The following is a 72,089-nucleotide window of genomic DNA, read 5'->3' as shown; positions in this document are numbered from 1 at the left end:
TACTGCTCCAGTGAGGACATGAACCTGATGAGACATACCTCTAAATTACAGCATCAGTAAGCTGGGAAAACTAGGATCAGATACATGTGTAATCCATTTAAAAAACATTCAATGGTTCGGTAAAAAATAACCATTGAATCAGACACACTCACCTGCCTCCCTTAGTATTTCTCTTAACTTGAGATCAACATCACCTAAAAAAAAAAATTGCAAATGTGAATCCAGTATGTGAACTTGTTTGTCGTAAAATATGTATCTGACAAGCCAGGTCAAAACCTGTCAATGCCCACACATTCACATTTCAAACAACAAAGAAATTATAAAATAAAGAACCACTCTTCACTTCCAGTCATTTTTGCAAACACTATTTCTACTCTTAATCAATACTTTTATTTCCCAATACACCAATAAAAATCCTAAGCATCACAATAAAGATGTACCATACTGTAGTGAGGAGGTCCACGCAGGAAGGTTGTAATTAAAGGTGATTTATTCATGCCGGTAACAAGTAGTATAGTTCTAGACAACAGGTAGTTAAGTAGTGAATGAGAGCCCCACCAGGAGCAGCCTGCCTGCTGTTCAGCCCATGTCCAAATGTCGCTTCACCTCTCTGTGCCCCAACATTCCGAGGCACATCATGAATCCTTTATTGAGCCCAGAGCACAGGCACTGGCTGAGCATGAGGTGTAACATACAAAACATTACCAATGCAGGATACCTCAGATCCCCTTTCCTTCCAAAAGAGGCACAAATGCAATATAAGAATGAAATGTAACAGGAGTAAACCAAGAACAGAATGAATAGGAGGAACAACGGTGTGACAACATAAACGCCAAAGAGAAGAGCAAGCAAGGCAGAATGAAGAGATAAAAGGGAGAAGACAAGAAGGAGGCAAAGTATAAGTAATAAATAGTGTAAGTATACAAATATAAATAGCCCATCCTCTACAACAATGCAATCAAAAGAAGGAGACAGTGAAATGCAGAAGAAGAAACCAGTACAAGAAAGAGACATAGACGTACCAACGACAACCCCTACGTGCATCACTGGCCAGGCAGGCAAGCAAGGAAAGAAGGACAAGGCACGATGTAAACAGAACAGAAAACATACCCAAGTTGAAGGAATAGAAAAGGAAAGAACTCCTTCAGAACACTGGAGAACATGAAGAACACCACAGACAAAGAAAGGCAGAAGACACAAGAATACAACAAAGATGTGTAGGGTGCAGATTCCAAAGATGAAAAAGAAGAGAACATCAATAGGAAAGCTGAACCGGAGAAAACAGAGAGGAAGCAAAGAGACACATACAGTGAATGTATGACGTTACAACGCATGCTTTTACCACGCATGCTGTTACAACGCAGGTTTTACTAAGCATACCATTACAACGCATTACACTTGGGGTTGCTTGATAGTGAATAGTTTAATTTACTATTCCAACTCCAGTCCCCGTGGATAGTAGGGAAGGTGTTGGATAGTAAATTAAACTTATTCCCTATCCTAGAGCGCCCCCCCAGCGTAATGCGTTGTAATGGTATGCGTAGTAAAACCTGCGTTGTAACAGCACTGCGTGGTAAAAGTTGCGTTGTAATGGTTGTAAACCACATACAGTATCACTAAACTCCTCCCCATTTCCCAATGGATAATACAATATAATGATTGAGTGTAAAATACATAAATAAAACAGCAAGGTAACATCAGTAGAAAATAAAAAGGAAATAACAGCCAATGGGACTAAAACCCATGGCCGTCCTCCACTCCTAGGCAGGAGGGTGAGGAGCACTGTGAGTGGGACGAAAGCCCATGCCATAACAGGCTGTGTAAAGATTGGGACTACAGCCCATAAGACGCCTTGCATAAGGGTGACAGTGTAAATGTAAATGGGACTGTGGCCCATGAAACTAAACCCTGTGTAGGGGAAGCTGTGTGAATGTAAATGGGACTGTGACCCATGAAACTATACCCTGTGTAGGGGAAGCTGTGTGAATGTAAATGGGACTGTGACCCATGAAACTATACCCTGTGTAGGGGAAGCTGTGTGAATGTAAATGGGACTGTGACCCATGAAACTATACCCTGTGTAGGGGAAGCTGTGTGAATGTAAATGGAACTGTGACCCATGAAACTATACCCTGTGTAGGGGAAGCTGTGTGAATGTAAATGGGAATGTGACCCATGCAACAGTGCCCTTAATAAGTCAGTGTAGATATATGTCTATATAGCAAATGGGGCTGGAACCCATTGCCATCCCTGTGTAGGGAAGAAAGAAGTGTAAGGTGTACATATGTGAAATGTACAAATGAACCCTTGAAGGAATTGTGACCCAGAGTCCAAGAACGTATGGATGATGAACCAAGGGAACCCACCATACTATCCAATGCAGGATAAATGTGCAGATAAAGAGCTGTTAAGTTGTCTTAAGCAGAGTATGGCACATAGACATAGAATGTCACCAACACAAAACCCATAAGTGCAAAATGTAATGAGCAAAAATGGCAATCATACGTAGGAAGCTTGGAAAGCACACTGTATCTAATCCCAGCACACTATTGGCTCGCAATCAAACAGAAGCAATGTCACAAACGGTGGCAGATAAAGATAACAAGGTGCAAGAAACCACAATCAAGTGTAGCAATATGTAGTTGTAAACCCTCATGCATTGACAGCTGAAATGAGAGTTCCAAAAGGGCATGTGGGCTCGAAAATCAAGGACAAACGTACATACCGAGTTCAGGACTCGACTGTGTAATAGGCAATTTCTTATTCCTAAAATGTTCCAGAGTTCTAAAGCTGTAGAGCAATGCCCAAAACTGAAGAGAGATCTAAAGTAAAACTCTTACTTTTATTTTGAATGAGAAGTCCACCGAGTGCGATTGGAATGCCAAAACATAGAATAGTTTCCTCCGAAAATAGACACTGAAAACACCAATGGGCATATTATCAACAACTAGCGATATTTATCGCTAAATGAGCTTAGCGATAGTTTTTTTTAGCGCCGTACATCGCCGGATTTTATTGCAGAGATAACGTGCTATTAGCAACGTTTATCTCAAATGCGATAAAATATCCGGCGATAGCGACTCAATGAGTGAATATCGCTGGAAATTCAGCGATATTCATGTTAACGCCAATAGGGTCTTAACCTGAATATCCAACTCCCATTGGATAAACAGGTTAAGAAGTGGTCTGAGCAGGCGTTAGTTTTTGGCGATATTTGCGCAATTTTTTTTATCGCTGTGCCTGTGTTGACAATAGGCTTTCAGTCGCTAACAGGGTGGGTACGCCCACTTTGCATGTCATGAGCGATAAATATCGTTGACATGCAAAACGGGCCCCAAATCGCTCGCTATCGCCTACAAACTGTCGCTAACTGCTGTTAGCGGCAGCTTGCTAATAGGGCGATGAAATTATCACCGCTTTAGTGGGAAAAAGTCCCGCTAAAGCGGCGATACGGCCCTTGATAATATGCCCCCAAGATCCCATGTTGCGCAGTTAGTTGTCCAGGAGCTTCAGTGCTGCTTCAAATCACAGTAAGGTGGCATGTAAGATGCACAGCGCCTGCACATTAGATCAGCAAACCAGGTCCATGATCCAAAGCACAGAGGGCTCTCGTGGATGAAATCGGCGCGGCTCTACAGAGGGAGGTAAGCGGCACCTGCAAAGTAAAAACGGCAAAGTAACTGATTCAAGGGCTAAGCAGAATGCTTTGCATTGAATACTGAGGAGAAGAAACTTTATAGGAAAACTGACCTCGGGGGTTAGGATGAGCACATAAAACAGTCCAGTCAGATTGAGCGCTGTCTCACACATAGCATTGTAGAGAGAGAGCTATAAACACTACGATGACATGTAAGCATTCCCTTTTTTGGTAATGACACAAAATGTGTCCACAGTGTCAAATACCTCCAACGTTATCCCTAGCAAATATACAGCAGCCTTGTGTCTCACAAGCACAGGAACAACGTAGATGAAGGGTGATTTCAGCACGATGTTTGAGGCAAAGATTTTTGAGACATTAGATGATGCCACCTCAGAAATATGTCATGAACCAACACAGCATCCAACACTAGTGCAACTCGAAACGGAAATCTGCAGAATGTGCACAGGATCACACAGTGCATGGAACGCAATCCAACAGCATCAGCCATCAGTTCCTGGTCAGACACTTGAAACTCCCATACTGCTTAATGTAGAAAAGAGACATACCTTCCACGACCACATACTCTTACCACAGCTTTGAAATAGAGGTGGATTAGACAGGTGACTGAAAGTTGTAGAAGGCATAGTACAGGCTGTAGAGATTAATACTTTTACCAAATAATGTAGAGTAGATGAGCACAACACACCTTGGATAGGGCTGTCTGATGGTGAGGACACTGGTGGGGCTGAACGGCATATTGCTTCATCATACTTGTGTTGCTGTCTTCTTTTCTTTTCTGTTAAAAATGTGTTTCTTCTTTGTTGTCGGCTTCATGGTTCAGTGTGGAACACACATATTTCTTCTTCATGTTTCTGTGGATCCCTCCTTGTGTACTTCTTGTGGTTGTCGCGACTGTTTTCTCTGTAGATTGCACCATCTCCAGTTCCCCTTTTGGTAGCCAGGTTACTGAGATCCGCACATAACACATAGGTTCTTCGCCAACTCGTCGCCAAATAAATGTAGTGCGGAGGTCCACGCAGGAAGGTTGCAATTAAAGGTGTTTTACTCATGCCGGTAACAAGTAGTATAGTTCTATACAACAGGTAGTTAAGTAGTGAATGAGAGCCCCACCAGGAGCAGACTGCCTGCTGCTCAGCCCATGTCCAAATGTCACTTCACCTCTCTGTGTCCCGACATTCCGAGGCACATCATGATTCCTTTATTGAGCCCAGAGCACAGGCACTGGCAGAGCACGAGGTGTAACCTTACAAATGTAGGATACTACACATACACTGAATCAATTTTAAGTAGGCTATGCTCAAATAGTGAGAGATTTAATAATACAATGGCAACGTTTTCACCTGCACAAATATATTGTAATTTTATTTATATAGTGCTTACTACCCCTGACAAGGCATCAAAGCGTTTTTGGGCGAGTAGCATGCTTCTCCAGAACACAAAAAGGATTAGTTGTAAAAAAGGAGAGGGAAATATGAATTAATTTGAGCAGTGGACATGTGCGTCTGTTAGTTGGATTGGAAAGGATACTGAAGGGATAGAAGAGTGAAGAATCTGGAAAGTATTTATAAGTAGTAGGGTGAGGTTTGGAATGAGTAAAGGAGTGATGGAGGAGGGAAGGGTCTCTAGAAATTGATTAGGGAGATCAGAGTACTAAAATGAGATCTCAGATGAATGTAAGGAGGGATACACGAGGGAAGTATTTAGAAAGGGTTATCTGGGAAATCCTAGTAGTAAAATGTGATTTTGGGTGATGCACGGACGGATAGAGGAAGGAAGAGTCTAGAAAGGGTTATTTTGGAGATTATAGTTGTAGAATGAGGTTTGGGAGTGGAGGTAGAGGATATATTGAGAGGGGTCTAGGGTGAAAGATAGGGTAGTGCACTGGAGAGACTCAAATGTGTTTTTTACTTTTTTTTACAGTAGGAGTTAAGTGGAAAATATATAGATTGTATTGTATTGTATTGTAGGTGTACTTGTAAAGCGCGATCCTGTCACCCAAAGGGCATCCTGGCGCTTGAACTTCGGTCAACAACACTTTTCACTGCTCAGACATTTCTAGGAAAGAGGTGCGTTTTTAAGGCTTTCCTGAACGGAAAGTAATCCCTGTGGCTTCTCAAAGAGAGTGGCAGGGAGTTCCACAGTTTGGCCGCTGCAACACTAAATGAGCGGCCACCCATCCTGACTCTCTGAAACCTCGGGACCACAAGCAGTTGTGCCAAAGAAGAGCGGAGGGGCCGCGAGGCAGAGTACCAGGCAAACATATTCTGCAAGAGCACTGGACCCTGTCGATGTACCGCCTTAAACACCAGGCACGCCGCCTTATACAATACACGCAAGTGCACCGGTAGGCAGTGTAGATCTCTTAAAGCTAGAGTAGAAGAGCTAAAGTTAGGGCGAGAAAGAGCCAGCTTGGCGGCCATATTCTGCACCCGTTGTAACTTCCCCAGCAGATTTTTTGGAGCCTCCAGAAGTAGCGCATTACAATAGTCTAAACGACTTAGTATGGTCCCGCGCACTACTTCCGGCCTAGCCTGAGCGGGGAGGAGGGGCAGGACTTTACGCAGCATGCGTAGCAGCATCATGCACGTAGAGATGGTCTTGTTGACGTGCATGTCAAGCTGTAGATTTGGGCCGAAGATCACCCCCAAGTTACAAGCTGACTCCGCCGCCGACACTGGCTCGGGAAAAGTTGCAGGCCAAAAGTTCTCTGGGAGTACCCGCGGGATCCGGTCCATGGAGCAGGGGAGCACCTCCGTCTTTGTGCTGTTAAATTGAAGGGAATTGGCCCGCAGCCAATCCGCTGTGGCTGCCATACAGCAGTGGAAAGTCTCCAACGGGACCGCGTTATTTCCTTCCAGAGAGAAAACCAGCTGGGTGTCATCAGCGTAATTAAAAGCCGAGACACCAAAAGATTTTATAAGCTGGACCAGAGGGCGAAGGTACAAATTAAAGAGTATAGGGCTGATGGCCGAGCCCTGTGGGACCCCCTGCCCTACTTTCCGTGGCTCCGATCGAAATTGAGGTAGCGAGACCAACTGCTGCCGGCTGCTGAGATAGGATACCAGCCAGTCTCTTGCTCCCTCTGTGACCCAGCACTCCTCAAGCCTCCCGATGAGGGTCCGATGGCAAACCGTGTCGAACGAGGCCGACATGTCGAGCAGCACTAAGAAGGCTGCCCGACCACTGTCGACACGCGAACAAAGATTGTCCAGTAAGGTAACCAGTGCGGATTCCGTCCCGTGCCCAGGACGGAAGCCAAACTGTGACTCATCGAACCATCCGATTTCCTCCAGGAAGCCTGAGAGTGAGCGGGTCACCCATTTTTCCACGATCTTAATAGGAAAAGGGAGCAAGGAAATTGGTCTATAATTGGAAAGACAGGCAGGATCCAGCGTTGGTTTCTTAAGCAGAGGAGACACTACTGCTAACTTCCAGCACTCGGGATCAATAGCCAAATCCAAGGACTGGAGGCAGATGGAATATAAAGGCTGGAAAAGTTCCACCTGAAATGCCTTCCAGAATTTGGGAGGCAGTGGATCGAGCGGAGAACCCGATGATACCGTGTGTGCCATGCTGCAAAATTCCTCAAAGGAGGGACTGGGAAAAAATCTTAGTTGGGGTCGACTGGAAGAAATGTCCGGAGCTCCCAAACTAAGAACTAGGTCACTCGGCTGGGGTCGACTGGATGACCCGTCCGGAGCTCCCAGACCAGGGCCAAGGACAACCGGCCGGGGTCGACTGGACGGGCTAGCCGGAGCTCCCAAGCCGAGAGCGCCCAAGCTAAGAGCTGGATCACTCGGCTGGGGTCGGCTGGGTAACCCATCCGGAGCTCCCAGACCAGGGCCAGAGACAACCGGCCGGGGTCGACTGGACGGGCTAGCCGGAGCTCCCAGGCCGAGAGCAGGAGGCAAAGAGTTTTTTAAGCCATCTAAGATCTTAGCAGTCTTTTCCTCAAAAGCACCCGCCAGGGAGTCACACAGGGCCTGCGACGCAACGACCGTGTTGGTCACGCACACGGGATGGGACAAGTCCCTGACGATTTTGAACAGGGCTTGAGACTTATTAGGCGCCTGGTTCAGAGTGGTTTCCAGAAAAGCCGCTTTAGCCAACTTAATCTGCGCCTTGTAGCCCTGCAGTGCCAGCCTGAACGAGGCCCTTGCTGAGGTCGAGTACTGCTTCCTCCAAGCTCTCTCAGCACGTTTGCAGCTCAATTTCAGCTGCCGCAACTCCTCCGTATACCAGGGGCAAGCCCGGTTCAGTCTACCTCGAGACTTACGAAGGGGCACAACCTTGTCTAGCGTGTTAGTAATAGACCGGCACAAAGTAAGATAACTTTCTTCCACCGAGTTACTCAGGCAGAAGTTATCTGGTAGTAGAGAAAGCGACGAAGATGAGCTTAGTAGCCGGGACCAAGGTCTGCCCAGTTTAGCCTGTCCGACACCAACTTCCCCCGAGAGATGGACCCCTATGCGGAGGGAGAAGGCAACCAGTGAGTGGTCGGTCCAGTATTGACATAGGATGTCATTGACCACTACTAATTGTGCGTCAGCGAAGACCAAATCCAAGGCATGACCCCCCCTGTGAGTCGCTGATCGGACCAATTGCTGCAGCTGAATGTCGCCAAGAGCTTGGCAGAGTGTCGTAAACGCACCATCCAGCGGACCACCCTGCCATAGGTTGAAGTCCCCTAGGACCAGCAGCTTGGAGTGGGTATTAGACAGGTCATATATCACGTCGATGAAATCTGATAGGGAGGATACAGAGCCCGGCGGACGATAACACAACACGCCTGTAAGCAGTGTACTCTCATGATCTTTAATAGAGAATCCCATCAGCTCAAAGCCCGAGACCTCCCTAATTTTAAATTGGAGGAGCCCCAACGTTTCTCTATAAATGACACCAATTCCACCGCCCCCTCGGCTGAAGAACAGAGGCGGTGGATACATAACTACATGGTGATATACATGTATTAATAAGGTCATATATCAAGAGTGAAGTTCTAATTAATTAACATAGACTTTAACGTGTTGCTGTACTTTAAACTCTTTGCTGCCAGGCCTTTTACCCCTCCTGTGCCACGCCTTTTTTGACTATTTGGGGTAGTTTGCACTTAGGACCCCATAACCTTTTGTCCACCTAAGGTATCCACGCCAAAGTTGCATCCTTTCCTTCCAACACCCTGAGGATTCTAAAGGCTCCCAGGGTTTGTGGATTCTACTGGAGGGGGCACAGAAATTAGGCAAAATAAAGCTAAATTTGTTTTTTGCGAGCAAAAATGGGAAAAAGGTGCTGCAGAAGAAAGCGTTTAATTTTTTCCAGTCAAATTGTATCAATGAAAGGTTTATGCTAAAATCACGATCTTCCCAGCTTTCAGGAACAGGCAGATATTTTCTAGAAAACCAACATTTTCTACACATTTTTGGCATTTCACTGTGCTTTCCACCTTCTTTCAGTTAGTGGTATAAATGGGTGTGAAACCAATAATGGATACCGGAAAGCTAAACATTTCTACAAAGTTGATAAAGTATTGAATCCAACAAGAAGTAATTTGTGTAGATCCTTCAAAATGTTCACATAGAAACTAACAGTTGAAATAAACAAACTTTGAAATTGAGTTGAGAAAAACAGCCATTTGTGGCTATGAACGAATGAATGAATGAATTTTTTTATTTATATTGCACAGTTACCTAAAACCATTTGCAATACATCTTGCATGCCAGTTAAAAGAAGGTTTAAAAAGAGAACTAGCAAAAAAAAAAAAAAGCAATTCTAAAAGAAGGCATTTGTATGCAACACTCTCAAAACAGTATATAAAAAGACAATAAATATATAAGTATATATATCTATACATTTGGTAATTACTAAAATGATATCTTCTCCGTCTGGTTAATGGGGAAAGTTGGCTTATTGAACTGAATTGGCTTTTATCTTGCCTAACCCCTCGTCTTCTATAAACCTATTTTGAAGCTCGGCCATGTATTTCCCAAACCTGGCCAGGTCCGATGGAAGAGTACAGGAGAAAAGTACCGAAACGATCTGTCGGGGCAAAAGCATCACAGGACAGCAGCAAATCATGTGTGGCAGAGATTTGTGTTTATAGTTACAGAGTCTGCATTTTGTTTTGTGTTCAAGGGACCTCCACCCGGGGTTTAGCTCTTTGATTTGAAGGGGCACTAGTCTTGCCCATATAATGTTTTTAAGTGCTTTCCTTCCTAGTGCTTGACTGAGATAGGGCTGGGTTTTATGCCCAATATATGATGTTGCCAACCCGGGTGGCCCTCTTCCTGTTACGAATTCTGCTAGGTCATTTGTGTGTGACAAATGAAAACATTGTTTGTTTATTGCATTTTGAATCGCCAGATAGTTTGTTGGTCCGTCCTTCCAGCCATTTGTGGGTATGTATTCACTGGTAACAACTTCTAACTGCGGCAGATTTATGAAAGCGGTAGCTATACTAGTAATGCTCATGTCGTGCATGTCAGAAAAACATATTTGTTTTTATGAAGAGCCTCACCCACCAATCTAGCTGGTGGCATGCTTCATCATCGGGCACCACCCAAGGCACCAAGGGCCTCATTTATGAGGCCGTGTGTGAGTTTTGCGCTTCCGATGCGTCACTTTTTGTGGCGCATCGGCGGCGTAAAACATGCCTCCTGATGCGCACTATTTACAAAGTGACGCATCTAAGCAGATGCGACACTTTGTAAACCCCTGCGCTACATCATACCTGCGTCAGGTATAATGTATGCAGAGGGGGCGTTCACATGCAAAAGCCTCGTAATAGTGACGCAGTGAAATCTACGAGATTTCACTGCGTCACTTTTAGGATGCTGTTGCGTCAAAATCTTGCGCCTGCCTCACACCAGGCGTAAAACTGACGCAAGCCCTTTCACATGGGGCTTTCCCCATGTGAAAGGAAGCATTGCTGGAGTTGCATCACTTTTGTGACACACTCCAGCAATGCGTCACTTTTGCGCCTACAGATACGTCAGAAATACTGACGTATCTGTAACTCCTTGCGACATGATGCGTCATATTATAAATATGACGCATCAATCATGTCGCAGGGAGAGCGCAGTGAAAAGTGACGCATCGCTGTTTTCACGCAGCGATGCGTCACTTTTCATAAATGAGGCCCCAAGTGTGCCTCAGGTGTGCTGCGACAGCTGTTTACAGTGGAGCGGATAGTGTCAAGTGAGTGTGCAGTGATGGTGTTGAGAGTGAATGTAAAAACTGTCCTAAGGGTCCCAGAATCACAGGATAATTTATTTGTGGGCCCTTGGCAGTATTAAAAGCAACGCTAGTGGATGTGGTTGAAGAGACTTATGGTCCTCCACACCCGGTGTGGTCAACTAGTTTCAGCCAGGCCTCGTGTTAATTCTGGCTTTTGTCAGGACCTATGTGTGGAAAGTGAGTTAAAAAGGAGCTCTATACATTATGTATGCGTTCCTAAGTGACGTACTCGATAAGGTGCGATACCTGTAAGAGGAGGCTTTCCTCTATGTTTGTACCTTTAAGAGAAAGTGGAAAAAACAACTTAAAGACACACACATATAAACTAGGACCATCTCAGGCATGGTTATTTCAAAGACTTCATTGCGTTGTGCCTAAGTGGTAGTCGGAAGAAAAATGGAGGTGTTTTGCTGCTCGTGTCGGCATGTGAATTAAACTGCTGATTTGTACAACTTGTCTAACATGTCAGTGGATGTGTACCTGCTCCAGGCTCATCCACAAGTGAGGTCTAACATGTCAGTGAAAGTGCGTCTGCTCACTGGCTCATCCACAAGTATGGTCTACTGTGTCAGTGGAAGTGTACCTGCTCCAGGTTCATTCACAAGTAGGGTCTAAAGTGTCAGTGGAAGTGTACCTGCTCCAGGTCCATTCACAAGTAGGGTATAAAGTGCCAGTGGAAGTGTGCCTGCTCCAGGTTAATTCACAAGTAGGATCTAAAGTGTCCGTGGAAGTGTACCTCCTCCAGGTTCATCAACAAGTAGGGTCTAAAGTGTCAGTGGACGTGTACCTGCTCCAGGTTCATTCACAAGTAGGGTCTAAAGTGTCAGTGGAAGTATACCTGCTCCAGGTTCATTCACAAGTAGGGTCTAAAGTGTCAGTGGAAGTATACCTGCTCCAGGTTCATTCACAAGTAGGGTCTAAAGTGTCAGTGGAAGTGTATCCGCTCCAGGTTCACCCAAAAGTAGGTTATAACATGTCGGTGGAAGTGTAGCTGCTCCAGGATCGCACTGATTCATACATACACCAAACGCTCCTATCATACCTTCCATGCGTAACACATCCCAGCACCTCCACACATGGATTGTTTTTAGAAGCGGTCCCAGGCCACAACACTACAGCGGCTGAAACAGAACACATTCCACTGGAGTTTTATCCAGTAAGGTTGGCTGTATGCTGATGTGAAGTGGAGTGACATGTTTCCAGTTCCGAGTGAGGAGTACATGGCGTGAGGAAGTGTGGAAATTGGTGCTGCCTGGTGGGGAGGCGCGGAGAAGACAGCACATCTCTGGCCCATCTCTGACCCGCGGGGGCTGGGTGGTGGCCACTCAGGCATCGCGGCTCCTACGCCTCATAAGCCAGATGGCGTGCAAGGAGGTGGACGTCTGTGAGAGAGGCACCTGCAAAGTGGCCCAGGCTTGCGCTTCTGTAATCTCTGCTCTCTGCACTACCTCTCCTCGTCTCTGCCTAATCTTCGGCTGAAAAGTCGGCAGGTCTGTTGGCCATGCTCTGATCCTGTTGGACTCACTTTGGCGCTCCCTCATCCCCGGCTCACTGGTACCGGTGCATATTGGTGATGCAGCATGGGTCGGGTGAAATAGAGCAAGGCAAGAGAGGGACAGAACTGTAACTCCCACATCCTCTGCAGATCAAATTGAAGCAGTAGCGGAGCACCAGGAGCAGGTGTGCAGCAGTAAATCCAGAAGTGCTCACTGGGTGGCAAAGCAGCACAAGCAGTGTGGCAAGCAGTTCCTTCTCATAAGGTGAAGGTGGCAAGGAGCGGGCCTTGTTGGACTTCAGATGAACTGAGGGCATCCGTGGGGTTGTGCTGGGGACACCTAGGCTGCAGGCCCCCCTCGGTAGTGTGGAGACCGCTGGCATTGGGTTTGTGTGGCTTCTGCCTCGGACAGGCTCTGCTCCCTGCACGCGCACTGATGATTTACATTTGTATGCCCTTGCTACGCCCTCTAGAAAGGGGATTTACACCAATTAGCGCAAATGCCAATTTTGGGGCAGCAGGGATTAGGAAAAGCAAAAAAGCAGGCATTGGGAGCCCGTGGCGTCTATGGACATTCGTTTTATAAATTCCCATCCAGAGGCCCAATTGACAACAATAAACTGAGATGAAAGTGAAACTTTACGACTTTTGGAGTTTGCAAAGGGCATCTATGAGTAGTAGAGTTAGACTTTTGTCTCAGTTTTGGTCTCAGTTAAAAATAAGTTTTGGTCTTAAGTTTAACTGAGATCAAAACTGAGACAAAAGTCTAACTTTAGTTCTCGTAAATGCCCTTTGTGAATTCGGAAAGTCATAAAGTTAGCCTTTCTTCTGCGCTTTGGTCATTTAATCCCTACTTCTGGCCCAACTAGTCCAATTGCTAGCCACATTAACTATCCCAAATTTAAAAAAACAAAAAAAGTATTTGGCATATCTGTCTCTTCTGAAATCTCATCCCTCTGTGTTGTCCCTTTTCTCAAAGAGAGGGAGAGGGGCAGGAAATAAGGAACTGGAGGTGCCTTCAGGTGCAAATAAAGAAGCTGATTTGAGCTTAGTTACGGCTTTGTCCCAGGGCACGTTTCATGTCAGATTAATCGATTTGTTCACAGCCCAGTGCTGTCCATCTCCCCAAGCCACTCCAACAAGTCATGTCGCCCAGTGGAAGAGATGTACATAGAGGCTGTTCCTGAGATGAACACTGTTAGTATTAAGTTGGATTCCAAGAATCGGCCTAGGACTCCTGTGGCCCCATCCGGTGACCAAGATGTTGGCCCTTTGCCAGGAATGTCGCTGTTTAAGGAGGCCTCTTGAGGGATTTATGGTGGATTCTGTGATGATGCGTGTAGCGGCGACCCGGTGTTTTGGAGGATTATTCTCTGCTGGACATTACCGATCTCATAGACAAAAAGTGAATTCTTGAGGTAATTTAAAATCACATGGTGTCTCAGACATTGTCTTGAGTTCACCTCTGAGTTGTCTACCTAGCCTTCCTCCTTTTCCGGCTTTGTGTAGCTGTACGCCATCTTCGAGGATGTCTTTATTGGGCTAAATGATACCTTTCAATTGTGATCTGTCTGCATCCACAGTGGCTCAAGGCCTCGTACAGCCTTTGACCTTGGAACGGGAAGGGCTAGGTGGGGGGAGGGCCAAAGCAGATATTTTATTGTTTGTGTAGATGGTCCTATTCTTGATTTTGGCTTTGCAGGATAGATCAGTTGCTAATTCTGATCACGTGTTGTCCCCCATTCACATGGGGGTACAGCACCTCACTTCTCTTGGCTTATGTCTAAAGAAGGAAGAAAGGGGCATTGGAATGATCTTTCAGGCTTCCCAGACTAACATAGGACCAGTAAATGGGGTGGCAGAAGTTGGAATTCAGGCAGGTGATTATGATGGACTTAGGGACACTCCTCTTGTTTAATCCAATGGTATTTTTTAGGCCACTAAGGAGATTGTCAACATTCCCTTTTCTTCATTCTCAAACCATATATCCGGAGATCAAGGTAGTGTAGCCTAAATGGCAAAATGTATCTGTATTTGAGAATCCTATTCCCATCTTTCCGATTTTTAAAAAAGATGTTCCTTTTACCCATGAGGTTGTAGTTTCACAAGATGACCCTCCTAGTACTAAAATATCAATGGCTAAAGAGGATGGTGTTTCTCTTTTGAAAGGGGCCTCCTTCTGGGTTGCAATAAATGACAGGAGGGGAAAAAGAAAAGGATTCCGTGTATTATGAAGTGTAAGTCTAAAAACATGGGTTTTCTTCGCTCTTGAATAGTCCACTCCCATTATTCAGCCTAAAAAAGTAGAAGAGCGATGAATTCCATCCTTCATTTAGGTCGGAGTTTGAGTCCCCAGAAGTAATTAATATGCCCCCTTTTCCTAATACATCAGAAGTACGAACTCTAGGCTGTCATCATCCAAGAAGGGGTTTACAGATTTGGAATAACTGTCTATGATTACAGGTGTGGTTTGAGCACAGGTATAGTGAAGAATGACGCTGGGGATGGGATTTTTGATTTGGTGAGCACAGAGGTAGAGGGTCATAGTTCCCCAAGAGGCTGGGTGGATCTCTGGAAGATTTCCCCCAGTCTCCTCTTGTGGGGATTCTTCCTCTTTACGTACTGATCCCAAATTTGTGAGGACTCTCAATGGGGAGGCCTCTTTGCTTTTTCTACCAGCACAGCCACTTAAATCAGGGGCTGGGCCTAGGCAGAATAATGATCCAGTCGAAAGACTTGGGGCCATATTATCAAGAAAGGGCGATACATTATCGCCGCTTTTATCGGCAGGAAACTACCGCTAAAGCGACGATAATGGGCTTGATAATATGCCCTTGTGAATTCCCATAGAAGCCCAGGATAACACCGCAACCTGGGCTTCTATGGGAATTCACAAGGGCATATTATCAAGCTCATTATCGCCGCTTTAGCGGTAGTTTCCTGCCAATAAAAGCAGCGATAATGTATCGCCCTTTCTTGATAATATGGCCCTTGGTTCTGGCCATTTTTCTAACACCTTGAGATCTGTTTCCCTGTTTGATAGTGAATAGAAACTGTGCCGGTGTCAAGTAGAGATATTGATCGGATGTTTTTGGATTCCCCTAAACCAACTCCTGTGATCTAGGGCCGCATTCAATTCTAGGATTTGAAGTCACGTTTGATTAATTCATAGAGAGGTTTAACCCTTTCTGCGTAAATAGAATGTGAGTTCTTCCAAAATTCAGGAATCCTAGAACTGATTGTAAGTTTTTCAGCGTTTTTGGAGGATGGAGCAGTGCACATTTCACTAAAAACTTTGCTGCTAGGCTTTTGCCTACACTTGATAGTTCGTATCCCAAAAGTAGGACGTTGAGGTGGGCAATTCTTGATTTTTTAAAATTGAATTTGTACCCTTCAGAGGCGAAACCAAGTATTATGGTGTTCACCCTGTTCAAGTGCCTATCCAAATCATCGTCTGTAAGATAGATGTCATAGACATAAGATAATGCCTCATACTTTTGTAGTAACTCTGTTACTCTGGCTGAAATTAATCCAGGACTGTTCTTCAATCCCTGGGGGAGACGACAAAAGTGTCGTTGTGTCCCCATTAACCAGAAAGCGGCAAAATACCTGCTTTCAGGTGCAATGTTTTGACAGAAGAAACCGTTTGAAATATCTAATGTAGTTTTATATATTTTGCGCACAATGTTATTCATCAGTGCTGCACTTTGTGCATTTTGTACTGCAAAGGTTTTGCAACAAGAGTTTAAATGTCTGTAGTCCAAAACTAGACGATATGTATTGTCTGGTTTGGAAACAGGAAACAAAGGATTGTTCATGGACGAGGTGCATGTTTCAATTACCCCTTGGTATTCAAGTTGATCTAAAATGAAACACAGCAGTTAGACTGCGGCGGATCCAAGATGGCGGAGTGAGGATCTGCTGTGAGCAGTTCGCCCGGAGGCTTCTCTCCAACTATCCCCAATGAGCGACTGGATATGGCGTTCATGACAGGGCTGTAACATTGCAGGCGGTGCATTTCTAAGGAGAAGAGAACAGACAGCGAAGCACAGAAGACGAAAGCGCGAAGGAGGGATGTTCTGTGAGAAAAGCAGAGCTCTGTGAGAAAAAGCAGCTACAGCGCAATCTACGAGGATTATTACGAGACACGCTGCTGATGCTCACCGCCACTGCCGCTGCTGAACTTTTCCGGCGGACGATTTTCGGTCTGCTTAGGGAATCCGGGCTCGGCTGGTCAGGGCTTTACTCTCGAATTGCGAACACCTGGCAGAGAAGGGGGATGTCTTCGAAGAGGTTCCCGCGGACTACACGAAACAGCAGACACCCAGCAGGAGACGCGGGTGCTGCGGGAGATTTACCTCTTCTTCCGGCTGTGGCTGTGGCTCTCTCTCCAGCTATAAAAATACTTAAAAATAATGCCCAAACGCTGGTAGTTTCTAGCGTCTTAACGCCCTCAGATGCGACCTCAGACGCTCCTGGAACTGCCTCATTGGAGAATGCTAAAGGAGGCACGATGAAAGAAATTAGTGTGAAGAAAAAAAACGAAAACCGGCAACCTGCTATTGCTGAAGCGTCTACAGCTCCCCCTGAGCTGCCAGGTGATCGGCGCCAGGACAGTATGGACTCTGATCCAGAGAACCAGGTACAGAACTCCCCTAACTTGCCCCCTGATGTGCCCTTAAAAAAAGTTAACCAAAGCGCTGCCAGATTGCTGGCTAAAACTAAGCTACTGATAAAAGCAGGAGGGGGAGCTGGGGGGGGAGACCCTATAAGTGCAAATCTGGGCTCAGAGACTGAGAACAGGAACGAGGCTGTCAGCGCAGAGGGGCAGATTGACAGTACATCTATGTCTAAAAAATCTGCACATCTAGTGAATAATAAATTGTCTGTCTCTACAAAGAAGGACAGAGCAGATGCAGATGCAGACGGGCCTCAGCTCAATCAGAACTTAGAGGGTCGGATACTCTCTGGCGATACTATGGCCCCAACCTCTTTCGTCAAACTAAACACTGCTGTTTTGATGGATATTGCAGAGGCAGAAGCAGGGGTTGAGTCTGGTGGGCAAGCTGATGGGCTAGCGGAGGCGGAGGTGGTTACGGATCAGACGGAGCAAGGCTCATTTGAAGATATTGAAGATATTGACGCAGAAACTGAAGTTGAATTGGGAGAGAAGGGCGAAAAGGAGGCCTATCTGAACAACGTAATAAAAGCACGTACGAAAAAAGGACGAAAACAGAAAATAAAACAGAAGGCAAAGAAGTGCGGCAAAGGTGGTGGTGTATTGAACAAACATATGATCAATAATTGTCAAACTTCGATTAAAGCTTTACAGAACCAAAGCCCATTAAGAAGATGGATCGAAGCAAAGGGGCTAGTCAAAAATATGACTCGGAGACTCTCAGGGGGGAGCCCTACAGAATCTATATCTAATAAAGAGGCTTTACCTGACACCGCTAGACCCTTTAATTTAGATTCTTGCCCCTCAGATATTACACTAAATCTACCATCTAGTACACTGAACACACCTTACGTACCACCGCCTGTTCTTACACATTTGATGTTGTCTGGGTCTGAGCTTACTGTGGAACCACCTATAGAAGAAGCTGACACGGTACAACCTACTGCAACCTCTATTGCAGCAATAGCAGCCCCCACCACCCGTCCTTCTTCAGAACCTTTCTCTTCTCTTATTAATGTGGAGATAAATAAACATATAAATATTTCTGAACAAAACTCAAGTCAACAATCAGCCGATCCCACCTCTTTAGACATAATACTACAACTATTGAGCAACCAACGGGCAGAAGCACAAGAGCATTATCTGCAACTAAGGGAGGACAATAGCAAAGTTCAATCTACTCTACAAGAACTTACCACTAAATTTAGGGGGTTCTCGCAAGATATTGAGGAATTACAACAACGGGTGGTCTCGCTGGAAGAAACTAATTTAGAGACAACATCTGCAACTGACAAACACGAAACGCAGCTTGCTATACTTCAACAAAAAATTGAAGATTTGGAGAATCGTCAGAGACGCTCTAATCTTAAACTTTTTGGCGTGCCGGAGGGCGCAGAAGGTGCTGATCCGAGGGCGTACCTAATAGGTCTATTCCAGAAAGCCTTCCCTGACTTAGCAGATTGGGACTGGGATTCACAAATCCAGCGAGCTCATCGCCTTCCTCTGATACAGAGAAATAGGGAGAGCCTATTCCCACGCCCCTTTCTAATTTTCTTTGGAAATTTTCTATTACGCCAGGCCATATGGCAGAGGGCCCGCCCTAATACTCCCGTAGTTATTGGTGAGCTTTCAATCTTTGCCCGCTCTGATCTCAGCAAAGAAACAATGGACAGACGGTGGATGCTTCGAAAGCTAATAGATCCTATAAAATCTAGCAGAGGTCAGGCATTCCTTCAAGAACCAGCACGGCTCAAAGTGATCAAAGACGGCCACACACACTTTTTTCTTGAAGTCAAAGAAGCAGAGGCCTATTTAGCCGACATTGACATGGGCAAGAACAAGAATAAGAATAAGACTAAGAATTAGTCTAGCTCAATTTACTTGCTTCATTTACTTTCCTTTTGTAGTCTATTAATTATTAGAAATCGACATTACTTAGTACTTGGGCTGTAGGGGTGGGCGACACAATTTGCTTAAATCGTCTAAATTTGTTTAATTAATATCTTTTCTTTTTCTGCAATTTTTGTAATTTTTAAGCCGCCAAATGTCAAATGCCAAATGCCCAGGCTATCTTTTATATGTATCCACTGACAAATTCTAAACAGTATAAGTAGGGGATGGGAGAGACTTCTCTGGGCGACTCGCCACGTAAGCTGCCCTTTCAGCGGCAGCAGATGCAGAGGGATGGTTCTTCCCCGGTTGGGGTAAGAACTAGGGGGGTGGGGGGTTGGAGGGTGGGAGTCTCCGCTATATGGGGGGTTGAGGGTGGGAGGGGAAAAATTATGAAAACTTGTTTGCAGGCTGAGGGGGATGAGAGGTTGGTTGCATACTACGAAGCCAGGTCTTTTTTGTACGCCAACAACACTAAAAATATGCTATATATGAGATTATGTGGACTTCATAAAATTTACTTTGGAAAATTTAAGACATGCTTAAAAACTAAGGAATTAATCTTTTTACTTTCTAGATGTATGAAATAAAATGCTTAGCTTGGAACGTAGCAGGGCTCAATAGCAAGAACAAAAGGTGTTTGGTTAAAGAGGAATTGAAAATGCATAACCCCCATATTATTTTATTATCTGAAACACACATTGCGGGGAAGGATAAAAAACTTCTTAAACATCTGGGGTACGACATCATAGTTTGCTCTGCTTTCGGACAATCTACAAGAGGGGTTGCTATACTTAAAGACATGCGATTCAGGGCCGAGACAATACAGACTTTTTGTGGCAAAGATGGCAGATGGGCAATAGCACAGATAAGCTGCGAAAATGTTAAATACGTTCTATGTGTGGTCTATGGTTGCAATATAGACAATCCTAGCCTCTTTGACTATTTGAATGTTAAACTTTTGGGTTTGGAGGGAGAACTTATCATTATGGGGGATTTTAATTGCGTCATGGATTACAGAATTGATACAACCAGCTCTGGGCGATATCAAAGGATGCATAAAACTAGATTATCTATCCTTGATCTATGCCGTGTACACAATATTAAAGACACTTGGCGACATTTATATGCTAATAATCCTGGATATACATATTATTCCGCCCCTCATAAAATATGCTCTAGGCTCGATATGGCACTAGCAAGCGAAAATCTACTGAAAAACAGCTCTATGGCCGTATGTCCCCGAATATCATCGGACCATAATGCAATATTATTGACAATCAAAATAATAAATATTAGAACTACCCCCAGACCATTTTCCTTTCCGAGATATTTGATTTCAGATACATCCTTTATGACGCAATTAAAATCACATCTTACTGAATTTATAGGCATTAATATCAATTCAGCCTCACCCGATATGGTTTGGGATGCTTGTAAGGCAAGCATTAGGGGCTTCACTCAGGCTTACGTAATTAGGCAAAATTATGAAAACAAAAAAAACAACGATCAATTGTTGACGAAAATAACAGCTTTAGAAGAACAATTATCATCAGCACTCCGGCATAATGCAACAGAAAGTATAGAAATTGGCCTTGAACTCTGCTCAATTAAAAATAAAATGAAGTCAAAATGTATTCAGAAAAGCACCAATAACTTGCATAAATGTAAAATAACACAATATGAGGGGGGCGATAAAATTGGGAAAATTCTGGCCTATAAAGTTGCTGAGGACAGAGCTAACTCTACTATTACAAGTATACGGGGGGCTGGCAATAAAATTTATACCCAACCTCAAGATATTTTAGAACAATTTGCCGACTTCTATAGAAACCTATATACCCCAGAAGTGGACCATAATTTAGACGACATATATAAATATGTGGAAGAGTATACCGGGGATACTCAGAATTGCCCAGAGATAGACTCACTGTCTGAGGACATAACAATGGCGGAATTGCATCTAGCGATAGCTCTATTACCCGCAGGAAAAGCGGCGGGTGAGGACACCATACCCCTAGAAATATATAAACTCTGCCTAGCAGAGCTTGAACAACTATTGTTGAAAGTCATACAATTTGTAGGCCTAGAAGGTAAGACACCTAGGTCATGGAATAGGGCAAAAATAATATTCTTTTTGAAAAAAGGCAAACCGAAGGAAGAGAGAGGGTCATATCGCCCCATTTCTTTAATAAATACAGACGCCAACATTTTTGCTAACATTTTAGCATTAAGACTGGCTCCTATTATGCCTCAAATCATTAATCCACATCAACATGGTTTCATAACTGGCAGGGATACTACTATACACGTTAATATGGCAATAACTGCATTTGATGTAGCAGAGACGGAATCCACCCCACTTGGCATGATTCTATTAGATGCTGAAAAAGCTTTTGATCGAGTGGGGTGGAACTTTCTCTGGTGCATATTGTCTAAGATAGGGTTTAAAGGACAATTTCTGCGGAGCATACAAGCACTGTATGATAAACCATCAGCATATACCAGTTATGGGGGACTGATATCTTCAGACTTTTTAATTTTACGAGGTACCCGTCAGGGATGCCCCCTATCTCCTCTGTTATTTGCTCTTTCACTGGAGCCTTTTCTGTCCGCCCTTCAACTTCAAAATCAGATTGTACCTTTCAGATCAGGAACACAAGAACTAAAAATAACCGCATACACAGATGACATCGCGATCTATACTGAAGATGTTGTAGAAGCACTAAAGGGAATAACATTAGAGGCCGGAAAATATGGCAAAGTGGCGGGTTATAAACTAAATTTATTAAAAACGCAAGTAATAGCTAAATACACACCAGCAGTGGCTGTGCCTGAGATCTGCCACACTGCCACATATCTCGGGGTTAAAATTACGGCTAAACTACAAGAAATCAATAATCTAAACTACAATGAACTCATCAAATCAACTAATTTACTGTTAAACAAATGGCACAGATTACCTTTGAACTTAACTGGCAGAATTAACCTAATCAAGATGAAGGTATTGCCCAAATTTGTATATTTATTTCGGTCTATACCATTAGCATTAAATAACCAATTCTTTAAAAAACTTGACGGAATACTTAGCAGTTTTATTTGGGGGTATGAAAAGGCAAGAAGATCACTGGCTCTTATGAAAAATAATACGAACTACGGCGGACTCAATTTTCCTGATTTTAAATTATACTTTTGGTCTGCTTTTGTCATCCGTCTCCGCTCCTTATTAAATGAAAGAAAGACTTTGTTTTTTCACTCTTTTACGTTAAAATCCGACTCAAATATGTTCTTGTTTCGAACCAATGACCCCAACTACTACAAAAGGGTTAGATTTAAAACCATAAGAGACCTAACAAAGATCTGGGGTAACATACTTTCTTTTTGCAACACTAGCTTTTTTCACCCCGAGCTCCCGTTATGGGGCAATCCGGGCCTACCAAATATTTTTTCCGACATCAATACTCGCTGTTGGCTAAGATCGGGTATCACGGTTTTAGGGGATCTGTACGGAACACAAGGTTTTCTAGATTTTAACACTCTCAAATTAGTATATAATCTATCTGAAAATATGAGATATAAACATCTACAGATACACAACTACTTGATTAATAAAAAACAAATATTGGAGGTCACTGAATGTGATATCTGGACATGTCTATACTCATCTAAAAATAAATCTACAATAAGTGAAGCATACAGGCTTCTTGTTGGATTTAAATCAAATGACTGTATTAAATTGGCTGACAAATGGAGCAGAATGCTGGGCTCAAATATAACACCAAAAGAGATAGAGAACTCTTTAATAAATATCAATAAACGTGTACGATCATCAAGTCTCAGATTACAACAATTTAGAACAACCTGTATGCTATACTACACCCCGGAAAGAATCTCTAAATGGTCATCTAATAACATTCACAGCGATCGTACAAAATGCCCTAAATGCTCTGCCGAAGCAGCTGACTTAGCACATATCTTATTTTCTTGCCCAAAACTTAAAACTTTTTGGCATGATATTGAAAAAGTTCTTAAACTGAAATATATTCAGCTGCCTACATTTACGGCCACTTCTGTTTTGTTAGACGTTTACTCGGTATCTTTCCCACAAGCCGCTTTGGCTACGATATTAATGTCCTGTGCTAAGCTAACTCTGGCTAGAGCTTGGATTAGTCCAGAAACACCTAAGGTCTGGGAATGGTGGGCCCTGGTAATCGAGATACATTCAATGGAACTAGCTTTAGCAAAGATCAGGGGCTTACAAACATTGAAAAAACATGAAAAAATGTGGGTTACCTTTATAGATCATTAATGTTTCACTTTAATTTCTTTTTTTTTCTTTCTTCTCCTTCTTTCATTTTTCTCTTTGCGATATAGGGGAGGGGTGTAGAAAATAGGTTGAAAGAAGCAACTTGTATAAGCGTTAAAAAGAATTTGAAATTATCTTCTTGCTTATTTATTCTCTTCCTTTCCTCCTTTTTTTTTTTTCTTCCTCTTTTCTTTTTTTATTTACCTCCTAATAATACTTCATGATTCAGTTGCATTTGTTTATGCTTTATATGGAAATAATTTATTTATGTATGTTAAAATTAACTATTTATGCCTTACTGTACTTATTCCTTACATGCCTGCAAACAATAAACAATATATAAAAAAAAAAAAGAGGATCTCCCTGACCTGTTTTTTAGCTTCTTGCTTAACTGGATACTGCCTCTGAGCAGTAGGTTGATTTTTTAACTGGATTTTATGGTGCGGAAAGTCCTCATCCCATCCCACATGATTTTAATATAATGCTGGAGCCTGGGCCACAGCCCATTTTCTGGTATAGGTGTATTTTTTATGAATAGGAATATGATTTGAGAAGGCTGGCATTATGATTTTTTCGCCATGTGGCACTCCATGACAAATTCAGGTGGCCAGTCTTTTTCAGCCAGAAGAATGTCATAACCCTTAGATAGTTTTTCCCAAAAGAGTGCTTTTATTTTCCTAGTTATGTCCCCCTCTATTTGGAGTGTGACTTCATATAACTTATGTGGTACACTAACCCTGGTGTCTGCAGTTTCAACCTGGATGCATTCATTCAGGTCTACTGTCTCCAGATGATCCTTCAGGATCTTGCGAGCTATGGTAACCTCTGCTGCGCTGTCCAGCATTGTCTGGGCCCACTCCCCGTTCATGAGTTGTGTCCTCAAGATCCTCGGCATGTCTGATTTTAAGACGTGCTACCTTCTTTTTGGTGAATTGAGTTTTCCTATTTTTTGGAACGTGTTGATCGTCTTTGGACTTCACGTGTTCTTCCTTGTGTTCTGATCGTCCTCTTCTTTCGGATTTCTGCGAGGAAGTCTGAAAGGTACGAGAGGAACGTGTATCAGTATCTTGATATCTATCAGGTTTTCTCAAATTATCCCTGTTTCCGAGGTTATACCTCTTTTCAGAGGGCTCCTTTTGAGGAGACCTACCTCTGGATTGGGAACGCTTCTCTTTAGGAAGTGTCTGTCTAGTATTTTCCCACTTCTTTTTAGGAGACGTAAGATTGTTTTTAATACAAACTTTTTCAGGATTCTCTGTTAGTTCAGGCTTTACTGGTTTTCCTCCCAAACTATCTCTTCCTAGTTCTTCATAGGATTTTTCTATTATTCCGGCCAGTTCATGTGGTTGCTCAGTTACATCAAGTTCTTTTAGTTTTTGGCGGATTGCCACGGATGCTGCTTCACCTTTAATATTTGCTAATATTATAGCTGAAACCTGTTTGAAATATTTCAGTAACTTCATACCGAGATTTAAAGCAGGTTCTGCCCCGTATTTATTTTTAATCTGTTTCAGGACGTCTAGTATTACGGTACACCATGTGTTTTTGTGTACATTGCAACAAAGACTGTACCCCAAGTGTCACAGTCCTCCAGGTGTGGTGCGACCCCCATTGGTAAACAGATTGTAAGAATCCTGTGTTTCTCATGAGGTGTACTATCAGGGAATACTGCCTCGATCTAAGTAATTTTTTGAGCTAACCAGAATGGAATTTGTTCCCTTTTTGTGGGTAATTTACCAATGACTGATTGTATAGTCTGTGGTGTAATTTTGTTTGTGTTCCCTTGATGAGGGGTGTGCTGTGGAATTCTTATAGCAGGTTGGACTGTTAGAGTCCGCATGACATATTGTACAAATTTTCTATGGATTTTAATTATTTGTTTTAGCTGAGCTAATAGTTCTGGACCTGTCATTTGTTCAATGGCAGGATGTGGTGTATAGCTGGCTAGTACTGGCCATGTTGCTCCTGGTCTACCTAGTGGACCGAGCCTGGTAATGTGATTTTGATGTTGTAGGGCGCCTTTAAATCAAAGCTGATGCTCTTGGTAAGTTAGTGGAATTTCAATGTCCTCGAAAGGAACGTATTCCGCTGGATGTTCCTCTATCTTATAGAAGTGGAACACATGTGTTGTTGGATTTGCTTGTGGGGAGATAATCCATGAATAGAATATATCTGTCTGCTGATATTCATGAGCCTCTATGACAAAAATTACCCTACCACCTCTTGGTGATAGGCCATTTTCTATAAGCTTTTAGCTACTGTTTTCCATACATTTTCCGGGATGTTTATAGCATCCACATCGTCATGTCGGAAACCTGTAACGTCAAGACCTGGTTGGTTTGCATTTACTGCAGTTCCACTGCCCCCGGGATTATTATCGTCGGTCATTTTTGTTAAAAGTCTTGCAGAGCAAGTTTCGTGGAAATAAAGATAAGGGGCACAATATTTCGGAACACTGTATCCTTCAGCTTTGAACAAAACCAAAAACTAATGAAATAGGATTTTTCGTCCTATTCAGTTTAAGGTGGATATTTTATCCTTTAACCCACTTCAGACGTCTATTGGAGTATTTTACGGGAAAAAGGGGTCTCTGGGAAAAGCACGACTGAGCTACTCTAGTATCTAGTGTTAAATTTGTGCCTTACCAAACGTTGGACGCCATGTAGTGTAGTTCCTATATTACAATAGGCTCTGCGCATTGGAAAAGTATATCCTATAGATTTGACGTAGGACTTAGGTCGACTAGGCCTCTATCGAATATATTAGACTTAATTTGTGAGTGCCAGCTAGCTCAGAGGTCACTAGAAACTTTCTTGAGTTCACAAGAAGGGATTTCATTTCTGACAACCGCATACACATGACCACTTTGTTTCCCCAAGATATAACTGATCTTCAGAGTCGTGAAAATGTAAATGTAAATGTAAATGTGGTGGACTTGTAAAGCGCACAGCTGCCCGTGAGCGTCCCGGCGCTTGCTTAGGGAACCCGTCCTGGTATTCCCCTGTGAGAAACCCCGGCAGGGTGTCCACAAGGTGAAAGCCAGGCATCCCGCCGCGTGGGGCCGTAGAAAACAATAGATAGATATTTTACTCAGTCATTCGTGCATGCTTCATTTCAACAGAGTAGCAGAGAATTGGAGAGATGGGCATTTTCAATAAAAGGTATTTATTGAACAGTCTTCTTTCTCACGCATAAGAAGTGAACTGCTACAATTGTAATACTAGTTGCAAAATATAATGCATACAGTAAAAAGAGTAGAATAAAATAATACTGTAAGAGCATTGTAGGGTCCCTAGACCACAGATAAATACATACATAAATAACAGAGGCTAAAAGTACTCAACTGGTGCTTCTAAAATAAGTCTAGTATGAAGGAAGAAGTAAGTGAGGTGTAGCATAGATTTAGTATTCTTTGCCAAGAATCTATCCAAGATTTCTGTAAGGGTCTAATCAGCTCAGTACCTTGGTGTAGAATAAACAAGGTCCGTCTCAGGACTTGATTTCCCAACAACCCGCAAGGGTAGCTTGCAAACACTGGAGCTAGATTTCTCAGCAGGAGAAAAGACAGCATCTCTCTCAGTACGTCAGCTGGAGGTCGGCTTCCTGTACTTGCTGTAGCAGGGTGCATCGGGCAAGTAGATAATAGAACTGCTCCAAACCACTGTGTGTTTCCTAAGGCGAGTGTGGGCATATTTATACCTTGAAGGTGCCGAGTTTGACGTAAAGGTGGACATAAAAACGTCATCAAAGAGTCAGTTCTTTGAAAACTCCATGAGTTCTTGGACAAGTCAGTATTCGAGCAAGGGGAAGTCCCTAGCTGCTGAAGCCGACTTTTCCAAGAAATCGTAATGGATTTTCGGAACTAGTGGAATTAGCCCTACCATATTTGAACTGCATAAGCTATGTCTAAATAGGGTTATGATTTCTATACCTATATAAGGATATGGTGATTTATACCTATATAAGGGCATGAATCAGGAAAATTACAATAGGGTCCTAAAATGTCATACAACAGTGTAAAGCATTTGTGAACACACAAAAGCGCTCTGATACCCTCACGGGTCTGATTCGCGCTCTATAAAACACAAATAAATAAATAAATATATACAGTAATACAGTGAAAACACTACAAATGGATACCACACCAGTTTAGAAAACTTGAGGGCCGGGACCGGCCGACCGGCGGTGCTGGGACCAGCCGCCAGTGGTGCAGCGGTCCTGCACCTGCAATTAGAATGACACCGCCACTGTGGCAGTGGCATCCTGTATTCCCAGCATTGTGGTGGGCGGTGCTCACAGCACCACCCACCGCAATGCTGGGACTGCACTGTGTGCATTGTCATGCACAAGGTGACAGGCGCCGCGAGGTGCCTGCCACCATGTCCATGACAATGCTGGTAGGTTCCATAGGTACCCCCCATGTGCACCCCCACCCCCTCAATACCCTGGGGGCCCGCAAGGGGCCCTGAAAGCAGACTCCGCATGGCTTTCCATGTCGGGGTCTCCGCCATGGAAAGCCATGCTCTGCTGCCCATGCTATAATGGATGGCGGTGTCTAGCAGACACAGCCACCATATCTAGCTTCTAGCTCCTTTTCCGCCCGGTCGATTGGTCGACCGGCGGAAAACCGGCGGGTGGTCTTTCCGTCCGCCGGGGTCCCCCCGGCCATACAAATATGGCGGAGGGAAATGGGTGGCGGGCGGGAAAGGATGTAGGGCGGATCGCCACTACCCTACATCCTAATCGACCCTTAAGTCATCTTTACTAGACTTAACACAAGACCAAATGACAAAAATCCACAATACTGTAATCAAAAATAGACTTTAAAAATAGTTCAGTTCAATTAGATGGTAAATGCAACACTTTACTCTCAAAGTACCTTGGATGCGACACGCAATACAAACAAACGGGTTGCAGGTAAGGTGATGCGTCGGTTCCTTGCTTCCGGGGAGGTGGTGCGTCGGTTCCCTACTGCAGTGCAGGGGAGGTGATGCGTCAGTTCCTTTCCAGAGAGGAGGTAATGTGTCAGTTTCTTACTGTGATCCGGTGCGATGCGATAAAACTGGCGTCTCGATGCAATGCAACAACGTTGGATGTGATGCGTGCACGCCCGACGGCTGTGCGGCAAACTCTGTAACTTCTGAGTCACAGCAAGCCCTGCAATACGCTTCTCTGGTGATGCGACGGCGACATCTGTGGCAGCAACACACTTCTAAGGTGATGCGACACGCTTCGCCGATGATGTGGCGGTGAACAGCAGCAGCGATGGCACGCTTCTTCGGTGATGCCACTGCAACTGCAGCGGGGGCAACACGCTTCTCCTTGTTTGGTCGTGCTTCCAGCTCCCAGCGACTCGCAGTCTTCTCAGAGAGCCTAAACAGCAATAGGTACCTCTCTGCAGGCAGAATTCCACAGCAAGGGAATTCAGGGGAGCTGGTGGTAAAGTCGTGCATCTCTGAGACTACAGGCAGGAGGAAAGCTCAGTTCAAGCCCTTGGAGATTCTTCCTCAAGATAGCAAAAGTACACACAGAGTTCTTTTCTCCTTTCCTTGGCAAGAAAGTAACCATTGCAGGCCAACCCAAACAGCACAGCAGAGGGGCAGGCTCCTCCTTTAGCTTCCTTGGTTCTCCTCCTTGGCAAAGGTTCGTCTTGATTCCCAGAAGTGATGTAAAGTTCTGGTGTCTGGGTACCCCTCTTAATACACCAATATCCTTTGTTTCTGAAGGCAGAGTTTCTGTACCTAGTCCAAACCAGTTCTGTGCAGTCCTGGAGCACTTTGTTTACAGGACTCCTTCTTTCCTTCGACAGTGTGGGCCAGGGTCATCAGACACACCACAGGAAGATGGAGGCATTATTGTGGAAGGAATGCACAGCCCTATTCAGGCCCAGCTGCTACTCCCCCACCACTCTCCTTGCAGATAGGTCTATTCAGCCCTGTGCTGACTCATCCTGTCTCCTGGAGCCACCCCAGCCACTGTCACTCACAAACCAGACATGGAATACACAACCTAGCAGAGGCAGGCTTTGGATAGGTTAGGCAAGAAAATATCTACTTTCTAAAAGTGGTATTTTCAAACACAGAATGTTAAAACCAACTTCACTAAAAGATGTATTTTATCATTCTGAGTTCGGGGATACTAAAATTTCTACCTAGTTCCCTGATGTTATATTCAAACTGCCCATTCTGGCCTACGGGAACAGGTAGCCTTGCAATAGTGAAAAACAAAATTGGCTGTAATTCACTATTAGGACATGCTACACACATCAGGGCATGTCCTACCTAATGCATACAATGCACCCTGCCCTTGGGCTTACCTTAGGTGTGAATAATATGTAGAAAAGGGAAGGTATAGGGACTGGCAAGTGGGTGCACTTGCCAAGCCGACAATGCAGCCGCAGGCTGCACACAGTCTCTGAAAGGGCAGGTCTGAGTCACATTTTACAAGCTGTTTCTGTGGGTGGCACAACCAGTGCTGCAAGCCCACAAGCAGCATTTGATTTACAGGCCCTGGGCACACATGGTGCACTGTACTAGGGTCTGACAAGTAAATCAAATGAACCAACTATGGAGTCACTAATCCAATACAATACTTTACAATAGGGAGCACTTGCACTGTGGCACTGAATAGCAGTGGCACAGTGCCCAAAGCATCTAGACCAGCAAATACATAGCAAAAACACAGGAGGCAACAGCAAAAAATGGAACGGAGACCCACGGCAATGGTGCCAGGTCTAACAAAGGCCGAGGCTATTTTAATATGTGACGAAGAATGGACCCAATATATCTTGCAGTTATATACATCCAATTCTAGTTGCCAGTTCCTACTGGAGTCAAAAGATGAGTCTCCCTCATTGAATGTATATGGCCCCCCTGTCTGTGAGGAGATAGAGAGTTTTATTAAGGGTGCAAGGTATTGTGGGGCAACAGGCCCGAAAGGAATCCCAATATCTCTTATCAAGCAAGAGGGTTCTGCATGGGCTGTTTCTCTGTGCCCGGTGTTTCAATATTGTTACTCATATGGGACCGTACCCTCTTAATGGAAAGGAAGAGTAGTGTCACCAGTTTTATCACATTGCTGACGCCCATCATACTCATTCTGCGGTAGAAACTCTTACCTAGTGATCTCCACAAACCTTAATTTCATGCTGCCAGTTCACTCACTTCATAACTTGCCACATTATTTGTTTCACAGTGCTGCCTGTTCACACCCCTCCAGCATGACTAGCCAAAACATGGAATATTCTTGTACATACCAATTTCAATCTTATTTACAACAAAGTCCTTTCAAATCATCAGCCACCCTCCAGATCTGCTGCATACAGTATGCTGGCCTGTGAAATGCCCTGGACAGTAGGCTGTCTGCTGTAATCGACACTGGTGGGACTACCAGGTGCAATCCTTCCTCACCGGCTTCAAACACTTTTGCTTTGTAATCCACTTAGTTTCTTCAGCAGTTCCACAAGTTTCTTGTTCCTCACGTGTAGTTTTTTCCTCTTGTCGCCAGTGTTACAATCAAGGATGTTGTCTTGTAGGTTACAAAAGATGTAGGTTTATTAGGTTTAGAGCAGAATCGTAAGTCAGCGCTGGATTGCGCTTGACTGCCATTCCCTGGGGGCATTAGAAATTTCTGTGGAAATTACTGCTCAGATTTATTGGAAGGAGATTAGATTACAGTGGATTCCTGCTGTGAAAAGTATCCTGTTGGTAAGGCTTTATATTCTGCCTTTATATATTTCTCCACAGCGTTCGACAGGGTTGATCATGGGACGCTGTGGAGGAAATTGGTAGTATTGGGGATCCCTGTGCCCTTAGTGAGGTTAATTGTCACTTTTTATTCTTCAACTTAGACTCAGGTCCTTACGGGAGGGAACAAGGCAATGTCCAGTACAGTAAATACACACAATGGGCTGAAACAGGGGTGCTTACTTGCGCCCCTACTTTCTTTCCTTTATATTCATGAGAGTTGGACAGCACAAGGGGGACCCACCTAAACTAGGAATAATTAATGTTGGTTGTCTGCTCTACGCTGATGATGTTTTGCTAGATTTAACCCCAATAGGACTATAGAGGTTTCTTGCTGATGAACATTTCCTAAAACTAAAAATCTCAAAGAGCAAAGTTACGGTTTTAAGGACTCGGCGGGGCAGAGTTAGGAAGTATTTGCACTGGTTCTGGTGGAAAGACAAGTTGGAGGTGGCGAAGCTGTACCCACATCTAGGTAGAATGTTTTCTAGTAACCGCTTAAATAGTGATCATATCAATCAGTGTAGAAGTAAGGTATTATCCCAGGCTTCAGCAATTTGTAGGCTACACAAGTGTTGTGGGCAAAGGCATTTTGCTCATGTTTTGGCAGTATAGAAGATTCAAATTCTACCTTCATTGAGTTATGCCTGTGAAATAATAGAAGACCAGTATTGGTGCTTTTCAGAGAAGGTTGAAGGGCGCATTTTCTGCCAAATATGTAATTTTAATTGTTCCTTCGGCCTTCCAGCTAGAATTTGGGCCCCTTTCTACAAAATGTGTTTTCTATGGCAACTGTTCTAAAGGGAGGGAATAATATACTGAATAGTGATTCGGATTCTCTACAGGTTGCACTAAAATATGAAATCTTTCATTGTCTGAAGGGAAGAAGTGCTGTCTTCTCAATTATATGAAAGCTTTGTATATGTTTGAAATTGGCCAGAGTTAGGTGGCACCCCTCCCAAAGTCTATTTTGAAAAATAGGATTAAAAATCAATGTATGAAGTTAGCCGGAAAAGGGATATTGCACTTGAGGAAAATGATATTTTGCCTGACCAAAAAAAATGTCCACTACATACACCCTATGTTACATTCATGTGCATGTCACCCATGCATATTTCTCGTAGTGGCCTGAATCACTAGGCCTCTGCAAACATGTCCTGCAAGTCAAGTCATCAAAGTCTCCCAAACGTTAAGCTAAAATAAAGGCCCATGTATTTTGCATTCTGCATTGTGCATTTTAAATAAATATCGTACTGAGCCCTTTATTTTATTGTGGTTGAACCACTTTCTGAACTTCTGCCAAGACAGTGTTATGAATAACAGTTATCTGTTTTGCTGTACAGAGTGGCATCCTTGCCCGGTGAGGAAATGTAAACAGAACCCGTTCGCGACAGATAAGGCCTAGCTCTCTGTCTCAGCCCCCATGCAATGAACGGAGAAATATATGCTTTTCTGATTCTTAGTGGTGAACAACCTTTTGCTTCAGACAATACATCCCCTATCATATCAGATTGTACAAGATGTGCTTTTCGCCCTGACACAAGAGATGTCTCTGCTAGGCCGAAAGTCAGCTCTCTTCCCAGTTACACGTCAGTTGCACGCCATGCTCAAAGTTGCACAATTAGGGCAGAGTTCCAGCTGGTCATGCAAACTCCTCCCCTAAGTACCCACCCACCTATGACATCTACCTATCATCTACCTATGACTCATCAAGTGTACGCCCACATGCTCTTATCTCTTTCTTTCTTGCTCGGCCTGGAGCGCTCTTCCCTATGTACAAGGAGAAAATTGTATATATGCTGTTCATTGTTATTGAATGTTAGATTACTCTTCCTGAACCTCAGTGGTGATGGAACATATTCTCCCTTTGACTCGAGTTATTGGAATAAAGTCCATTTTAACTTGGACACCACGGATCCTGTCTCTCATTTGATGCATGATATTTGGTTAATGCCTAGAAATTCTGCCAGGGTAATATTTTATTTACCACACACTGTGTACTCAGCATGCTAGGTATGGCAAAGTAGAGCAGAGCAGTATTTGTAAAAAAAACGCAACCGTATGTTTTATGGAACCTTCCCCATGGCGTGCGTAGAACTATTTTGCTATTAAGGCTGAATTTGCTTCCACTTCGGATTATTACTGGAGCATGGGAAGGATTACCTAGGGACGAGAGACTTTGTGACCTTTGTGGGATTTATGTCCAAGATCTAAATCATGGGTTAGTTTTTTTGTCCTGTCATGCCTTCTTTATGACGTCAATTGTTAAGACTTTTGTTTTTAAAGTATAATATTACTTGGGCAACAGATGCCCAAAGTGTTTTTTTGCACCTCTTTAGGAAATACTCTGTTTTAAATTTTTAACATTTTTTAAACAATTCTCAAGCATTTTCTAGATATGTCTGTATATCACAATTCTATATTAGCTGTATTTGGCTCCTCATTTGTGGAATAGGGTTTTTAAGGTCATACGTTTTTGTTCACTTTAAATATATTTGCAGTATCAGTATTGTTCTATAAAGCTGATTGCACTGTATTAAATAGAAGTACTGTTTTAGTGTTGCACTGTAAAACAATTTTGCATCATTTACTCACTACATTTTCTATGCCTGGGTAGTTTCCTGTATTCTCTAAGAATTGCTTTTTCGTGGATTCAATTGTACATTTGCGCATTATTTGTGTGTGTTTTTTTAATATGTGCTATTCATAAGTGGTTCATATAATGACATAGCAAATATTGTGAAATCACTATTCATATTAGATCAATGTATTTATTGATGGTACTAAGTTAGCCAAAAAAGTGCTTTTATGAAGTATGTATATTGTCTAATGTTTTCCTGGTCAGAACACACAGTCTTGTTTAGGCACATAAGAAGAAATACAGGTGAAGTGGGATTTTGTTTTTTGCTTCATTGTTTTTCCCCCTTATCCCAGACCTAGAATCAGAATTATAGGGGGTACCTTTTTCGTTTTGACGAGTAACATAGATAAATGTCAGATTTGGCATCCCATTTATCTGTGGGTTGCGAACCACACGCTTAAAGCATGAATTCTATGGCTCACTGTAGTAACCAGGCGCACACATGAAGATGTAAGCGGGTTAATTCATTGGCTCCATGGGTAACAGAGCTAGTAGGACCAGCTCTGTTAACAGCTTCTCAGAAGACTGAGACACAAGATCCTGTTGCCAGGATACATACATTCCAAAGCATTTAAAGGTACACAGCATGACATAAACTTTAAACACACAATTACATGAGTGAACATTACAACACATCTTTTTCTCCTCCCTCCCCAAAACACAAAATAAAATAATGATATTTAAAGCAAAACAACCTGTATATAGCAGATTAATTGCAAAAAGAATGGGACCCCTGAAAACCTAGTATGAAGTACACCTAGACAGGGAAATACAGTAATGTAAGCTTTCTAGGGCTACTTCAACTTAAAACACTCCTTTACAATTAATTAAAGGAAAACATTAAAGTGACACTCTACAAAGATGCTAATGTTTTAGAAAAATGCATTTACTTTATTCATATGATATTCTGATTATAAATGTGTAAAACACAATACATTTACACACAGAGACAATCACAATAACCACACAATAATGATAGAGACTTTTACAAGCGCACAACATACATACCACATTCATACTATCCCACATATAACTCAATTCATACACAAAAAATGACATATGACAAAATGTGCATATATTAATGATATACAATCTATATAGATGGATTGATGAAAGTTTTTTGGGGGAAACGGGTACAAGTCTAACTCGACGCGCGTTTCGACTGAAACACAGTCTTCATCAGGAGTTTCAGATTATAGATGTTGTGCTAGAAGTCTCAAGGAATTGTCTCCAATGTTTAGAGGAAGACAGCAGCTGAGTAATTTTCCATGGAGAACGTATGCTCTAGAGAACAAGAAGAATTCTTTGGAATTAGCTGGTCCCAGAAAACCGCACTCGTTACACATAGATGAAGGATATAGATGTTAAATAGACTCTGAAGAATCAAAGGTCCATGTAAAGATGATCTTATGCATCCCAGCTGATATTGATGCAAGCAAAGATAGTGTCTGGGACCAGGATGCTAAGCAGCATGGATAGAACAGCTGCCCCGTAGAGTGCTTAGCATCCTGGTTTCCGTTGTCTGAGACCAGAGTTTCAGGGACACCTTCTCTCAACCACACATCTTTGAGAAAATTCAACAACAGTTTTTGTGTTAGCTTCCCTCACCATTTTCACCTGCGGCCTTTTTGACGCATAATCCATAAGATCCAAAATGAACCTCAAACCTCCAGCAAGGACTTCGTAAGGGCCCATTACATCAATAGCTGGTTTCATCCAAGGACCTTTGGGAAACTCAATAGGGATCAACGGAGGAACAGAAACTTTCAAACTTTTGTCTGCAGCACCACAGACACAACAATTTGCAACCACCAGATCAATTTCTGCGTCCATACTTGGCCACCAATACGTGTCCCTAATGCACCGCTTGGTGAGAGTAGAGAGTAGGCCTTCATGAGCCCTATCAATGATAGTTTTCCTGAAGACACCAGGAGGTACAAACTTCTCCCCTCAATAACAAACCATCTTTTATGGATAATTCATCCTCAACCTTCCAGAAAGGCTGTAGAGACCTCAGAAGAGTTTTTTCTCTAGGCCATCCATTTTTGACAAAATCAAAGACTTCACGAATCACTGGATCAGATTCCAATGCCTGGACCCAATCAACTTCGGAACCCAGTTCAAGATTAGGAAGATCTAATAGAGCAACTAGACAATCATCACAAAATCAGGTAAGTTAACATCATAATCTTCATCTTTCTTGATAGGGAAATGCGAAAGAAAATCTGCCCGTCCATTTCTTCCACCGGGAATGTGTTCCACTCTGAACTGATACTGTAACAGTTTCGTCACCATACGCATAATTCTCGGAGAAAATCACTTACTCACACTTCCCCCCAAAATGATTACGAGTGGCTTATGATCTGTTAAGAGTAAAAACCACTTTCCCCAAATGTAAGATCGAAACTTTTCTATCGCCCAGGTACAAGCCAATAACTCTTTCTCAATAACTGAGTACTAGAGCTCAGGAGTCCTTAACACTCTGGATGCAAAACAAACGGTATTTTCACAATTCCTTTCCTATTGGGTTAAAGTGGCACCAATACCTGCCTGACTCGCATCCACTGTGACGCAACAAGACAAACTGGGGTCAAAAGGTTTTAATATAGGTCCTTCTTCCAATGCTGAATTAACCAACCTAAGAGCAACAGCACACTCCTCACCCCATTCAAACCAGACTGCTTTCTTGATTAAATTACTTATTGGACGTGCCATGGATGCAAAATTAGGAATGAACTGTGAGTAGTACTCGCATAATCCCAATAGTGACTTAACACCAGCTTTGTCCACCGGTTCAGGAGCATCTAATATCGCTTGAAGTAAACCTGGACGAGGACGGATTCCATCATGAGAAATCACATTTCCTAAGTATTCAGCTTTGGAACACAGAAATTTGCATTTTTCTTCTTTTAAAACTACCCCACGTTTCTTGAACAGAGTTAACACTTTTTCTAAGACATTATCGTGAGATGTAATATCATTGCCAAAAATGAGCACATCGTCCTGGAACACAAGGACACCTTCAATATCTTTGAGTATATTGCTCATTATCCTCTGGAAAACAGAAGCAGCTGAAGCAAGCCCAAAAGGCATGCGACAATAACGAAATGATACCAGAGGAGATACAAATGCAGTCAAATGACGTGACCCAGGATCTAATTCCACCTGATGGTATGCTCTGGCTAGGTCTGATTTAGAGAAATACTGTGCTCCCTTTGTTAAAGAAAATAGCTCATTAATTTGTGGTAAGGGATGTGAGTCCACCCATATTTCTTTGTTAAGGGATCTCAAGTCAACACAGACCCGAAGATCACCTCCCCTTTTTCTGGCAACGACTAAGGGAGAAAGCCACAACGAGGAGTCAGTAGGTTCAATAATTCCTTTCTAGATCTTCTCTAACGCTAAATGGTACTCCTCTAAGTTTGTGCTTAATAGGTTGAGCTCCATTTTTGACAATAATTTTATGTCTGAACCCTTTGATCTTTCCCAGTTTTTTGCTAAAAACTTCTGGAAATTAGTTTTTCCATGTATTGCCAGTATCTTGACAATTGACAACTAGCACTTGTTCCTTGGCCCAAGTTTTTAATATTATCCTAAAAAAGCCCTGGTGGAACCACCCCAATATGTTGAGCCCTTTCATCGCAACATATATTTTTCCTTTTATTTTCCTGCCCTTCAATTGCAGCTCTTTTTAAAAAAAAAACATTAAATCTATTTATGTCCCTCATAGGAGACAGGAGAGCGGTCGGGAGGAGAAAGTGCTAGAGAACCTTGCCAGGTCTGATCAAACAAATCTTGAGTAATCATAGTAATCTTTGCTCCAGAGTCAAGTAATAACTTTACTGTGCGATTTCCAATGTTGATATCTACAATTGGATCAACACACGATGGAGGATCAACCACAACAACACCATCATCAGAACAGTTTTTGGATGGATTGACATCATCAAAGTTTCTGACTACGGAAACAACTTCAGGATCTGAATCACCATCAGATTCAACACAGCAAACCGTGGGTTTGTTCAGATTTCTCTTCTTCTTAAGACAAACTACAGCAAAATGTCCCATATTTTTGCAATAATTGCAAATGACATTGCTTGCCGGACATCACAAACCTTTGATGTGTGGTGGATTACCACATCTAATACACAAATTATTGCAATTAGATTTAGAAAAATTACTTGGAACAGACTTTTGTTTAGATGATTGATTAATTGACTGAACTGGTTTAACACGTGGTTTAGCAGGATTATTACTATTAATAGCATTGACAGCATCTACAGGTTTATCCTCCAGTTCCTTCAAAGAAACAATAGATATTTCAATACTTTTGGCTATTTTAATAACCTCATCTGGAGAAGGATTACCCAAGCTTAACAATTTTTGATGTATGCTTTTATCTTTACACTGTTAAAAACAAATGTGCCTACAAGGGAATTTGTTTATTAAAAACTTAGCACAGATTATAGACCTGTATTTCCTGTTATACGTTACGATCTATCCAACCTAATTGGCATCTGTTTGTGATTATTTGTGTCACAGTATTTAGGACTCGGAAATTAATCACATCCGAAAAAAGAAAAGCTACACGGGAAATGTGTTTCATAGAAAAATGAATATTTTTATATTTATAAAGTTAGGGTACTGTTCATCATTAAAAAACAATTGTACAAAACATTACAAATCAACAGGAAATAAATGAATCATTCCATCAATCCATCTGTATTAAAGTCCAATCTATTATCAACTTATGTGTCAGCGGCTCCTATGATCCAGCAAAAAAGAGATGCCGCTGTTCAAAATAAATCAGAACAAAGAAGATATGGACAGACAAGTCGACGTTTCGGTCTTATGTTTGTTGACTCCTTCAGACCATCTTCAGGACAACCAATCTTAAAAATAAAGAAGAGACCCCCTGCAAAAGATACAATGTACACATTGTTATCTTCTATACATTTTTCAATCTGCAAAATATTTACACCCGTCTGCTGTGATACAGCTATAGCGCTTATTCTCTGTTGCTTTGCTTTACTAGCTTAACTAAGATACTAATATCTGGTTGACTTCTTAGTCCATATGAGACTGTTACAAAAATATTGAACAACTCAATCATTCATTATCTTTTATATACTTAATGTCTTCCAATGTTCAAAATTAATGAAACATAGCCATCATGTTATGATAAATCACAACCTTAGTTGATCACTGGTTATTATCATTTGTGTTTCTTGTTTTTTATCTATACCTGGGCAGTTCTTTTTGAGTTCTTGAATTGGTGTATTAGAGTTTCTGCCACAGTCTTCACAAAAAAGAACCTATAGAGAGAGCAAATTACATGTTCTTTTTGTTTAACTTTCTCACAGTTCGCTGGTAAACTAACTGTTTAGCCTCTCTTTACTTTATTTTATAGTACTTTCTTTCACCTGGTATTTTTCTGAATCACTCAGGCTTTAGGTTGAAGGATAATAATACTCCTTTTTGGCAAGGAAATAGAATGGACACCTGTGAAAACAGTAATTTGTGCCATTTAGTTTATGCTAATTTACTACGATCTTATTTTCTTCTACTCATTTGTTTAATACAGGTGAAGTATTGTAAATGGCCCAGGAATGTTATTCTTTTCCTGCAGTCTATAGCTGATTCTATTCATTTATAACTGCGTGATGTTGCATTAATTCAAAAGGTATGCTTGTGAGTTTGATCTCGCAGTAAGCGGATATACATATTAGATTGAGATACAATGCTACTCGTCACATACGTTTGTCTCTATTCAGAAAAACTCAGTGCCTAAATTAAATAAAACATGCTTCAGTAAAGGGCTCAGTCTGTTGGACCTAATGCCCAAGATTGATGAAAACAGTGCTGCTTAATTCTGAGAAGCTAACATTATGAAAAACTGTTTAATTCTGAAAAGCTAACTTTACGAACAATCACTTACTTCTCTATCTCAGTAGCCAAACGTCTTTCCTCCAAAACGGCGTAGTCGCGCGAGATTCTGCTATTCTCGTTTGCGTTACCCGCTTTTTTCTTCTTCATTTATTTATCAAAAAAGGCCTGAAGCTTGTGTTAAGCTAATTGTTACAAACAAGGCGGCCATCTTTGAATATCTATCTAGTTGTATTATTCGTTACAGCATTGTTGAATAAGCTTGTAACTGCCCTCCTCCACGGAGAATGCTACATTGATTACTGTTTTTTTCGAGTATTTATATTTATAGCACTATCTTTCGTGCGAAATAACTGTGGTTAATTCATCGAGAATTAATTGTACCTCTTCGATATTGCATATGGTGTGTATGAGGCATAATGATCATTGTGCATTTTTGCCTGCTTGTATGTTGTATTTAAAATAGATATCTTAATTTTTCTCAGGCTTAAATCTGCAGTTGTAGTCCTTCCTAAATTGTGGTCTTTCTTCACTGTCGCATTTTCAGCCCTCACATTATTTTCGATATAAATCCATTATGGAACAGATATACAAAATATCGATATTAAAGCAAAGAGAGATACATCATTCATAACCTTCTTCATTTGCCTATGAAAATAAACTTGATTTCTCTATGACAGATCATATATTTCGAAAATCATTGATACTGTCCTTCCATCCATATTTTTATCGATCTTATTTGATATTGTAAATCAGAAATTCCTCTAAGTGTCATCAATTGATTTTCTCGCTACAAAGTGACATATGAAGATTAACTTTATGTCTGCAACAATATAGCTTTATATTTCTTTTCATTTTATCAACAACAACTTTATTGGTCCACGCTTTCGCCATTTGTTGCGCTAACATTCTCAGTAGGATCAATACTATGATTCAGCAATGTATATATAATGCTTGCAATAGAGCTAACACATTCAAGTTTTACGTAAGAAAACTAATCTAGTACCAGATCAGGAATAGCTTTATTGTTGGACCAACTGGAATGGATTTGTGCTTAAGTGAGGCATGCTAATGCATGCCATTCTGTCGCAGAATTTAATAAATTTTTTATGGTGTTAGTTGTCTCTATCCAGTAATTCTCCTTCAAGGTTAAAGCTTTGTCTACATTTTTTTGCCTGATGGTAGGTTTCACCACTTCCAACACCCACCAATCCATATCTTTGTCGGTGTGCTTTAGAGAAATGTAGTGTTCTACCAATGGTGCATTTTCCACTTTACAGCGTATTCGGGATTGATGCAGTAGTGGAGGAGGGCAGTTACAAGCTAATTTAACAATGCTGTAACGAATAATACAACTAGATAGGTATTCAAAGATGGCCGCCTTGTTTGTAACAATTATCTTAACACAAGCTTCAGACCTTTTTTGATAAATAAATGAAGGAGAAAAAGCGGGTAATGCGAATGAGAATAGCAGAATCTCGCGCGACTATGCCGTTTCGGAGGAAAGACGTTTGGCTACTGAGATAGAGAAGTAAGTGATTGTTCGTAATGTTAGCTTTTCAGAATTAAACAGTTTTTCATAATGTTAGCTTCTCAGAATTAAGCAGCACTGTTTTCATCAATCTTGGGCATTAGGTCCAACAGACTGAGCCCTTTACTGAAGCATGTTTTATTTAATTTAGGCACTGAGTTTTTCTGATTAGAGGCAAACGTATGTGACAAGTAGCATTGCATCTCAATCTAATATGTATATCCGCTTACTGCGAAATCAAACTCCCAAGCATACCTTTTGAATTAATGCAACATCACGCAGTTATAAATTAATAGAATCAGCTATAGACTGCAGGAAAAGAATAACATTCCTGGGTCATTTACAATACTTTACCTGTATTAAACAAATGAGTAGAAGAAAATATGATCGTAGGAAATTAGCATAAACTAAACGGCACAAATTACTGTTTTCACAGGTGTCCATTCTATTTCCTTGCCAAAAAGGAGTATTATCATCCTTCAACCTAAAGCCTGAGTGATTCAGAAAAATACCAGGTAAAAGAAAGTACTATAAAATAAAGTAAAGAGAGGCTAAACAGTTAGTTTACCAGCGAACAGTGAGAAAGTTAAACAAAAAGAACATGTAATTTGCTCTCTCTATAGGTTCTTTTTCGTGAAGACTGTGGCAGAAACTCTAATACACCAATTCAAGAACTCAAAAAGAACTGCCCAGGTATAGATAAAAAACAAGAAACACAAATGATAATAACCAGTGATCAACTAAGGTTGTGATTTATCATATTGACATGATGGCTATGTTTCATTAATTTTGAGCATTGGAAGACATTAAGTATATAACAGATAATGAATGATTGAGTTGTTCAATATTTTTGTACCAGTCTAATATGGATTAAGAAGTCAACCAGATATTAGTATCTTAGTTAAGCCAGTAAAGCAAAGCAACAGAGAATAAGCGCCATAGCTGTATCACAGCAGACGGGTGTAAATATTTTGCAGATTGAAAAATGTATAGAAGATAATAATGTGTACATTGTATCTTTTGCAGGGGGTCTCTTCTTTATTTTTAAGATTGGTTGTCCTGAACATGGTCTTAAGGAGTCACCAAACATAATACCGAAAGGTCGACTTGTCTGTCCATATCTTCTTTGTTTTGATTAATTTTGAACAGCGGCATCTCTTTTTTGCTGGATCATAGGAGCCGCTGACACATAAGTTGATAATAGATTGGACTTTGCTACAGATGGATTGATGGAATGATTCATTTATTTCCTGTTGATTTGTAATGTTTTGTACAATTGTTTTTTAATGATGAACAGTATTTTATTAAATTTTATTTCCAAAATTACCCACCTACCCCATTGATCCTCATTCTTTTTATCACCTCTACATCCCTTAATCTCCCTAATACTGCCACTCCCCTATGCTTAGTAGCTTGTTTGGATTTTTCCAAAACAGCAAACGCTAATTGATCCAGGAGAAACCCCTTGGAGGCTTCTACATGTGTTTCCTGGAGGCAAACCAAATCCAAGCGTAACGTCCTAAGTAATGCCGCAACTCTTAGCCTCTTACCAGCATCATTAAGGCCACAGACATTAATAATAGCGATTCTGCAACTCATTAAAATACCTGAAAGGGTTTGCCCGACGCTGCATACCTTACCCAGCCCATCCCGTTGTACTGATTGTGGATCTGGGGTTGATCAAATGACCACCAACGTATCTCTGCATACTGTGCTGATTGAACTCCTTGTGTGCTGCTGTGAGCCACCCTGTGCTGCCTCGAATACCCTGTGTCCTTACCTTTTTTTAAGCTTTTTTCCCCCCTTATACCCTCTAAAACCACCCTTCCCACCCATCCTGTCACAGTCTCTCCCCCCCCCCCATTACTGGCAAATAGGTCAATGAGACCTATGTGTAGCCGCTCCGGCTTGTGGTGATCGCTCCCCTCTCCCCCTCCACCCAAAGTTCACCTATATCTCGTGTACTCCCTATACCCCCTCCATGTCCCCTTGTCCCCCACCACCTAATTACATATCTTACCTATCTTACTAAGCGTACAGCTCTAAACAAAAACCAGTTATACATCCTATTCCTTGCAATAAAATACCCCCCATCTTCCCATGCTCACAGAGTATAGGGTGCACTAAATATCTCAGCCACCTTTCTGCGTCTTGATCTCCTCCAAGAACTGTTGAGCTTTAATCTCGGACAAGAAGATGCTTGTTCTCCCCCTTGTTACTACCTTCAGCCTAGCGGGGAATAGTAAAAATGCCTCTGAACCTAAAGCCTGAAATGGCTTAATAAGCTGCCTGAGCCGCCATCTTCTCTCCACAGTCACGTGGCAAGAGTCGGGCCTAGCAAAGAAGGTGGTCCCCTCGAATGATCTTTTTCTGTCCGGTCTGGCCTTATCCATCCTCGCACCCAACCGTCGAACCAACGCACCCCACCGCCACCCTCCACACCTGGACCGCAGTGACCATCGAAGACACAGCCCGCACGATGAACACCATCCACTCCGGATCTCCGACTGACCCCTGCCCCCACCACGTCTTCAACAAAGCGGACTCCACCATCGCACCCCAACTCCGAGACGTCATCAACACCTCCTTCAACACCGCCACCTTCCCGGAAAGCTGGAAGCATGCGGAGCTCAGCGCCCTACTGAAGAAACCAACAGCGGACCCCACCGACCTCAAAAACTTCTGCCCCATCTCACTCCTCCCTTTTCCTGCCAAAGTCATCGAGAAGATCGCCAACAGACAGCTTGCTGCCTTCCTCGAGACGAATGGATCCCTCGACCCCTCGCAGTCCGGCTTCAGAGCCAACCACAGCACCGAGACCGCCCTCATAGCAGCCACCGACGACATCCGAGCCCTCCTCGACAACGGTGAAACAGCGGCACTCATCCTCCTGGACCTCTCCGCCACGTTCGACACTGTCTGCCACCACACCCTAGTCCAACGCCTCAGCAACACCGGCATCCAAGAGAAGGCATTGAAGTGGATCATCTCGTTCCTCGCTGGAAGAACACAGAGAGTCCGCCTCCCCCCCGTTTCGCTCCGAGGTCACCGAAGTCATCTGCGGCGTCCCGCAAGGGTCATCACTCAGCCCCACCCTCTTCAACGTCTACATGAGACCTCTCGCAGCCATCGCACGCCAACACAACCTCAACATCATCTCCTACGCCGACGACACGCAGCTGATCCTCTCCCTCACCAGAGACCCCGACACCGCCAGAACCAGCCTCCACGAAGGAATGAAAGACGTCGCCGAGTGGATGAAGAACAGCCGCCTGAAACTGAACTCAGACAAGACAGAAGTCCTCATCCTTGGACCATCACCCTCCGCCTTGGACGACTCCTGGTGGCCCCCAGCCCTGGGCACCGCCCCCAAGCCGACAGACCACGCACGCAACCTGGGCTTCATCCTGGACTCCTCCCTCTCGATGACCAGACAAGTCAACGCTGTCTCCTCTTCATGCTTTCACACCCTCCGCATGCTCCGCAAGATCTTCCGATGGATCCCGATCGAAACCAGGAAGACGGTCACCCAGGCCCTCGTCACCAGCCGGCAGGACTACGGAAACACCCTCTACGCCGGAACCACAGCCAAGCTACAGAAAAGACTACAACGCATCCAGAACGCCTCCGCCCGACTCATCCTGGACATCCCTCGACGAAGCCACATCTCCGGCCACCTGAGGAACCTGCACTGGCTCTCCGTCAACAAGAGGATCACGTTCAAGCTCCTCACCCACGCACACAAGTCTCTCCACAACCTGGGCCCCAAGTACCTCAACGACCGCCTGACCTTCCACACGCCCACCCGCCAGCTTCGGTCCGCCAGCCTCCCCCTCGCCGCCGTTCCACGCATCCGAAGAGCCACCGCCGGAGGCAGATCCTCCTACCTGGCGGCCAAGACATGGAACTCCCTTCCCATCCACCTCCGGCTGACCCAGGACCACCTCGCCTTCAGGAGACAACTCAAGACCTGGCTGTTTGAGCAGTAGCGACCCCGTTCCCTCAAGCGCCTTGAGACCCTTCCGGGTGAGTAGCGCGCTATACAAGTATTATGATTGATTGATTGATTGATCCATTATTTCCTCTCTGAGTAGATAATTTCCAACATATATCAGAATAGCCCTGGGTAACGCTTGACCTATCTGGCCCCCGCCGCCCCGGTCTTTCCTGATAGAAAAAGGGAATCTATGGGCCCGTTGGATCTCCTTTTCCCACTCCCACTCAGACTCCAGGAAGGCTCCTCTTAACAGATTAATCACAAATGGCATAATGTCCTCCCCCTCTGACCCTTCTGCCACACCCAAAATGCGAATGTTATTCCTCCTCTGACGATTTTCGAAGTCCTCGATCTTCCACTGTAAATCACTCGTCAACTTTTCCTGCTCCACCTTAAAGTCCTGCCATGCCCGGACCTCATCCTCCAGCTTCTCAGTTCTCTCCTCCACCTCCGTAACCCTCTCAGCTATGCCATCATAGAGTTTATTGATTTTCCTGAGGGATTTCTGTTTTTTTTTTTATGTTTGCCTTGCCCTGTGGCTTTCTGTTCTAGCTTCCCCTTGCATTTGCTTGAGAGTGTTAAAGATGATGTCAAAAGGGGCCTGATTCTGTGAAGGGGTAGGGGTAGGGGTATAAGCTTCCGCGGGGGATTTGATATCCTCCAAGTAAGTCCGCGAGGTGGCGGAATAGTCCCATGCTAATTTCTCTCCCCCCGCTGAGGGCAATCCTATGTCCATACTGCGCCTTTTCCCCTTAAGTCGTCTCTTTTTCTGCGTGCTCTCTTTCCTAGATGTACTTGATCCAGAGCCCGACTCACCGTCCTCCTCCTCACCCCCCTCTGAATCACCCTCACTTGTCTGGGTAGTGTCAGTATCCTCGTCGACCGAATAAAAAAGGTCTCCTTCCATTGAGCCACCCTCCCTCCTCTCAGGCACCACGGTCTGCTTGCCGACAACAAGGTGTATACCTTTTGCTGCTAGACTGACATTACTGCCCCAGCTGTTTCCAGCTTTTTGCTTCTTACCCATTTCAGCCTCCACCTGCATAAGTGCCTCCAGCATATCCGCACTTCCTGCAGTACCGCTGGTTATGGGTGTGTGAGTCTCGTTCCTCTCAGAGCCTTTTTCGGGGTCTTCCTGTCCCTTCTCCATACTGCTGTTGGAGTCTAACACCAGAGTTCCTCTAGTTATGGTGCTCGCTCCATTATCGCCGCTGTTAGCTGCTGTGGCCGGATCCTGGGGTTGCCTAGCGACCGCTGACTCCACGACGGGAGCGTCTACCGTTGCGTTCTCGAGGACGTTACTGTGTACAGCCTGCACCTCGCCTGGCTGGATGTTTGACCTGGGACTAAAGGATTCCAACAGGGTAGGCTGCCTCAGGGCTGATTCTTTTCCTTTGCTTGGACCGCATTTCTGTCTCTCCGCACCCGATAGATCCTCCGCGGTGAGCCGATCCAGATCCTGCTCGCGCTGATCTGCCCTTGCCGCGTTTGCCGCGGTCACTGCCTTTGAGCGACTCTCTACTTTCTTCCCCTTCTGAGTGGGGATACCGGGACCACAGTTTTTCGAACAGCGCCGGGTCCTCGCTGCTGTAGTCCAGGGGTCCCGATGTCATTAGTCTTTTTCACACCGCTCCCAGTGTTGACAGCTTGTTGTTTCCCATTACCGGCTGCCTTCTCCTTATCTTTATCCATCTTAGCCTGGCGTGCCGGCATCCTCACCAGTTGCATCCGTACCTCCGCCGTCAAGTCGGTTATTTTAAGTCGGAGCCAGCTGACTCCAAGCTTAGTTACTGGGTACGTTTTCCAAAACCTATTCAAGCTCGTCTGAACCCAAACAGCCAAATCCATAGGTGGGGGTTAGACAGGGGGTAACGATGTACCTATTCCATCACCATCTGGGTAGCGTGGGGAGAGAGGTCAGGAGCGACTTCTCACCACAACCTTACGGCGGCCATCTTGCCCCTTACGGCGGCCATATTTGCTTTCCTAACCATTTCAGCCCGCCTCTGCTCTGATGTATATCTGCTGTCTGGTTTATGTGTGTGACAGGGCTGGGGAATTCCAGGAGACAGGCTGGGGCTGACAGGTGGTGAATAGAGAGATTACACCAGGATGGGTGGGGGGAGTGCCCCTTGACTCTGAATAGGGCTGTGCTCTGCCACCTCAATGCTGGCTCTGCTCCCTGGGGAGCGTCTGATGTCTCTGCCCTACACCTTGTAAAGAGAGATGGGAAGACTGTCAACAGAGTACTCCTGGACTGTACTGTACTGATGTCTCTGCCCTGCGCACTGAAAGAAGAGGCCAGAGTCTCCAAAACAAAGTGCTCAGGAGCTGGACTGGATTAGGCAAAGGCCCCCCTGGCCTGAAAGAACAAAATAATTGCTGTACAAAAGTAGGAACCCTGCTCCTAAGAAATCAGATCCTGTTTATGCCAAGAGGAACCTCTGCCCGAAGAGAAGGACCTGGAAAAGCTGCATGGAGGACTACTGTCTCTGACCTGGGAGACTGGCCTGGGGTGGGTGCCTTGCTGCAAGAAGGAGAGGAGAAAGACTGAAGTGACTTTTGATTCAACTTGTGCATTCTTTTAAACAATCTCCAAGGGCTTGCGTGTGAGCCTGCCCCCTGAACTGAGCCCGAGGAACACTGGGCTCTAACCCCCCCTGGAAGAGAAGCTGCTGAGCGTGCTGCATTTCCCCGCAGTATCGTCGAAGGAAACCGAGTGCACCTTGTGGAAATCCACCGCACACTCTGAGGAGTTGTGTGCGCCTGTCCCACTGAGCAACGTGACTTCAGCCTGGCCGAGCCGTAGCTTGCATCGTAAGGACCAGCTCCGCTGACCCGAGCACCGTGACTGCCGCTGACCCGAGCCGTAGCTCGCACCGCAAGAGAGGACCAGTCCGGTCCAAGCACCGCGCCTATCTGACCCCGAGCCGTAGCTCGCAATGCAATGAACAGACATCACCTTGTGCCCACCTTTTCCCTCCGCACCGTCCTTCGTTGAAGCGCCCCCGCCGCTGTTGGTGAATAGCTGCGGCATGTAGCGCGGTAGGTACGCCTCGTACCTCTTTGACCCGTACCGCCACCCAGCACTGCACTCAGGCCCCCGGCCCCCTCTCCAGGACCGGAGCGGATGCTGCACCAAGAACATGCCCCCCCACAACGCATCGCTGCCCTCAAAGTTACGTGACTATTGGGCCCTTCAAGCCGTAGCTCGCACCACACGAGGAAGGCACCGCGGCGTGGGACGTCTGGTCTTCGCATCATCCGCATCGAACTCCATCGAGTAAAAGGTACTGTGTACGCTTCGTACTGTGCGACGCGCCTCGGACTGAAGTGTCCGCGAGTTGCGTGAGACTCTGTCAAGCCTTTCTTTTAATACCGTACGAGTCACACAGGAGTACTACGGCTGGCACAGACTTTTAAACAAGCATTGGTAAAGAACTGATTACTGCTAACTAGCATTGTGGAACCTTTTTAAATGTTATTGAGACTTGAGGTAAACCTGATATAAAGAAGACTATATTTTTACATAAAGCCAGACTTGTGTCCATTTGTAGTGTGTCATCTGATTACTGTATATTGTTACAAATGCTTAACCCATAACCCTCTGGGGATTAGCCTTGTCTGCTCGCGCCACGCCACCTAGAGCGTGAGCAGGGGTTATTTTCAAGAGTAAGTCCCTTGCCCTTACTAGAGGAGAGGGTCCCTGCTTGTCACAAGTACTCACCTGTGCCAACCAGAGACCCCCAATTTTAACAGTCGGTGATAAGTCCACCCAAATAAACACATTACTTGGTGGTAGTCCAGCGATGTCCCATCATACCAAACACCAAATAATTCAGTTTTCTTGAAGGGATGAAGTCAGAAGTCAGCAGAAACACAGCGTAGGTTCTTCCATGTAGCCAGGAATCATCGCCATAAATTTGTAGTAACCATGCGCACACATGAAGATGTAAGCTGGTTAATTTGTTGGCTACCTGGGTAACAGAGCCAGTAAGACCAGCTCTGCTAACAGCTTCCCAGAAGACTGAGACACAAGATCCTGTTGCCAGGATACATACATTCCAAAGCCTTTAAAGGTACACAGCATGATATAAAGTTTAAACACACAATTACATGAGTGAATATTACAACACTCACTTTACAAGCAGTTCATAAAAACCTTTGACACCAAACACCATTTTTATCACCAAAAGCACCAATAAACGATGATGAGACATGTGGGCATTAGCACCAGGCTTTGTGCATCTGGTTGCCAAGAGATCAAAAATAAAAGTGGTAAATTAGGCAACACAGCTAGTTCGCCTCCCAGAATAGCCCCTGCACCCATAGCTGGTGAAAAACGTTAAGGTTTAAACAGAATTATCCCTACAATCCATGCTCACATGGCATTATATTTAAAGCATTGTCATCAAGGAAGAGAATTCTGTTTGCGATGATGGTGGAAAGGATTTAGGACTAATGAAGCAATCCAAAGTCTTGTAGGTGCTGTAATAGAAAACCCTTCCTTCTTCAAACATTGTAAAATCAACAATGTGACAAGAGTCCCAGCCCCACTCAGTGTGTAAACCCGGGCCAGGATGGAGCGACATCCCTTCCATGGTCATCCCGCCATAATTCACTGAAGGTCCCAGATCTTGAGGCAGTGAGCTTTGATGAGCCGAGCTCCTCACATCAAGTAGCCAGAAGCAGCCCACCTGCATCAAAGTAAACCAGTCCTAGATGGACAATGAGAGGGGCATTGAAGGCTTTTTAGTGGAACAAAAATAAATTGCTGCCTGAATACCCAATCCCCTTAGCACTATATAATCTTGCCCCACAGCCAATTCCTCAATTCTGTTGCACCCTATCAACATCTGTCGAGTACCTTGTGACACCATCCTGGCCTCTCTAGCTGGTATTGAACACCTCTCGTTCTTGCCTTTGTGAGAGCGATTGGCTTGTTAATAAAGTGTATTGACTGCGCTAGCTCTAAACATACACTCTCATTTGTGCATCAGAAACACTTCCCTGGTACCTATTGTTGTTTAGAATTCAGTTCTTGTTGCGAATGTTAACTGATGTGTTTATAACTCAGTGTTTAAAAATACATTTTATTCATTACGTTCCACTACAGTTATAACTGAAGTAATCAAGCACATACCCGATGTAAGTGTACCTCGAAGAAAACACATACAGCAGGGCAACATTTGATAATGCAAATACTTTGCAGTATACGTTGTATAAGTGAATTAGTGATGCAAAGTGGGAATGTACATACATATATACATTTGTAGCTCTCTGTACTGGGTCTCGCAAGGTCCCCGTGCGGAATGTGCACAAATAATGCGTGTACGATACTGTAGAAGGGAAAATTCAATCATCGCGTTGAAAAGGCGACTTATAATAAACCACTCAAGTTGTGCACTGGCAGCAACAAGTTAACGGGCTGGATGTGAGTGCTGTAGCGGAGGTTTCTCGGGCCTCTCTGCAATAGTTGTCGTACTGAGGTTCACATTGAGGGTCACCGGGAGAGCCCTGATGAACAGAAAACAATACAACAGAAACAGCAGGAGTGACTGAGAAAGTCAGAATCAGGGCTGAATCCTCTGTGCCCCATCACAAATAATGGAAAAGTACCAGACGCAGACTCAATCCAATTGTAATGCAGCATGAGAGGAGACAGATCAAATGCCCATGACAGTGCTGATTCAGGAGGTGAAAAACAACTGGGCCAATAGAAGAAGATATTCAAACATCTCAAAACCAATGGCAGAGGCAAAGAGAAAGTAAGAAACGACAACAGAGGCAGAGAATTGGAACAGGACTATAAAGAGTATGGCTCGGCGCTGGTAAACTCCGCTACACAGCGGTTGGCAGAGTTTTTACCAAACTCCGCACTTCAAGCGGAGCACGGAGTAACAAAAACTCTGTGAACTCCAGCGGCAGAGTGGAGTTTGCCGCCCACCCATATTGACAAGTCAACAGCTGCAGCATAGTCTTATTGAGCGAACCTCTAGTCAGTACCTCAGGCATTCATTTGCATTGTTACTCAGCCACTCAACTGATGCACAGCAACGCTTCAAATGCCTGCGGTCTAACTTCTAGAAGGCTATTGGAACAGACTTGTGCAAGTGCCACAGACTTGGTAACAGTCAATTCTTCAGCTGCACAGGTCATTCTGGCACAATTGTGCAAGTGCCATAGGCTGCAAAGGCAGGGGCCCATTGTGCCAAACTTCGGGCATGTGCCATGGACCAACAACAGGGCTTCTGCAGCATAATATTGAGGTGTAAAATATGACAGAAACAATAGCTTGGACAAAAATATATACTTTACATTGCCTGCTAAGTAAAATACATTGATAATAACTACAAGAATATCGTGGAAATAAATATAAAAAATACACATGTAAGTATAAGCATTTTAAACTATTTATTATTAAAACAACTGAAAAAATGTATATATTATCCTTTAAAAAAATACATGTAAAATATATAATATAAATATAAATTAAATAACTTCAAAAATATAACTTTAAATTAATTATAAACATAAAGTAAAAATGTATTCAAACTAAAAACAATTCTTTCAATAAAAATATAATTGAAAAATATATTTTTAATTTAAATGATAAAAATCATATGCAAATAATGAAATATAAAAGTAAAGTTTTACAAAATAATTAGTCAGCCATCTAAACTAAAAATAAAATCATATACACAATTTAAAAAAAAGTAAATCACAATTTTTTTTTTAAATGTAAGATTAATCAGCAAATGAAATATTATAAAATGTAATGCAAGGTTAAGAAGTAATGGGTCAGACCCAGGACCCAACATTCTACATACATAGGTTGTTTGGGTTGCTATTCCCAAAACCAGACCGTTGGATGAGGAAGAATAGGGATATTCCTTCACAGACCAACTGACATGTACTACATCACCCATAGTGCCTTTTTTCTTCAGTTCTACAATAAAGTATTCATGGTGCTGCTCATCTTCCACAAGATAGGAGGAGGATCCAGGACTGTGTCCGGCAGGTCTGGCTGGCTTAATCCTCCCAAACATTATCCCCTATGTCTGGTGAAGGGGATGTGCCTCTTGTTCTCACCAACCTAGTTTATCCACAAAAGTGAGGGGCTGGCATATGACTGGAGGGTCTGTGGTCTCGTAGTTCAAAGGGAAACCGATGCAACCCCTGGATGTCAAAAGTAGCTGGTGGCAGTATGTGAGGTTTGGTCACTTTTGGGGACATTGCACTGAAGACCTCTGGGCTACACAAATCCATACTATGGATCACTACCTGTTCCTGACAACACTACATGGTATCCATATGTACCTTTGGGACTAATGAATACTGTAGATCGATTACCTGCAAAACCTGGGGCTAAGGTGCATGTCAGACAATAGGTGAGGACTGTGATGCTCTGGTCCATGGACATTGAGTCTAGGCTCCTTTGGGATCAGGGGGATTGTAGGAATCAAAACTGGTATCATCAAAGAAAGCAGGGCTCATTTGCGGCCCTCCATCTCAATTGTTTCCAGACCACAAGTGTCATGTAGTTCCTAAAAATACATAGGATCTGCGTGTTTAGACAACATAAACTAAGGGATAGGTGTCCAGACTTATTCCAGACAACCTCAAAAAATATGTTCGCCTTTAGACCAGCTAGCTCAGAGTGCCACCATAAGCTGCCTAACCTTACCAGGGAGTGAATAGTTTCTGGCAACTATCAAACATGACAACCCTTGATCCTTCAGGGATCGTGTAAACAGTACAGCACTTTTCGCTTAGTCAATCGTGCTCACTAGGGGGTATATTCACAGGAACATCACCAACAAATACTAATGCACCTTTACACATCTCAGCCGATCGTGGGAAAATAACCCTGTGTTAATGTGGAATTCACAACAAACCTCAATGTGAAAAAACATGCGATGGGCCAAATTGCGATGCGGAAATCAGTGATAAGCAGCACCAGGCCTGCAATACACACATGGCAGGCAGGAAAAATCACTTTAAAAGTAGAAAAAACACCCAAACACAAACTGACCAACACCCAAGCACCATGGAGGCAGCCGGAAGTTCCCTATAATGTTTGTAACAGCCCAATTCTTCCGATCCTAAAGAAAGACACAGACACTAAGATCTACTGTTTCATTATTGATTTGAGGGAAATTAACAAGATAGTAGTACCCCAGTATCCGGTGGTGTCTGACATTACCACCTTACTTACTTTGATTCCACCCACAGCTACTACCTTCACGGTAATCGACTTGAAAAATGCTTTCTTTTCGATTCCCATTCATCCTGACAGTCGATATTTGTTCGGCTTCACATTAAATAACAAATCATATAGATTTTGTCGAGTTCCTCAAGGTTACACAGAAAGCCCTAGTATTTACAGCCAGGCTTTGAAAAGACAGCTTGATTCTTTCGACTTACGGTCTGGGGTGGCTCTTATTCAATATGTTGATGATATTTTGCTTGCCGCAGACATGCAGGAACAATGTGAGGAAAGTACTCTCTCCCTACTTTCTTTTCTTGCTAAACATAATCACAAGGTCTCACGGAAGAAGTTGCAATATTGTAGACCAAAGGTGACCTACCTTGGTCATCTTTTGTCTAAGGAGGGGCGTGCATTGACATCAGACCGAATTCAAGCAATTTTAGATACGCCAGTCCCTTGCACTGAGAAAGATGTTCGTGCCTTCATAGGTTTGACGTCCTTTTGTAGGCAATGGATACTAGGATTTTCGTACATTGTGAAACCCTTGTTAGCATTATTGTCCAAAACTGCACCAATTCCCCTTGAATGGACAGATGAATGTCAGAATGCTTTTGAGCAATTGAGACACGCTCTTTGTTCTGCACCAGTGTTAGGTACACCAGATTATACAAAGCTCTTTACATTATATGTACATGAGAAGGATAGGTGTTCATTGTCAGTCTTAGTGCAGACACACGGAGATAAACAGAGACCTTGTGCGTACTTTTCGGCAGTACTCGATCCTGTGGCTCGAGGACTGCCTTGATGTTTTCGAGCAGTTGCAGCAACAGCAGTAGCCATACGACAGAGTGAGGGAATAGTTCTGTCACACAAATTGTTGGTGTTAGTTCCACATGCGGTAGATGCTTTATTGAACCAAACGAAAACACAGCATCTAACTAGCGCCCGTTTAACAGGATACGAGTTAACACTGTTGGCGCCACACATGACACTGAAGAGGTGCGCCACTTTGAACCCTGTTACTTTATTGCCATATCCTGTTGCTGAGACCCAGAAGGAAGAACATCATGATTGTGTTTTTCTGACTGAAGAACAAACAAAGGGTCATATCGATTTACAGGATACGCCACTTCCAGATGTAGATGGGGAACTGTGGGTTGATGGATCGTGTTTAAAGCTGCCAGATGGCACGACTTCCGCAGCCTATGCGATCACGACACTTAAGACAGTGGTTGAAGCAGCACGAATACCGCAAAATCGGCCCAAGCAGCTGAATTGATAGCCTTGACGGAAGCATGTGAGTTAAGTGCTGGTTTATGTGTAAATATCTACACTGATAGCCGTTACGCTTTTGGAGTAGCGCATGATTTTGGCCTACTCTGGAAGGAACGAGGGTTTCTGACCTCGCATGGAGTACATATCATGCATGGACAGTTGGTACGCGACCTCCTGAATGCACTATTATGTCCAAAGAAGGTAGCGATAATCAAATGTAGTGCACATAAGAAGGTGACAGACAAAATAGGACAAGGAAGTGCTTTTGCAGATCGCATAGTGAGGGAGACTGCCATGTTACAAAATGTCTCTCCTATGTATGTGGTGAGGTCACAGGCTGAGCGATGGCATGATGCTAGAGAGGAAATATTAGACATTCAGAAATCAGCATCTGAAGCGGAACTCGCAACCTGGGCAACAGAGGGAGTGTTGGATGATGAGGGTTGTTGGCGTAGCAAAGATATGGAGAGATGGAAATTGCCTGCTGCTTACTTACAAGCAATGGTTCAAATGACACATGGGCTGGCACATGTTGGAGCTCTTGCAATTACTAAATTGCTTACACGAGTTTGGGAGCATCCTGAGTAGTGCAGACCTGTCTGATATGCCTACAGTACAATCACAGAATAACGACAAACAATGACATAATACAGACTTTAAGTCAAAAAGGTTAATCACAGAATAACAAAATTAAATTTTGAGAAATATTATGCCACTTATTAGCTATTTGACATTTGCTTGTGTTAATTAATTTTCATATTTTAATCTAAACCCCCCCCTTTTTTTGCATATAGTTTTGTATAGTAATTGCCTTGTGTAATGTACCATATATGAATTTAAATTTTGTTATTCTGTGATTAACCTTTATGACTTAAAGTCTGTATTATGTCATTGTTTGTCGTTATTCTGTGATTAACCTTTATGACTTAAAGTCTGTATTATGTCATTGTTTGTCATATCTTTAATTCCACAATAAAATACTGGTTTCATAGTATATTGCAGCCATTTGTCCTTCTACATCAAATTGTGTTTTTCTATATATTGGTTGCCTAGGTTGTTTTTTGTCAAATGATATTCCTTCCCTGACCTAGGAACTATAGTATCTATGTCTTCAGGGGGTCTTTGTTAAATATACGTCAAATAACCTCAAATATGTCCTAGTGGTGGTGTGTGCCTTCAGTAAATGGATAGAGGCCTACCCCACGAAGGATAATACAGCATTGACAACTGCTAAGGTGTTACTCAAAGAGTACTTCCCACGCTATGGTGTTTGTAAATTTTTGTGGAATGATAATGGTCCTCATTTTGTTGGGAAAGTAGTGGAGCATGTCCTGAAAGGATTGGGAATTAAACAGAGGTTCCACGCTGTATTCCACCCGCAGTCAGCAGGTCTAGTAGAAAGGTATAATGCGACTCTGAAGCTGAAGCTAGCAAAGATTGTGGCATCCACGTCTTTGAAATGGCCGGACGCTTTGCCTTTGGCATTGCTGTCTATTAGATCAGTGCCACATTCCCGATCTGGCCTCACGCCCTATGAAGTGGTGTTTGGAAGGCCGATGAACATCTGGGGAGTTCCAAAGCCTCGTTTGATACATGATGTGCCTTGTATAATGATGAACGATTATTTGGCACGATTAACAAATGATTTACTTTCTATTCATCAACAGGTTTGAGAAGCGCTCCCCGACAACTCTATTGGAGAGGCTCACGATCTCCGTCCTGGCGACCACGTTATGGTCCGCGCGTTTGAGAGAGCCAGTAGTTTGGAGCCGAGGTGGCATGGCCCTGAACAGGTATTGCTGGCAACTCGGACGGCTGTGCGAGTCACGAATAAGAAGCGGTGGATACATTCAACTCACTGCCGTCGTGTTTCTCTGGATCTGGTGAACCCTGCGGTGCTGTCTGATTATCGAGACATCTCGGATGCAGAGAAGAGCCCAGCTGTCACGCCTCGTGAGTCGGAGGGAGCCTTCCCGGACCACACTGTTTCTGGTGGAGCGAAGTATAACCTACGGCCAAGAAAATAGAGGTTTTTTTTCATTTTTCGAGACTGGTTGAGTAACCGTTCCGAGGTTTGCGAAAACGGAAGCCGGGAATATCAAGGGGGGGGGATCAGTTCTGGCTAGTGTAGCGACACCCGTCTTGAATCTTGGAGAAGAAACCAGCGGCTACCTCGGATCTCAGCACTCAATTTTTATTTTTTTTTAGTTTGATTTTTGAAACTTTGTTCTTTGTACTATGGCACCTACGACACTGAGAAACAGAAGAATTGTGGGTGCAGTTCTTTTTGTTACAACTATAGTGGTAATAGCAGTAATAGCTTGGACTATAGAACGACTGCTTCCTGCACAAGAATATTTACTGCCTACCACTCCAATTCCATCTGAACATTTCCATTTTACTTTGCCCTATCATGAAGAGAGACATAGACAGACTTACTTGAATAATAGTTTTATTCAAATTCTGCATCATACTCACAACATGACGAACACTTAGAACTGTTGGGTATGTGGAATGTTGCCTGGACATCAAAAGAAAGGAGGAACTCCGCTCATTCCTCTTCCGTTCTCACATAATGGTTCTTGTAATGCTTGGTACACTCTTCTTTTTACTCTGAGATGTCCAACAAAAGGTGGACTACTCTTTCGATTAAACAAGGTGTGTTATAATGATAGAGATGGTTACCCACAAGCAGAAGGAACTAAATTTGAGTGGGAAGAATATCGACCGGACAATGTATCTACACCTCGTGTTTTCACTAATCAAAGACTTATAAATATGTCTAGTCTACATGTGATTACGGTTATTGATACTAAGGCTGATCTTTGCATAAGAAATAAAGGAACAATTCCGGTAGGGAGAAGTGAATGTAATACTACTCTCACATTTGATACACCGAGTGGTATTGCGTTTGTAGCCTCACAAAATACTTATTTTATCTGTGGTAATAAAGGATATCATCGTCTTCCCCTTGGATGGTTAGGAACCTGCTATATATCTTTTGTACTACCCCCTGTATTTATTGCCCCGCCTATGTACCATAATGATTTTGTACTATATCATGATTTTATATTAAATAGGGTTAAGAGAACATTAGAGATTGAAAATGTGGACCAAACAGACACCTCCTTACAACAATATGTAGATTTTAATTTAGGCCTGTTTTCCTTTGTTGGTGCTGCCTTAAACAGCAGGAAAATAAGACGGTTAACACGTGTTGTGGAAGCTGTTGCTAATGAAACTGCCTCTGCTCTAGGGAACTTAACTGAGGGACTCCAAATTACTAGAATTGTAACGCTTCAGAACCGAATGGTTCTTGATGTAGTTTTGGCTGATCGTGGGGGTGCATGTCGCTTTATCGGAAGTAGTTGTTGTGTTTACGTCCCAGATAATTCACCTTCTGTATATGATGCCATTTCCAAATTGCACAAAATCGCTGCTGAAACTCACCCCGAAAATGGTACATGGACATTCTCTAATTGGTTCTGGACTTTGCTTAGTACCTGGGGTTGGAAATTGCTAACTATCCTTTGTATGATTATTGGAATACTCTTTTTCCTTTGTTTATGTATCCAATGTGGCCCTACCCTATGTTCTGTATGCATTACGGCCTGTATCCCATCCAAACGAGCTATAGTCAAAAATAAGCAAATGAGTAATGCAGAAGTGGTGAAAATAATGATGATTGATATTGATGATGAACATCCTGACTATTTCCATTATGAAGTAGCTTCAGCTAAATGCTAAAAGGGCCGTCTGTCGTAATTTGGCAGCAACTGAATTAGCATTTAACTCAGCTACACGAACTTTCATCGTTAACTTGACCAAACGTGCGGGGGCCATTTTGTATTTGTTGGCTTCCATTTTGAATGGTCAAAAAAGAAAGGGAGGACTCCTTATTGGTACAATCAGGGACCAAGGAGAACAGAAGTGAAAAACAAATCAAGTCCCTTACGAACAACTCTTGAGACCCTTCACTGTGCTGCCCAATTTCCTCACAATGCCAACCATGTAAAAGCATACACATGAATTATACAATATTAAAAAAGGTGAGAACACAAACATATGAATAATAAAAGATAAATGGTATATTAAAAAATAAACAGTTTATTATACGTTGATAAAAATCGCATTTCATTTGTATCAGTACAGTGCCATCAATTAAAATTACATCTGGGTTTGTAAAAAAGGAATAAACCTCCTAAACATATAACGCAATACTCATTATGTATAGTATACAGTTATGCACAGTTATTATAAACTTTAAAAGATCACAGTTGTCAAAAGTTGTCGACGCGGCGTTTCGGTGTACTAAGATGTCACCTTCATCAGGACAAAACAGTTCTATGCTAAGAAAGCATACAATTAGACACATTCATAACGTTCACTAGAAAGAACACTCCTTTCTTTTTCTTTTTTTAAAAACAAAACACAAAACGGCACTTTATATGTTTTCACCATCCTTGTATGTTATACATTGTACAATAGTTGGCAGTTTTATGCTGAATAACATTTATGCATTTGTTAGAAAGGCGACCCCGGGGGAGGCAGAAGATGTCTGACTGACCACCCCTAGGTCCACCTCTCCGTCGAGAAGTAGCCGAGCGTTACCGAGAGGCCTCCTGAATGAGGGCCCTCTCCTAGGATCGTACAGCAGAGTAATCACAACACTACAAACGGACACCACACAGGAGGTCAAGTTCTCAAGCTTTTATAAGTAATAAAGGTTGCGGGTTCTTGGCAGTATATACAGGCGGATCGAGGGATCCGTAAAGTCTCGAAAAGGGGGGTAAGGTAGCGGGACAGTCTAGCTTCTGGGCGGAGGAAGGGATACCCTGCGCACAGCTCTCAATCCTCGAGCTGGGGGGTTCCGAGAGGTTCGAGCCGCGGCAGCGCCAGCAGGCTTACAAGGTGGTTCAGCGAGGTAGGCCGCGGCAGCGCCAGCAGGCTCTTAGATGGTTCAGCAAGATAGGCCGCGGCAGCGCCAGCAGGCTCTCAGATGGTTTCAGCAAGGTAAGCCGCGGCAGCGCCAGCAGGCTCTCGATGGTTTCAGCAAGGTAGGCCGCGGCAGCGCCAGCAGGCTCTCGGAGGGTTCAGCAAGGTAGGCCGCGGCAGCGCCAGCAGGCTCTCAGATGGTTCAGCAAGGTAGGCCGCGGCAGCGCCAGCAGGCTCTCAGAAGGACGTCGGGTTACAGGAAGGATGAGTTCGTCTGGTGTCGGCCATGACAGCGTCAGCAGGGCTTCCAGTCCAGGATACAACTGGCGTCCTACTCCGGGGCTGGCCCAGATATAGGACGGAGGTCCTTTGATGTCCGGACCCTCTCGCCTGGGGGTCAGAGGGGCCGGGATGATGGTGTCCAGACACCCAGCAGGGGGGTGGAGCCAGCGCCCAGGGAGGCCGGAGGGCGATCGATACCAGGCGTCCGGGGACGGCTGGAGGGCCATCAAAACTCCTCTCCCTCCGGGATCTGTCGAGTGGCCACTCGACCACCTGGGTGGATCTTGGTGCCTCGATGTCGGGGCTTCGCTGGGGCCTGGGCCTGGGCTGAGGCCACGTGGTCGTGACGTGGTGGGCCCAAGATGGAGTCGGGCACGGCCTCGTGCTTAGGTCGTGATGGGCCTACGCTGGAGCCAGGCCGGTGATGGGGATCCTGGATGGTAGCCGGATCCGTGGTGTTGGGGCGTGCAGGGTCGGGCCGAAGGGGCCGCCCGAGGTCCGGAGGAGGGCTGATGTCGTCCTGGGCCCGCCATGCGGGAGGGGTAGGACCACGCCATGAGGCCGGGTCCAACAGCATTATAGTGGAATTGGGCGTGACAGATAAAAAGATAGTTTTGAGTGACTAAATGTCACTTAAAGATAGCTTGTCGGTAAACAAATAATTTGTGCATACCTGCGAATTTTAATTATCCCCCTCGTTTTAATTTGGAGGTAGTCTAGTTGACTTGTCTCAAATGATAGAGACTCTGATAAAGTCCATTTGATGCAAAATTCCTTTCTGCAAGGGGACATAACGTTATATAGAGCGGGCATTTTAGTTTGTTAAACATATTCTTAGTCTATTGTTTTAGTACTACCCACATCATTTGTTAATAGCAGTTACCTGTTTACTTCAGGAACTCGGACATAAGGGTGTAGCTGGAGGGGAGCCACCGTTTTTATTAAAAAAGGAGATATGAACCTACAATAGAATAAGTACACTTAGAGACAGGGTGTCTTTCAAGTCCAAAAGTGACAGTTGTTCAGTCTGGGTCAGGTCAAGGTACTCACCATAAATGAAGAGTTCAATGGCCCTTACTGCAGCGTGACTGGATTCTCTCAATTTGCTCTCACCGCTGAGTTTATGTTCATGGTGTCTTTATCAATTCGACCTACAAAGGATTGTTTTAATTATATCCCATTCCATATGGACATATCTGCCCAATGTCTATTTACTAGCTTAATTACTAAGGTTATTCTGTAAGTTGTCATCCTTCCATTCGCTCTCTATAGAATGTCTCTATTTTTGATTATTTATGTTAACAACAATCAAAAAACGGGCAATGTCGTATTTTTACCCTTTTTCTGTAGAGAAAGGGTAAACCGGTTAGGGGAAATATTATGCACGTCAGCCTGTCTTTAATTAATTTCGTTGTTAAAGGCACACATGCATTTCTAACTAAGTATCAATTTTGTGCGTAATTAGTTCGATATATATCTTTAGACACAAATATAGCGTGTCTCAGTTCTTCATAGCTAGTGCTGGCATGCACCACTACCGAGTTTTACTCCCCTTTGGTAATCAAGGTTCTCTCGGTCGAATTTACATTGCGCCGTGCGGCGTCTCAGAGAGACATATAAACAATAACATCTGTAGCGCGGTCTGGGCGGGTCTTACCTCTTTGTTTTGTATCGGCCTCCCTGCGCCCCTCACAGCTATTCGGTTTCTTGTTTAGAGGCTAATGCCAAGTCCCTTGTTATTTAGGTGCATTTTCGCGGTCTTTAGAGAGACATTAACACCCCGCACAAGAAATTCCTGGCTGTGAGCCTGCTTTTGGCGAAGAGACAGATTGCATGTCGCTGGGGGAGGACTCCCAAATTTAAATGTTGGATTTAAACCATGACTACATGGCAGGAAAACCTAAGCTCTTATGCTGAATTGTTACCCACGAAGTCCTGCCCGAAGGACATCTGGGGCCCACTGACCAATTATTTACTAGCACATGATGACGCTGCCGATAAGAGACAAGGAGACATCGAGGTGGGAGTAGAAAATGGCGCTGAAGCTAACGTAAACCTGCTCTAAGCATTCAGGTTATGCTGGTCGAACGGGGCACAGAAGTGAGATATGGTTGGATGGGATGCGAACGCTGCTGGGAACGCGATGCTAGGGCCCCACCGGTAATAGACCTGGAAGGCTCTACAGGAAAGTAGCAGGCGCTAGATAGATCATGTTATCGAACTATATATCATCCAGTGACAGCTGATAAGAAGAATCACCATTGTCTAAATTGTCTGTTGTTGATCTAACTGATGTATCATATTGATTGTGTTATCAGAGAACAGGTGGTCATCGAAGGCAATAAAGAGGGGGGGAGTTATTACTGAAATGTTATTGATACATATTGATACGGGAAGGTGTACAATATTGATATGTAATGCACTTTTTGATCCGCCGGAATGTTTATTGCACTGATGTACCGTACAAGGTTTCAATAAAGGTTTTTTGAAACTCCGAAAAAAATAAACAGTACTCATTTTCTAAGAGAAGTGAGGCACAGAGTAATGGCTTCCAACTTGCAGTATCCAAAGAGCAGATGGGCAGATGTTGCTTACAGCAGAAATATTCATATATCAACAAAGGTGGTATCACAGAGACAGGCAGTGCTACACAGAATCCTGTTACGTTCTGCAACCGGCGAGTGATTAATCATTCTAGAAATATTTTTAAAAGTTTGTTTGGCACTCCTATTTGCTTGTATTTGGTGAGTCTGAGTCTAAATCTCCTTTATTGTCTGGTTTATGATGTTAGTACTCTCCTGCTTGGTGCTTTTATTATTTTAGCTTGGCTGTTGTAGTTTTGGGTTAGCTGTCCACTTGTTTTAATTACATTTATTTTTCCAGGGCTGCAGCGGGGAAGGAGGGTACCACAGGTGGAAGGAGCAGTTGGGCCCGAGTTAGCATGTTCATTAACCAGTCTGGTTGGGTATGGCCTACAGACAGTTTTGACATGTCTGTTGTCGAAGACTATTGTGAACAACAATACTTAAGGTAGCCTCAGTAAGCCCATCACTAACCATTGTTTGGATTTTCTTGTAACTCATTTGCTTGTTCCTTTTCTTGAGTCTGTTCCTTCCCAGAGAGAAGCTTCTTTGCCACCCTTTTGATTGGATGACTTGTATGCTTAAAATGCTCACACTGAGGGAACAACTTTTCTCTTTTGCTTTTAGCATGTCAGAGGAATTAATCTATTTCTTACTCACTGCGCTGTGTGCTGCTTTTCCCTCCGCTCTCACCACATGTTCACTCCATGTTGAAAATCATATGTTTCTTCCGTCCAAACCCCTCATCTTGCATAGCTTTTTGATGCATTTAAAAAACAAAGATTCTATTGAAGCCTCCATATCCTCAGTAGCTGCTACAACATAACATATAGTTGTAAAGCGCACGTTCACCCGGAGGCATCTTAGCAGATGTTTATTGTTACCCAACTCAATGGTACTCATTTTATCAGGCTGAGTGGACCCACCAGGATTTGGCCATGAGGTTGAACACAGGCCCCTCAGGTGGGCAAATTAGTCCACCGAGCCACCAGACCCGACTACCCGGATCCATGTTATTTTTGCTGCCGTTTACTTCCCTTTTTAGGTTTTAGATAAAGAGACATGCTGCATATAGTTTGTGGGCTTCAGCTCGCCAACAGTCTTTCAATTTGCTGGCTCCATTGTCGCTCCCCTAATCTTTCTCCCCATTTGTCCATGGCATGCATGCGTCATGCCTCTTTCTGTGTTCAGCCCTCCCCAAGAGCAGGGATCAATTACTGCTCCCATTTAATGACCATTGTCAGGGCTTCTTTTTTATTTAAGAGCCCACCTCAGGGGTGATCTTGTTTTCGCTCACTCTGAGAGTAGGTTCTGTAAACAGGCTTCTACATCATGTTCTTATCTCGTTTCTTGCCCGTTCCTAATCACCTTCCATCCCGCACACTCGTATTTGCTTGCCCTCTGCTTCTAAGACTGTCCTTAAATTGCTCTCCCCACTAACAGTCTGCCGGAAGGGTTGGATGGTCATTGTAAAGCACTATAAGACAAGAAGTGTCAGAGGGTCTGGAATAACAAGAACAAGAACGCCAGATGAGCGCCTACAGAGGACTCCAATACCATGCTGAGTATAAACTATAAAGACAAGGGTCACCCTTAAATTAAACCCAACAAGTGATCATATAAGGATGCCCATCAGTCACCACACGGAACCGCCCTTCATCATTTGGGTTCCTTCTGAGACCACTGATGGTGTTATCTATTGTCTTTCTCATGGAGGGCTAAGATTGTAAAAACCCTCTCATGGTCAGATAGATTAACGTGGTCTTGCTTCTCAACTGAGAGGATGTTAAGGAAGGGGACTGATGTCGTAGTGCAAAAAATAGTGAAAAAGACAAGAGAAAATGTGTGTGAAATAAAATTGGATGAGGGGGTGCTGAACGTGGCTTTATTCTGTTGCTACCCACTCTACCAATATTAAAAAGTAGACAGGGACAATCCAGTTAATCTTGGATCATCTAGATGTATTGTAGGGTCAACATGTTTCTGCAATTCTTGACACAGATTGTCATTGCTTTCATCAGGACCACTGTAATCTGTTTGCTACTACGAACTGGTGCTCTTAAAGAAAAAAGTGTTCAAAATTATAAATACATTTCAAACCCGATACTTAGATCACCTGTATCCACTAGATGTCTGTACCGGTAGTTTCACCTTTCCAAGTTGGAGATTGCCCACTTGGAAGATGTATGGACCTCATCCCACCTGGCCACTGCTCAGGGTAAAGGGGAAGCACCGCATTGTAAAGCACTACATGCCACCAACTGCACTCGTAGGGCATTCCCTGGGTATGTGGTGTGTCAGGAATTAATTACGGAGGCATTTGGATCCATTACTTCCCCATCTGTAGTAGAACGGATGAGAAAAGAGCCCTTTAAAATCCAAACCCGGCACTCTTTTCCCCTGTTCCCTGCCTGGCATCAAGAGCTTTTCTAACTGCCTCGTAGATTGCCAGATCCAGGTACCCTGATAGTTGTCCCACACACACACACACACACCCCGGATACCCCAACCCCCAGTGGGAGTCTCACACGTTGAAATACTGATAACAATAGCTCCTTTGTAATATAAAACTTCAGACTGCAACTTGTTTCAAAGGGCTGTAAATAATAAATGTTAGTTTTGAGAAATGTAATCTAGCTTCACAGCCTGGAGTTCAGTCCTTGCATTAAGCAAGAATAAAATATCAAAAACGTTTCATAAAAAATCATAGTAACATTTCCAAATGTCTCAGCGGAATGTTCCCGGCTTTCTAGATCACAATTTTGTTTCTGTATTCCATGCTCAGCGAGCCACACAAATCATGGCATTCCCTGTACAGAACCTTTAGTTCAGAGCTGTCCCTGAAAAGCCAATGGATTTTTAGACAAATTCTTTTGAAGGGTATTCTATAAACGTGCACCTTCTGGCCTCAGTCTGTCCAAAGTTTCCTTCCTCCCTAGGGACAGTCCCACCTAGGAGTTTCTCTCTACCTGTTTCAAAATTCCAAGCAGGCCCTCCTGCCAGCTTCCCCTGCAACAATTCTCCCATCCAGTCTACCTGCAGTCAGCTACCTTCTGCTGCCTGTCTACCTGCTGTCCTTTGTTTGATCCTCCTATGCTTGTTTCTTGCTCAGGTATGTGTTTTCTGATAATTTTTCGGCCCTGTTTTTCTTGCCATTTTTGCTTGCTGTTCTGCCTTCTGTTTTTGCCTTAATGCTCATTTTTCTAGCCTTATTGTGCCTTTTCTGCTCATTTTTTTGCCCCTCCTGTTCTGTCCTCTTCTGCTCTGCTTTGCCTTTTCTGCTGGTTTTTCTGCCCTCGGTTTGGGGGTTTTCTGCCCTCTGCTTTGCCTTTTGTGCTTGCTTTCCTGCTTTTAGTTTTGCCTTCTTCTGCTCTGGTTTGCCTTTTCCGCTTGTTTTTCTGCCATTTTCCCTTTTCAGCTTGTTTTTCTGCCATTTTCCCCTTTTCTGCTTGTTTGTCTGCCCTATGTTTTGCCTTTACTGCTCGCTTTTCTGTCCTATGTTTTGATCTGCCCGATTCCGATTCCGGGTTTCTCATTACCCCTACCAGTGTCTCCAATGCCCTGGCCAATTCTATTGCTCCTATCCCTCTGTGTGCATTCCTGAGTATCACCCTGCCCTTGCACCCCACCCATGTTTCTAGCTGGCCTGGGTGCTTAGGTGTGACATTTCACACTGTCTGGCCCGGGCGCTTATGTGTGGCATTGCCAAGGTTTCTAGCCTCAGTGGCCTGTCAGTTTATGTATAACATTTCTATGCTTCTGGCCATGGTACATGTGTGGCATTTCTACGCTTACTGGCCTCTGTGCTTATATGTGACATTTCTGCTGTTTCCGCCCTCAGTACTTATGTACAACATTGCTATGCTTTCTGGCTTGGGTGCATATGCGTGACATTTCCACACTTACTGGCTTGGGTGCATATGCGTGACATTTCCACACTTACTGGCTTGGGTGCATATGTGTGACATTTCCACACTTACTGGCTTGGGTGCATATGTGTGACATTTCCACACTTACTGGCTTGGGTGCATATGTGTGACATTTCCACACTTACTGGCTTGGGTGCATATGCGTGACATTTCCACACTTACTGGCTTGGGTGCATATGTGTGACATTTCCACACTTACTGGCTTGGGTGCATATGCGTGACATTTCCACACTTACTGGCTTGGGTGCATATGTGTGACATTTCCACACTTACTGGCTTGGGTGCATATGTGTGACATTTCCACACTTACTGGCTTGGGTGCATATGCGTGACATTTCCACACTTACTGGCTTGGGTGCATATGTGTGACATTTCCACACTTACTGGCTTGGGTGCATATGTGTGACATTTCCACACTTACTGGCTTGGGTGCATATGTGTGACATTTCCACACTTACTGGCTTGGTTGCATATGCGTGACATTTCCACACTTACTGGCTTGGGTGCATATGTGTGACATTTCCACACTTACTGGCTTGGGTGCATATGTGTGACATTTCCACACTTACTGGCTTGGGTGCATATGTGTGACATTTCCACACTTACTGGCTTGGGTGCATATGCGTGACATATCCACACTTACTGGCTTGGGTGCATATGTGTGACATTTCCACACTTACTGGCTTGGGTGCATATGCGTGACATTTCCACACTTACTGGCTTGGGTGCATATGTGTGACATTTCCACACTTACTGGCTTGGGTGCATATGTGTGACATTTCCACACTTACTGGCTTGGGTGCATATGTGTGACATTTCCACACTTACTGGCTTGGGTGCATATGTGTGACATTTCCATGCTTTCTGCTCTGAGTGTTTATGTGTGACATTTTTATGCTTACGGCCTGGGTGCTTGTATGTGACATTTCTGCTGTTTCTACCCGGAATGCTTATGTACAACATTTCTATGCTTTTTGGCTTAGGTGTGTATGCACGATATTTCCAGGTTTCTAGCCTCAGTGGCCTGGCTGTTTATGTGCAACATTTCTATGCTTTCTGGCCTGGGTACGCACTGTACAGGGGCTAGTCTGTCTTTTACTTTGTGTTCTCTGATTTACTACTCTCTTGTGTCTTTTTTGGTGTTCTTTTAAAGAATGTACATGGTTTCATATTACTGGGTATCCTGGCGCTCCCTAAGGTAATTTATTATGCTTTGAAAGTTAGCACAATTAAATATGCAATGAAAAATGTGTTGTAAAATTCACAGTTTTGGCCTTTCTTTCTCCAAACTTTTCTTGGGGGGGGGGAACCCCTCAAATCCCCCACCAATGATCAGACTCGCTCTCTGCACTGCGCTCACTCGCTAGGCACCGTACGGGGGATAGTCTAAAGAAATTGCCAGGGCTGCTTTGGATTCCCAGTCCTGCCCTGCTTGAAAGGGTGGGAAGAAACTCGGTGTTTCTGAGAAACAAGGGTTGGTGGAATTTGAGCAAAGTCATTCTCACCGATGCAACACAAGCTCAGATAATAAGTAAAGTGGGGAAGGTGGTTATGAGCACGTTGAGCATCTAGACGGTGCACCTACTCCGGATCGACCTATTGCCCAAATGTCTCCGACCCTTCTGCAAGGAATGTTAACAATGGTGCCCTGAACTGTCTTGTTAGATCTGGCAGGAGAATTGTTTTACCCTATAGATTTAAGGACTTTGAAATGTAAATGACATGTTTGTTGTTTTTGTTTCTCAGTTATGGGACGAGGAGGTGTTGTATCCTTGGTATTGTGTGGGTTGCGTCCTCATGCTTGGATGGCTCGTGGTTGTTCTCCTATGGAATGCACCAAGAGAACTGTATCGGGCATTCATGGGAGACGGTTGTGGAGCCAGCTGAGGGAAGGAGGCTATGCTGGGTGCAGGACTTCACAATGACTAATGAACAAGGTTATCTGCCACTCACTGTTTCAAAAAATGATGGTTTTAGGCCCAGATCTCTGTACTGGGGTGAATGTATGACATTGGTCTGCATTCTGTCCATCAACTGTTTTTTTTGCATTTGTCACCCCGAGTGGGATGGGTATGCTCAGACGTGAGTCCCAGGCTCTCCACACCACTGGAGTCAAGCTATCCTGGCTGAAGACGGCTGATAGCCAGAAACCGGTCCTAGGATGCTTGATTCCGGTCTGGGAAAGACATGGCTTGGCAGTTCGGGCTGGACTGTTCCCATGAGGCACAGGGTCAAGGCTGATTTGCATATGGCCATGTCTGAACTGGGGTGGTGTGGAGTGCAAAAAACGATGGAATTAGGCCCTGATCTCTGGACTGGGGTGAATGTATGACATTGTTCTACATTCTGTCCATCAGCTGTTATTTTTGCACTCACTGTTTCACGTCTCGTCTTCCCGAACCCAACATAAATAGGCATAGTTTGGAGCATATTAACAAAGGCAGTATCGGCGCTTTAGCTGCACTTTCTGCTGCTAAAGCGGCATTATTTGTATCGCCCTATTTACAAGTTGGTGATAACATGCATTAGCACATGTTAGCACCCGTTTTCCCAACGCCTCTCTTTGCATCTCTAATAAGATGCAAAGTGGGCGTCACTGGGCCGTACTCCTTGAAAATGATCGCTGATGTGCACATCGCAATATATACAAGGAGGCCCATGCATTTTTCACGACGTTAGTTTTTGTGAAAATCCGTGGTTTTCACCAAAAACTAACATCTGCAAAAATGCTGACTTAGGTATACTTACCATTGGGCGTGGATTATGCTGATACGACCACAGGGTCGTATCAGCAAGGTTATCGCCGTTTTCCATGGAACATCGATGAAAAACCAGCGATGTTCCATGGAAAACACCACTTTTGCTGTAAAATGATCGCATTGCGCTATGAGTTGTTAATACAGCGCTAGCATGGCGTTAATTACCAGCGATAGCCAGCGATACAATTTTTAACGCTGAGTGCGGCCAGTGATAATTATTGATGCCGCTTGATAATTTGCCCCCACGTTGGCTAGGTAAACAGGGATCGTGGTGTAGAAGGCCTTGTAAGTAATGCCTGGTACCACAGGTGAACTTCGGAGGCTCGAGAGCCTTGTTTTTCCTAGATAGTGACAACGAATGGTCAGTTGGGCTTCAAGGGGTTCAGATGATGCCACTTCTGGGTCTGCAGGTCACTCAGTGAGAGCAAGAGGTCATTAATGAAAACTCCTGTTATTATTACTCACTCACCTTAGGCTTAATCGCTGTGTCTGGCTCACTATTCACACCATACCAACTTCCAAATTGCAGAGCCCTGGTCTGGGAAGGCTTTTCAATCTTCAATCTGCATTTTGTCAATCTATCTATTTCCTGAAACAATAAACAGAATGTTTGTGTGCAGAATAAATGTAATGTAACTAACTATCTCTGTATTATCTATCCATTGAGCGCCTGAAAAGGACATGCTGCACAGACATATTAAATATAGATGATGTAATTAATACACAGTACAAAGGTTTCACAAGCATTATTCAGTTGTGACCGGTAAGTGATTGTTTAATTCTCAACATCCAACTTTAAATGGGGGTCGGGTGGAGGGCTAGGATTCTCTTTCTGGTTTCCGTTGAGATAGAAAGTGGCAAACAAGTTTCTTACCTTGTGTAACACTCTAGTCAGTCCTCGCTGATGAATATTCCCCAGGCATCAGACAGGATCTGGGAAATACCCAGTAGTAGCTCTTTATGTCGGTGGGAATGTGCGGGTCTGCACAGATGTTGTTCCATTCCAGAAGTGACATGCGGAGGTGCATATAAGTGTTACCTCTGCAAGCTGACGTCAATTGCTTTCTAGGCTGTCCACACCCGGAGACGCAGAGCCCTGCTTCCTATTGGCTTTGACCAGTAGCCTGGACTTCGGAGAAGAATCTTCGGCTCAATACAACATTCATCAAAAAGAGAATACTAAAGGTAAGAAACTTGTTCTGATGAATACTTCTAAGCACATATTCCTCAACTTTATTACAGAAGGTCCCTGCAGGATCGAGTGGGCATAGGACCTGGCGGTACAGGCAGTAGTGTGTGAAGAAAGTATGCACTGATGCCCACAGAGCAGCCTGGCACATGTCCAGAGCAGGCACTGCGTGTGCCAAAGCAGTGATAGCAGGCTTGGTTCTGGTGGCATAAGCCTGCAAGCCTTCTGGTGGCTGCTTCTTAGCAAGTCATGGCACATTTTGATGCAAAGAACAATCCGCGAGTGAAGGTACTCTCTGCACTGCCTTACCCTTCTTTACTCTAGCGAATTCAACGAGAAGCATCGTTCACACAATGATGTTTGGTGCCATCAATGTAAAAGCTCAGGGCTCCTTCAGGATTCAAGCAATGGATTCCTTCCCACACATTAGAGGGATGAGGTGCAGCGAAGAATACCGAATGGTGATGCTTTGTCCGACATGACCAATCTCAAGTCCATAACACTAGAAAGACCATAAAGTGTGTTATATATGATGGGTTAAACAAGAGTTTGTAGCTCACCCATACACCTTGCCAATGTTATGGTGATGAGGAAAACAGTAATTGGAGTGAAAAGCTCCAATGGACAGCTGTGAAGCGGTTCAAAACTATCAAACATTAGGAATGTGAGGAAAACGCTACGGTCCCAGTGAAGCATAATGGAAGGTCTAGTAAATAACAAATGCTGCTAACCTCTCATAAAACACATCACAACAAGTGATTTAAACAAGGTGGGCTTATCTGGTAACTTCAAAAAAGAGTTGACAAATTGCATACAATCCTTGCTGAGCTATAGACAAAACAGGATAGGTTAGCTTGAAGTGGGTCGATCTGCCGTGTACCACACCAACCTACAAACTTGTCCCAATGTCACCGATTCCATTGAAGGATACCTGGCTGCCAACATTACATGAAAGACCTCGAGAGGTAGGTTGAAAGCAGTCAACTGTTGTCCCTCAATATCCAAGCATGGAGATGGAGAGTTTGCAAGCCTGGGTGCAGGACATGGTCCTACTGCTGCAACAGAAGATCTTCCTGAAGCAGCAGCCTGAATCGAGGACAGATGCTCATGCCCAGGAGTTTCAGGCACCACATACTCTTTGCCCAGTCCGGTGCCACTAGCTTGACTTGTGGCTGTATCTTTCAGGTCTTCTTCAAAACTTCGGGTAGGAGAGATAGTGGCAGAAAGGCATACAGAAGTCCTGAGTTCCACTCTAGACGTAATGCGTCTCCGAGAGAGAAACGTTTTAGGAACACCACAACACAAAAATGCTGACATTGCACATTCTTGGTGGTTGAAAGAAGATCAAGTCAAATATCTCCCATTAGGAAAAGATACCCTGCACACCTCCGGTTGTAGCTGCCATTTGCGATCCTCTATGTGTCAGTGGCTAAGTCTGTCCGCCTGGTATTTAAAGATTCTGCCAGGTCGTGCATCACCAGGAAAATCCCCTAGTGTCAAGGTGCTCCAATCGTCACGGAGGTAGAAGTGACGATCTACCAGTATCCTCACTCAAATGTACAGAGCAAGTTCACCAACAGAGGGGAAAGGGGAAGTGCAAGAGAAAGAAGAGACAACTCCTTCTGACACTGTTCCTCACTCTCGGCTCCTTGATAGTCTTCGTGTAGTTCTCAGGAAGGAGAAGATACCTAATGCACAAAGGGGCAAAAGATAAACAGCTTCTCTCTAACACTCTAAATATCATATAACATCACAGAGAGTTTCCTACCAGTCTAAGAAAGAGTTATGGCCCCTCTTCTAAGGTTGTCTTTGTGTTGCGACTGACTCCCTGCAGCTGTAAATGAACATACGACATTAAGTGTA

This window comes from Lissotriton helveticus, chromosome 8 (assembly GCF_964261635.1).
Source record: "Lissotriton helveticus chromosome 8, aLisHel1.1, whole genome shotgun sequence".
Classification (NCBI taxonomy): Eukaryota; Metazoa; Chordata; class Amphibia; order Caudata; family Salamandridae; genus Lissotriton; species Lissotriton helveticus.
The sequence above is the reverse complement of the archived record's forward strand: the minus strand, read 5'-3'. Positions refer to the sequence as shown.